This window comes from Phoenix dactylifera, chromosome 12 (genome assembly GCF_051530095.1).
Source record: "Phoenix dactylifera cultivar Ajwa chromosome 12, Ajwa_hap1_PhDact_Kaust_v1.1, whole genome shotgun sequence".
NCBI classification, from domain to species: domain Eukaryota; kingdom Viridiplantae; phylum Streptophyta; class Magnoliopsida; order Arecales; family Arecaceae; genus Phoenix; species Phoenix dactylifera.
In genome coordinates, this window is record NC_143201.1 from 4,555,104 (window position 1) to 4,627,192 (window position 72,089).

Here is a 72,089-nt window from a genome sequence, read left to right on the forward strand (position 1 = left end):
GGTACCTCGCCATGCGAACTCGGGTGGCCTCCCTTGTTTCCTCGATTAGGTCAAGGTTGCTTCTGAGCTGCGAGGAGTTGGTGCTGGCATCGTGATGCTCGACTCTTGGAGAAGGAAGCCCAATCTCCAGTGGGATGACAGCCTCCGTCCCATATGTCAGGTTGAAGGGAGTCTCGCCGGTGGGGACGCGGAACGTGGTCCGGTAAGCCCACAGGACATTGTATAGGTCTTCGACCCATCGTCCTTTGGATTTGTCGAGCCTGGCTTTGAGCCCCTGCAAAATAGTACGGTTTGTTACCTCGGTTTCTCCGTTCGTTTGAGGGTGCGCGACCGAGGTGAAGCGGTGGTCAATGCCAAACTCGGAGCAGAATTCTCTGAAGTGAATGTTGTCAAACTGGCGACCATTGTCGGAGATGAGGATGCGGGGAAGCCCGAATCTGCAGATTATGGACTTCCAGACAAAATCCCGCATCTTCTGCTCGGTGATCTGGGCAAGGGGCTCGGCTTCTACCCACTTTGTGAAATAGTCGACGGAAACGACCAGAAACTTCCTCTGTCCGGTGGCCAGTGGAAATGGCCCTAGGATGTCAATTCCCCACTGGGCAAAAGGCCAAGGGGAGCTGATTGAAGTTAAGGAAGTCGAGGGTCGACGTTGAACATTGGCGTTTCTCTGGCACCGGTCACATCTTCGGACGAAGTCCGCAGCATCCTTCTGGAGTGTCGGCCAATAGTATCCTTGGCGTAGAATTTTATGGGCCAATGCTCGTCCTCCCAGATGATTTCCACAAATTCCTTCATGGACTTCGCGCATGGCGTAATCAGCCTCCGTTGGGCGGAGACATCTGAGGAGGGGAGATGTGAAAGATCTCCGATAGAGCTTTCCCTCGTGCAGTATGTACCGGGTGGCGGAGCGCTTTATTCGGCGAGCCTCTTGTTCATTACTGGGGAGGACTTCATCTTGCAAGTAGCTGAAGAGTTCGTCCATCCAGCTTGGCTCGTATTCAATGCAAAGGGCCTGCTCGGGCTCGTTTGTACTGGGCTTTTGGAGATACTCCAGTGCTGCGGCCTTGGGAAGCTCGCTCATGCGGGAGGACGCCAGTTTTGACAGCTGGTCGGCCCTAAGATTCTCCGACCTGGCAACATGTTGAATGTGAAAAGAGTCCAAGATCGAGGTGAGATCCCGTACCTTCTGAAGATACTTCTGCATGGTCGGGTCTCTGGCTTCGAAGTCGCTCATGATTTGATTGACGACAAGCTGAGAATCACTGAAGGCCTTCAAGTCTTTCACCCCTAGCTCTCTGGCTAGCTTGAGTCCGGCGACAAGCGCTTCGTACTCCGCCATATTATTGGAAGCAGGAAACTCGAGGCGTAAGGCTTGCTCAGCGACCACCCCCTCCGGGCTGGTGAGGATGAGTCCCGCTCCGCTACCCCCCGAGTTTGAAGAGCCATCGACATGTAGAGTCCATGTCAAACTCGGGGTTTGTTCCGTTGGTGGCTCAGGCTCGGGGCCGACCTCATCCGGTATGGTGCACTCGACTATAAAGTCTGCGAGCGCTTGTGCTTTGATCGCCGGTCTGGGTCGATACTCGAGGTCAAATTCTCCGAGCTCGATGGCCCATTTAGTGATCCGACCTGCGCGGTCTGATCTCTGCAGGATCTGCTTGACTGGCTGGTCAGTCAGCACAACCATTATATGGGCTTGGAAGTAGGGCCGGAGCCTCCGAGCCGAGATGACCAGAGCGTAGACAGTCTTCTCAAGCTTGGAGTATCGGGTCTCGGCATCCCTCAAGACCCGGCTGGTGTAATATACTGGCTTTTGGAGTTTGCCCTCCTCTCGGACCAGGACCGAGCTTACTGCTACAGGGGAAACAGCTAGATACAAGTAAAGGAGTTCGCCCTGTTGAGGCTTTGTGAGCAGGGGAGGGGAGGCCAGGAGATGCTTGAGCTCTTCAAAAGATTGCTGGCACTTATCTGACCATAAAAAGTTTTTCGGCTTCTTGAGGGCTGCAAAGAATGGGAGGCAGCACTCGGCCGAGCGGGAGATGAACCTCCCGAGGGCTGTCACCCGGCCCGTGAGCCGTTGTACCTCCTTGGCCGTCCTAGGAGGTGTCATCTCTTGAAGGGCTCGGATCTTTTCAGGATTGGCCTCGATTCTCCGTTGTGTAATGATGAAGCCGAGAAATTTGCCAGAGGTGACTCCGAATGCATATTTGGCTGGGTTGAGCTTCATCTGGTACTTTCGGAGTGTGGAGAATGCTTCATCAAGGTCGGCCACATGGTCTTGTGCCACCTTGCTTTTTACCAGCATGTCATCTACATAGACCTCCATGTTTCGGCCTATTTGGTCTTTGAAGATCCGGCTGACCAGCCTTTGATAAGTTGCCCCGGCGTTTTTTAAGCCGAATGGCATCACTTTGTAGCAGTAAGTTCCCCCGTTGGTGATGAAGGCTGTTTTTTCCTCATCTTCTGGCGCCATGCGGATCTGGTTGTATCCGGAAAAGGCGTCCATGAATGCCAACAGCTCATGACCTGAGGTGGAGTCCACGAGCTGGTCGATGCTGGGGAGTGGAAAGCTGTCCTTTGGGCAGGCTTTATTCAGGTCGGTGTAGTCCACGCACATACGCCACTTCCCGCTGGCTTTCTTGACGAGGACCACATTGGCGAGCCACTCCGGGTAGGATATCTCCCGGATGAAGCCAGCTTCAAGGAGCTTGCTGACCTCCTCGGCTGCTGCTTGCTGTCGTTCAGGGGCGGTGCCTCGCTTTTTTTGTCGCACGGGCTTGCAAGTTGGCTTTACTTGGAGCCGGTGGACCATGATCTCCGGATCTATCCCCGGCATGTCCGCAGGCGACCATGCGAAGACGTCCATGTTGTCTCGTAGGAAGTTGACGAGGCGACCCCTTTCATGCTCATTGAGGCCAGAGCTGACCTGCACGATTAGCTCAGGAAAGTTCTCACGTAAAGGAACTTGGATTAATAACTCACCAGGCTCTACCCGCTTTTTCTGTGGGTTGACCCGCGCCTCCAGAGTCTTAGTCGAGGGCTGGTCGGTCGCTGGGGCAGGCACCTCGGCTGATCGTTTTGCCTCGTGGGTCGCCAGGTAGCATCGCCTTGCCACCATTTGGTCCCCTCGAACTTCGCTGACTCCCTGGCTGGTGGGGAATCGCATGAGCAGGTGGCGGGTCGAGACCACTGCTCGAAGGGCGTTGAGACCCGGCCTTCCGAGAATGGCATTGTAGACTGAGGGCAGGCGTATCACGAGGAAGCTCATCCCCACGGTACTTTTTCAGGGGGCGAGCCCGGCTGTGACCAGAAGGTCGATCTCGCCCTCTACTGGGACTGAATCCCCAGTAAATCCAACTAACGGAGCATTCACCCTCCGTAGCCGCTCTCCTGTCATCCCCATTTTGCAATAGGCACCAAAATACAAAACATTCGCCGAGCTTCCATTATCGATCAAGATGCATTTTACATCAAATTTATTTATGATCATGGAGATGACCACGGCATCATCATGGGGAGTTTCGACTCCCTCTAGATCATCATCTGAAAAGGAGATGGCTTCAGAGGCGCGCAGGCGCTTCGAGGAGGTTTCTTCCCCTGAAGCTTCTCCAGCCGAGGCCCTGCCTCGGATGGTGTTGATGATGCCGGCGATGGGCCTGTTGGCATTCGAACCTTCAGGCTGTGCGGCTCCTTCGGCTGGCTTCTTCTCTTCATGCCGGCCTTGCACGAACCGATCGAGCACCCCTCGGCGAATGAGTGCTTCGATCTCGTTTTGGAGCTGGTAGCAGTCCTCGGTATCATGACCGTGATCCCGATGATAACGGCAATACTTCCGGGGATCACGCCGAGTTCTGAAATCTTTTTTCGGAGGTGGGAGCCGGATGCAATCCCGACCCTCAATCTCCATAAGGATTTCGGCCCGAGGAGCATTGAGGGGAGTATAGTTTTCATACCTCCCTTCAGGTGCACGGGCCCGCAGTGGGAACCTCGGGCGGAGTGGTGACCTCTGCGGTGGCGGTCCCCTCAACCGGGGTGGACTCTTCGGACGGGGCGGGTTCTTAGCTCGTCGCGGAGACGGGCTTCTGGGCTGGCCGCGCTCCTCGCAGCATCTCTTCTTGGGGTTCTGCTCGGTCCCGCCCCGCCTAACTGCCACGGCTTCCTCAGCCTTGGCGTACTTCCGCGCTCGAGCGAACATTTCGGTGAGGTCCGCGGAAAAATTCTTCTCGATCGAGAAGAGGAACCTGTAAGACCGGGCTCCAGTCTTCAGCGCCGACATGGCGATTGACTGGTCAAGCTTCCGGACTTCCCATGTTGCGGCAGTAAACCGGTCCAAGTACTCCTTGAAGGATTCTCCCTCCTTTTGTTTGATATCAAGGAGGGAGTCGGATGTCCGTCGCTGGGGCTGGCTGGCGGCAAAGTTGCCGGCAAATTGTCTGCCGAGCTGCTCAAAAGAAGAGACAGTACTCGGCTTCAGCCCGGTAAACCAAAGCCGGACTGGTCCTCGGAGTGTCGCCGGAAAAGCCTTGCACATCATGGCCTCTGAGGCTCTTTGTAGGGCCATTAAGACCCGGTAACTTTTCAGGTGGTCAAGGGGATCAGCCTTGCCGTTGTAAGGCTCCACCTGGGGCATCTTGAACCGTAATGGAATCGGTTCATCTTCAATCTCCGGAGAGAAGGGCGACTTCGAAATGAATTCAAAGTCGCCATCGCGCCCCGATTTCCTTCCGTGGAGTGCCTGAATTTGGCGCTCTAGCTTCTCGACCTTCTTGTCGAGTTTATCATTCTGGAGGATCGCTGCAGCGGTTCGTTCGGGTGCAGGTTGCCCTGGAACCGACTCAGCTTCTGAAGGTTGTGGCCAGCCTCCATAGCCTCTGACTGGGTGCTCTCTCCAGAGGGAGGCCTGGACTTGAGAGTCCTGACCTCGAAGGGGAAGTCCGCTTGTAGGGGGCTCCGGTTGAACTGGAGCCGGGGGAAGCGGCGCCGTTGGGATGCCCCTGGGTTGCAGGCTTTGGACAGCGGTGGCCAAGGCTTGCACCTGTTGCACCAGGGCATCAAACTGCTCCGGCCGAACTTGAGGTGTTGACTCGGCCGGAGGCGGCGAATTTCGGACAGAATGTTCAGGACTAGGTGGAGGACGTCGAGAGGCATTGGAAGCCCCTTTACTTCTTAGTTTCATGGCAACGACTCGGGCCCTTCCTCTAGCGCCAACTGTTGCTGGAAATTGGACCCGGGGGCTGCCGCGAAACCAGGGGAGGAGGAGCTCCGCTGCCGGGACGGCGGACGGCGGTGCGCCGGCCGACTGCGTCCTCCGTGGGGATGAGAGAGCGGAGAAGAGTGTGTCCTGTCCTGCAAAAAAGTCGGTGGCCGGGCTCCCCGGCGCCGGCCCTCCGATGCTTAAGTCAGAGGGGGCAAATATGTGGAGAGAGTAAAGAAGAGATATGTGGAGAGAGTAAAGAAGAGAATGTTTTGTTCTTCTGTGTCTGTGCTGTTTACTTCTTTCTTTATCCTCCGGTCCCCTCCTCTTTCCCCCCGGGCTCCCTTTTATAGAAGGATATTATGTTACCTGGGAGGTGACAGGGGAATCTGTCCTCTTTTGTGATAATTGGGCACGATTTGGCCCATTAATGGCGTAGTGGTGAATAAGGCCGAATCGGGCCGGAGTCAAGGAGTTGTCACGGTTGATCAGACCCGTTGGAGTGGTTGAACCGTCGGCCGTAGTGGGCCTGGGGTTTGTAGATGGTAAGTGCATTTATTACCGAGTGAACCGGCGGTCAGGGAGAGCCATACGCTTTGATGGTTCAGTGATCCGGAGATCGTCTTGGGCCGTGTTCATTAAATGACTGAGTGCTCCAGAGACTTGAGGGGGTCTTATGCATTAATGATAGGTTGTGCCAAAATACCTGCGAAGATCTTGTGCCTTGACGACTCAAAGATAGTGGCAGGTGGCAGGTTGTAGTGGAGTTGTGTATGTAGCCGTCAGATCCTTTGAAAGGCGGAGATTGAGTATTTGGTTAAGGCATCGGCTCGGCAGGGGTGCCGAGCCGAGCTGGTCGCCCAACGGGGCGCCCTGTGGCGGGGTCGCTTCTAATCAGTACTTCTGGTCGGCGCCCTTTGGGCGAGCGCTTTCTAGCCGAGCGCCTCCGCTTGGCGGTCTCTCTGGTCGGCGCTCTCTAGTCGAGCGCTTTCTAGCCGAGCGTCCCTACTTGGTTGGACCTCTTCTGATCGGCGCTCTCTAGCCGAGCACCTTTCTGGTCGGCGCCCTTTGGTCGAGCGCCTCTATAGCGATATGACTTGGGTTTTTCCCCCAACACGATCCTTTTCTGCAATTGGATGTATGGAGGACAGATAACAAAATATTATAATAACTTTAAATATTATATTCTTTAAACACACTATGTCACTGTGTTCCTAAATTATAATTAAATATAGTGATATGGTTTTTTTTTCTTTCTTTCTTTCCCCTCTTCGTATAATGATATATATAGTTTTGATAACTTGAATGAGTAGGCAAAGATAGCAAGAAGGAAAACATAACAAATCAAATGGAGAACAGAGAACATCACGAGTTTCGAGTATACAACTGGCATAAAGCATCGTTCCGGAAAACTAGAGAAAATTTAGAAAGTAGCCGCGACAACCTAAAATTTCATCCAAAATAACTAGTTAGAAAATATTATATATGTTCTTTCCTTTTGTATAAATATTCAAGATTTAGTCTATGCATAGCCGATGTAGGACTAAACATATACTCGCACTTCTCCTCGCATACTTTTCTCATTTAAACCCCATCATAGGCCCGACGAGTTCAAATCTATGCAAATCCATTCATCAGTATCACAAATCCAGTCACAAACATTACAATCGGCTTATGATCAGCCTCAATGTGTTTGTGCCGCAGTATTTTCTAGTTCATATGAGTCATGGGTCGGATCTACGCTGATACCATTTGTAACAACCCAAGACCCTACTCAATAATACTAGCCGGAAGATATTGAGTTTCTTATCTCTATATAAGTATTCAAGATCTACCAAGTGCATAACTGATACGAGACTAAATACATACCTGTCTTCACAGTAGCAGCATAAAATTGTCAATCTGCTGCTGAATTTGCTTCCATGTACACATTCTTTGCAGAGAAATAATCTAGGGAAGAACATACAAATAATCCCCATTTAATGATATTGGCAATAGATATGTGCAATCCATGTTTAAGAAAAAAATAAATTAGTAAAAAAAGGGTTCAAGGGATTGGAAGAAAGAGAGGCGAAGCATATGGACTAGATAAAGTGTTTTGATGTTTTATATTTTTAAAAAAATTTAAACAGAGTCTAATAGGATGGGAACATGGATGAGAGGTGCGTAGAAAATTTATTTATTTATTATTTAAGTAGAGTCCAACTGATTTAGGATATTTAGGAAAAATCATGTAGATGAGAGATAGAAGCGTAGAATAAATAGTGATGCTCGCGCACTTCTAGATTATAAATGCGACTTTTTTCATAGATATTTTGTAAAGAGACAAACTAAGAACATATATTTCTTTTCAAAAATTAAAAAGACAATCTAATATGCCTCTATTATTTAATAATATAGTATTAATATAGGTTTGGCTCTATCCATGTTGACCTTCAGTTGTATATAATTTCATTTATATCCATCCGGTTCCTTTCCTGGGGTTCAGTTGTAGCTTTCTATGCCATTAATTCATAATGTTGGATTACTTGTTGGGTAAATATTCAAAAAGATGGATGATTAAGTTTTGAAAACTTAACCAATTATTGTTTAAATATGTTTAGAATTAAGAAAGAGAAAAATTGGACTAAGATGTAGATTGCAATCCCTATTTTAGATTTGACTTTCCTCCTTATCCATAAGCCATGCAACTATTCATAGTTCCAAGATACAATGAATCCTTCATAAATAATTGCACTCCTATGTGGATGTGCAAAGGAAGTGAAAACAAAGTGCCCAATCGATTTCGTGAAGAAAAAAGAAAAGTAAATTTTGAGAAAAAATAACTTTTTTTGTTAAAGAGAAGAATAGCTTTCAATCTAAACAAATAAGGAAGAATACAGAGCCTTTGTTTGATCATAAATTACTCACTGTAAGGGTTTTATTGGGGCTGGTACTTGAAAAGAAAAAGGGTAGATGCACTCTTGTGGGGTTTAACCCAACCCAAAAAAAAATGGGAGAAGGAACACTGATATATAAACACCATAGGACTACCTTCTTTTCAATATCAGAATAAAAAGGTGAAGCCATTATAAGATTAAATCAATGATACAATATAAATCTTAGAGCCTTAGATGAAAAAAATTTCAACAAATCATTAAAAAAATTAAAATGAATAGAAAATCTTTTACATTATAAAAATTACAATTCTTAAGATGGTGCAGACCAGTGACAATCATCACTTTCGAGAAATTTTGGAGGACAGGAATGTAGCAAACTAAAAGAGGTATGCTTGCAAGATTATTGCTTAAGGCATCTTTGGGAAGGAAGGATTATCATTTTATAAGGCATTAATAATATAAGACTTGCAGTTTCCTCTGCTACGAGAAAAATAATATCCCATTAGAGGAGAAACTTGCTTTGGATCCTTTTCTGCAATTGGATGTATAGAGGACAGATAACAAAATATTATAATAACTTTAAATATTATATTCTTTAAACACACTATGTCACTGTGTTCCTAAATTATAATTAAATATAGTGATATGGTTTTTTTTTTTCTTTCTTTCTTTCCCCTCTCCGTATAATGATATATATAGTTTTGATAACTTGAATGAGTAGGCAAAGATAGCAAGAAGGAAAACATAACGAATCAAATAGAGAACAGAGAACATCACGAGTTTCGAGTATACAACTGGCATAAAGCATCGTTCCGGAAAACTAGAGAAAATTTAGAAAGTAGCTGCAACAACCTAAAATTTCATCCAAAATAACTAGTTAGAAAATATTATTTATGTTCTTTCCTTTTGTATAAATATTTAAGATTTAGTCTATGCATAGCCGATGTAGGACTAAACATATACTCGCACTTCTCCTCGTATACTTTTCTCATTTAAACCCCATCATAGGCCCGACGAGTTCAAATCTATGCAAATCCATTCATCAGTATTACAAATCCAGTCACAAACATTACAATCGGCTTATGATCAGCCTCAATGTGTTCATGTCGCAATATTTTCTAGTTCATATGAGTCATGGGTTGGATCTACGCTGATACTATTTGTAACAAACCAAGACCCTACCCAATAATACTAGCCGGAAGATATTGAGTTTCTTATCTCTATATAAGTATTCAAGATCTACCAAGTGCATAACTAATGCGAGACTAAATACATACCTGTCTTCACAGTAGCAGCATAAAATTGTCAATCTGCTGCTGAATTTGCTTCCATATACACATTATTTGTAGAGAAATAATCTAGGGAAGAACATACAAATAATCCCCATTTAATGATATTGGCAATAGATATGTGCAATCCATGTTTAAGAAAAAAATAAATTAGTAAAAAAAGGGTTCAAGGGATTGGAAGAAAGAGAGGCGAAGCATATGGACTAGATAAAGTGTTTTGATGTTTTATCTTTTTAAAAAATTTTAAACAAAGTCTAATAGGATGGGAACATGGATGAGAGGCGCGTAGAAATTTTATTTATTTATTATTTAAATAGAGTCCAACTGATTTAGGATATTTAGAAAAAATCATGTAGATGAGAGATAGAAGCGTAGAGTAAGTAGTGATGCTCGCGCACTTCTAGATTATAAATGCGACTTTTTTCGTAGATATTTTGTAAAAAGAGAAACTAAGAACATATATTACTTTTCAAAAATTTAAAAGACAATCTAATATGCCTCTATTATTTAATAATATAGTATTAATATAGGTTTGGCTCTATCCATGTTGACCTTCAGTTGCATATAATTTCATTTATATCCATCCGGTTCCTTTCCTGGGGTTCAGTTGTAGCTTTCTATGCCATTAATTCATAATGTTGGATTACTTGTTGGGTAAATATTCAAAAAGATGGATGACTAAGTTTTGAAAACTTAACCAATTATTGTTTAAATATGTTTAGAATTAAGAAAGAGAAAAATTGGACTAAGATTTAGATTGCAATCCCTATTTTAGATTTGACTTTCCTCCTTATCCATAAGCCATGCAACTATTCATAGTTCCAAGATACAATGAATCCTTCATAAATAATTGCACTCCTATGTGGATGTGCAAAGGAAGTGAAAACAAAGTGCCCAATCGATTTCGTGAAGAAAAAAGAAAAGTAAATTTTGATAAAAAATAACTTTTTTTGTTAAAGAGAAGAATAGCTTTCAAACTAAACAAATAAGGAAGAATACAGAGCCTTTGTTTGATCATAAATTACTCACTGTAAGGGTTTTATTGGGGCTGGTACTTGAAAAGAAAGAGGGTAGATGCACTCTTGTGGGGTTTAACCCAACCCAAAAAAAATGGGAGAAGGAACACTGATATATAAACACCATAGGACTACCTTCTTTTCAATATCAGAATAAAAAGGTGAAGCCATTATAAGATTAAATCAATGATACAATATAAATCTTAGAGCCTTAGATGAAAAAAATTTCAACAAATCATTAAAAAAATTAAAATGAATAGAAAATCTTTTACATTATAAAAATTACAATTCTTAAGGTGGTGCAGACCAGTGACAATCATCACTTTTGAGGAATTTTGGAGGACAGAATTGTAGCAAACTAAAAGAGGTATGCTTGCAAGATTATTGCTTAAGGCATCTTTGGGAAGGAAGGATTATCATTTTATAAGGCATTAATAATATAAGATTTGCAGTTTCCTCTACTACGAGAAAAATTATATCCCATCAGCGGAGAAACTTGCTTTGGATCCTTTTCTGCAATTGGATGTATAGAGGACAGATAACAAAATATTATAATAACTTTAAATATTATATTCTTTAAACATACTATGTCATTGTGTTCCTAAATTATAATTAAAAAGTTAGCTCAATCATCAATACCGGTGGATTTATGTTAACCAAAAGCTGCTCATGGTACTTTAACAAGTATAACTATCATTTTGCTTGCTGTTACAGAAGCTAAGAGTTGTGAAACTTAGTAAAGAATGATTGTTAAGATCTCACCAATTGATCACCATTACATGTTAATTACTACGAATTAGTTGCTAGGTACTAGAAAAGTTATGTGCATCAATTTATATCAATGCTACACCCTCCACGATTACAATAGCGTTCCTACAGTATCTCTTCTTTGAAAAGATATGATGCTTATATTTCTTGTAGCACTGTCCCATATAAAGTTTGTTATCTCGGTAACGAACTTCTTATCGGTGTCACACTAGCACAATATCGGTATGGTACGGTATAGAATTTTTTTGCCATACTGAGTATCGATACACCATCCGTATCGGATACCAGTACTCGGTATGCTACTTGTACCGGATACCGGTACCAGATTGGTATAGTATAGTACATTCCATACCATCTGGTTTGGATCGGTATGCCACACTTTTCTCTCATGTATTATATTTTATTGCCATTTTTGCAAAGAGTTATGCCCATTATTAATCCTCATCCGGGTAATATGCATGAGAGCAAATCTTGAAGGCCATAAGGATTATTCCAAGTTCAAGCTTTGTATAGATTCATATATGTTTTAGATAATTTTAAATCTTTCAGGACAAAAGGGATAACAAATGTGATGCAATGAGTATTGCAATGTAAGAGCAGTCTGCAGTATCATGAACTCTGTAAACAAATACGAGCGATAAAGTTTTGCTTCTCACGGGTGATTGTTAGTTTGAAATTGTTCACATATAATGCTTAAAAAAAAAACACTGTTCATAAAATAAAATTTACATTAATAGAATGTTAGTCAAACTATTAACTTTTTATAAGATCAAGTACTACGTAAGAATTTTTTTTAAAATGACCAAAATAATCTTACAAAAACTCCTAAGGTTTACATTTATCATACTTACACTCAATATTTTGTAAAACCTACAATTCACCTAGTTAAATTGACAACTTTAGTGAAACTATTTATCCATTATAAAAAGTCAAAAGTATCATTATAAGAAATAAGGCTCCTTTTTCACTTTTTCGACTCCTTATTTTCTTCGAAGTCTTCCATCCTTATGGGTCTTCTTATCTTCGAGATTGAGTGGCTAGAATCTCTTTCTCGTTTTGCTCGCCACTATGAACGTCTCTTCCCAATGAGAGACAGTCGACAAGCTTCCTTTCCAACCAGTATCCAGTGACAAGCATCCTAATTTCTAACTAGTATTCGACCATAAGTGTTCTTTCTGATCAAGTTTTGGTCTTGCTTTCTCGCCTACCATGTCACAGAATTTGGGGATGTCGGTGTATCATTTGCTGATTTTGAGTTCTACTTGTCCAATACCAGAGACATGACTCCTTAATATTGTCGTTGTGAATGAAGATTTCTATGTATAGATATAGAATCATGATAGCTTTGACAGCCTATCATCAAAAGGATTCAAAGTAGTACGTGCATGAAAACTTTTCTTTGGAGTGCATGTCAGTTGCAGTTCCATGGCCTGCCTTAGACTATGAACATGCTAGCTCAAGCGATAAAACTCTGGATACTAATTTTCTGCAGCAGAAAATAGAGGCATCCACTTGCCTAAGAGATTTAGATTGCTTTTTTCTTAACATATAACTCTTTTCTTATAGTTCATCAAGATCAAGCTCCAAACCCATGGCACCTCATGACTCCTCTTTGGGTAGATGTTATATCACTTAAGGCTAGTTTGTTTATTTTTTAATTTTTTTTCTAATATGGCATTTAGGTCCTATTTAAATTAACGATTTGGCTAACATTTTATTAAGTTATGAGTTAACTTATTGAATAAAAATAAACTTCAGGAGGCCAGCTAGCATAAATTTTTCAAATTATTGGATATAAGTATAATTTATCTTTAATTTTAGAATTATTTTTATAATTTACTCATTATTTAGAAACAATTTTAATATTTTTATATGAGGTGAATGAATTTACTAATACTAAATGTAGGCATATGTTTTATAAATTATTAGACGTAAGTATAGTATATAAATTTTTTTAAAAAATATAATTTATTCTAAAATTTATATCTGCCTTCTATAGCCATATTATCTCAAAAGACCTAAGGACGACACGATATTCATGAGCAGACAGAAAACAACAAAACCATCCTGAAACCTGCCTGCCCTCCTCCTGTTCTCATTTTAATGCCCCAAATTCTCTGAAAAGACACCACCCACTTTCTTCCATCTTTTAAATGATTTGGCTGCTCTGGTTTCCTTGTTTATTTAGTTGGTTTTGCTTGTTCCTTTGAACTACTACTTTTTAGTTCATTTGACCTTCTCCTAACCAGGTGGAGATTCATCTCCTCCCTTTTCTCAAAAAAAAAAAAAAAAATCATGCTAATGGTGCTACCATGAAGACCATAATTGAAGAAGAAACCACTTACTAAAAAAAGGCTGGAGGCAACGTCCAAGTTCTCATGATCATCAATCTCTGTGCAAAAATAATGAGAGTTGAGCAGGGCGAGGTAAATGTTTCTTTTCAGAATGCCCAGCAAGACAAAATACATGCTGAGTTCACTGAAAGATTTTTCTTTTTTTTCTTTTCTTCCATTTTCTTTGAAAACTAAAACTTTCTTTCATTTAGTAAGGAGGCCATGGGATCAAATAGACTTGGTATCATGCAACAAGAAACTTGAAATTAGTGATATGGACTCTTTTTGGACTTCCAAGTTTTAAACCAGCTGTCACCTTAATTAATCAAATAAACAGGCACCTGGCAGACCTCACCAAGTAGTCGAAATAGCCAAAGCACAACTTGATCATGAGGAGTTATTCTCAAAGAAAAATTAATATTGATTTAAAGCAGGCTCAGCAGCAACGCCATATGAGGTACGGTGATAAAGAGGAACCTAGAAAAGTGATACAAGCTTCAAATTTTCTTTGCATATATCCATATCTTTCAATTTTTCTAAGTTGAGTAGGTCCACAGAAAAACAAAGCTTCAAGTACAGTCCAAGTTGACGCTATCCTTAGATTCATTGCATCCGTATCAAAGAACAAACCCTTCGAATAGATAAAGGCAAAATAGCACCAAAAGCAACCCATCACCAGCCAACGCCAGCCTTGACACTGGAGCACGTAGTCCCTACCTATGGCCAGTGGTTCGTTCCCCCACCCCTAAACTTTGAAAAAAGCCAAGTTGGCTGCTGAGGCACTGGCTTTTGATGTTGTCTTGGGTTCCATGAAAGACTTGCTAGGAGGTGAAAAGAATCTGGATGCAAATTTAAGATTCTTTCTTCCACACACTCAGGCTAGCTAAACCTACCAATGTCCGGAAGCAGATGACTCCCTAAGGGAAGATGAAGCTAGTATTAACTAGATGAAATCATGAAAAGGTGTGAACTTTTTCCCTCAGCAAGGGTCAAGCCGCATCCAGCTGTAACCTTGATCAATCTACATATATATATATATATATATTATTAGTAAAACTGGGTGCTTAAGCCCCCCTTCTAATAAAAAAGAAAAAAAAAGAAAAGTTGTCAACTTTTAAATTGCGTAAAGAGGGTGATCAAAAAGGAACATTAATTTCTTTTGGTTTATTTCATTCTATTTAAATTTGTCCATCATTTGTCTATTGCTATTCGTCCCGTGTTAGATGGGATAGGGTAAGAAGGATTCGCCTTCCTTCACGCAAATCCACTGTTGGATCACTCGATAGTTGCTTTGAAATCTGCATAAATAGATGGATAAAAAGAAGATCAATCAGTCTTTCGCATGAAAGACGTAACCCGAACCTGCGTTAGGTGGGTTTGTTTTTGGGTAGATATGTTGTTTATAATGAATATACCGGTACGGTCGTCGATCCTAATAGAAAATTTTAGGTGCATTGAATCTTTACAGTTTGATGAGCACACAGGCAAGTGTATCCTATTTATCATGTTAGATCAGACATAAACCTTGTCCCATTGGTTAACTTGCATAATTTTTGAATTTTCTCGGAAAGATGCTGCGAGGGACAAACAACTTGCACCTGAATTTATGTAGCTCAATTCCACTTGACATGTCGAGTGGCCTCTTCAACACACCCTCTTTAAGCGTTGAAATCGTCGGCCGCAGTGGAGAAAAAGGATATGAAACTGACTTTACTCATCACAGACATAAGAAGCCCATCGAACCACTCCAATGTTCAAGAAATATCAGACAAGGCCACCAATAAAAAGCATGGACCAACACTGGAACATGCCCTCAAAGTGGTCCTCAATTCACTTGCTTTATTTATTTTCCCCCCCTGGACCATGGGTTGGTCCTCAGTTACACAACCATGTTAACGAGTTGTTTCTAGGATAATCCTCATTTATACAACCATGTATTCAAGTGGCTCCTCCTCATGTTTGGTTTTATTTGTGGAATGGAAATCAAAGGGGGTACGAGGTCTGTAGTTTAGCAAAGACATTCAGGTATCCTAACCTTGGAAGTAGAACTACCTGTTCTATATTCAGTAAACAAACGGGTAAGCCAGACCTTTATATATATTTTCCAATCCATTGTATCTCTCCATGACTTCCATTTCCACTTGCTCTTTTCAGATCCAAGCTTGCACCCAATAACCTTCACTCTTTCCCGTTATGTTCTGGATTCTAGCGTGTGCGAAGTCACGTGACTGCTCGTCGGCGGCCCAATAAATACATGTAAAGAGTGCAAGAAGGTAAGGGAATATAACATATGGAGGAGTATGACTTCTGTTCGGGGATGAGGAAGAGACGATCCTGAGCTCCTTCACGAAGAAGGTCGAGATATAGCAGCAGCAGCAGCAGCAGGAGGAGGAGGAAGAGGAGGGTTGATGGCTCTCGGTGCGAAGGCGGTGCTTCTGCTGGTAGTGCTTGCAGTAGTTCTTCTGTTCCTGCCACTTGTGCTGCCTCCTTTGCCACCACCGCCACCTCTGCTCCTCTTGATCCCTGTTGCGATGTTGCTTCTCCTTGTCTTCCTTGCTCTCCTTCCATCCCACGATGTATCGGCATCTTCTAGCATCCCTCCTCATCAATGAATCAACCATCCATCCAAAAACTCCCACGCATAGTTTCGTTCGTACCCACAGGTTGTCAACTGTATTCCGGAGCATAGAAGAAAGAGAAGAAAGAAGTAGAGTAAATCCTTGATGGTGAGCTACCTCTCATACGTTTTACCTTCCGGAGGAGCATAGAAGAAAGAAGAAACAAGTAGGTTGTCGACTTTATTCCGGAGCATAGAAGAAAGAGAAGAAAAAAAGTAGAGAAGAAAGAAGTAGAGAAAATCCTTGATGGTAAGCTTCCATCATCTTGCCTTCTTTTCTCATATCATTGAATATGAATACAACAAAAAAGCAGCAGGCTGCTGGCTTCCAGAAATCTTCTGCTCTACCCGGTGCTAAATATAAAATTTGCCTTCCCAACATAGGAAGATGTGATGACCGGGGCAGGCTTTCGTTTAGTCCCTCATCGCACTAGGTAGATCTTGGATATTTATATAAGGCTAAAGAACCTAGATGACACTTTTCCGACTAGCATTTTTGGAAGAGGTTCCGATTGTAATACCTATATATCCTTGGGGCAGTGATGGTGGTTGCGTTTGAGTAGGACTTGAAGGTGGAGTCTAGGAGTCGGGGAGGAGGTCAGCCATTGGTACTGCCACCCTCGGCAAAGCCTGCAGGCAGCGATGAGGCTAGTCTGGTATATGGCAATGGCAGCATGAAGGCATAGATGGAGAGAGGGGAGCTGCACCAAATCATCATCTAATTTCAGTTACTGTAGTTTTCCAACTTACAATGTATTTAGTCCAAAGGCTATGGGGAAAGAAAAGAGAAATTACAAGTAGCAGTTTTGCTTTCGTCACTTGTATTTAGGTTGCTTACATTTTCGTTCAAGTACTTGTGCGTGTAACACCTAAAAAAAAAAGAGAATGATAGAGATTGCTTATGATTCAGGTTCATGTTCCTTTGGTGGATACGCTAAGAAAGAAAATAGTGGAAAGACTTAAAAAAGGCCTGGTTGAACTACTCCCTCAAGTCTCGAGGACAGTGGCCAGCACACAGGTTTTGAATACGATTAGCTGGCCAATTCAGAGTCCTGTTTCTTTGAAAGAAAAGAAAATAACCCAGAATATATATAATAGCCACTTTCTCGGCAGACCATCTCTTAGAAGACTAAACTGAAAAGCAGCCACCTTCGTGCTGGACTCGGACAGGAAAGCAGGTTAGGTGACAAACTACCCATCTTCCAAATTAACATTCCAGTGATACACTGGAGAAAAGAGCATATGGTTAGTATAAGAGAATATAGGGTAGAGATATCCAATCCATTTGTTGTTTACTTTTCCTTTGTTATACGACGGCAAATATGGTACCAAAATAATGGAAGGGCTCTCAGTTTAGCTCCTCCAGTGATACGAGCTTCAACATGTTGATTAAACAACTCACAAAACATTAATGACATGAACTTCCATTACCATGGTGGGAGATGTTAGACGTGGCAATTGTTGTGATGCTAGCGGTTGCTGCTAAGATCTGACGTGATCTAGGTGACGAGTTGGCCTGCCTGCTGTCTCGATCGAAGGAGTTGGTTTGAAGATCACTGCATATCTCCAAGGCGAAAGGGATGGAGAGAGCTGGCTCCGATGGTGGCTCCTATGCTGAATCCGATATGAAGTAACACAGGAAAAAAAATGTCACTTGTCGGAGAATGTTCGATAGAAGACCATCCGATGCCTAAGTCGGAATCAACTCTTAGGCTCCGTTTGAAAACTTGAAATTGAGGGGAAAGAAATGAAATGGAAGGGAAAGTTAAAAATTTTGATGTTTGGGAGTTTTTTAGTGAAGGAAAAGGAAAAGAAAAGGAGAAAATATGAGGAAAAATTTTGGTCTCCAATTCTCTCATTTCTTTCCTCCCATAAGTGGAAGGTTTTGGAGAGAAAGGAATTGAAACTTAATAAATTTTTTATAATACCTATTTTACCCTCTACTCATAAGCATGCCCCTTTTATAGTAAGGGCATTTTAGTAAAAATGTAAAAAAGTATGATTTCTTTTCTTTTCTCTCCAAACTCTCAAACAAGAGGAAGAAAAATACTTTCTCTTCCCTCCTAAAACTCCCAAACAAGAGGAGAGGAAAGTCTATTCTATTCCATTCTTTTCTTTTCCCTCCTTATTAAAGTTTTCTTTTCTCCCCAAAACTCCCAAACGGAGGCTTAGGGAACAGTAGATACGGAGTTTGTTAGCTCTCTTCATGCATTGATCAGCAAGGAGCCAGTTCGACAGATTGAGGGGCGGTGGATATGGAGGATGCGGGTTCATCCACGAGTGGCACTCTTTATCTGGAAGGTGGCATGGGGCTGCCTTCCGACTAGGAGTTTGTTAGCTCGGCGGGGTATGAGGATCTCTCAGTGTTATGAGGAGTGTGCAGATATCGAGGAGACTATGGAGCATGTTCTTTTGCAGTGCCCTAGGGCCCGAGAGATATGGAGGTCACCGATTCCGCTATCGGCCTCGGTGATTTCAACGCAGGATCTGATCCATCTGTTGAGAGATTCCATGCGGCGTCCCAGATCTGTGGAGGCAGGGATTTTTGTGGCGTACCTGTCCTACCATATATGGTTAGACAGGAATACCGGTATATTTGAGGGGAGGAGGTCGCCTTCGAGGATGGTGGTAGACCGGGCGATGCTGCTTGCGAGGGAGGTTATTGGGGCGGCTGCGGTAGTCACTTCTGAGCTGGTCAGGGACATCTGGGGTGCTCATCACGCTGTTTCAGCGCCACGGTTTGCCCTTGTTTCTTGGGCATCCCCACCCCTTGGCTATCTCAAAGTGAACTTTGACGGCAGCAGGTCGGTAGATGGTATGTGTGGAGGGGTCGGATTTGTGATCAGGGACCATCTCGGTAGGATGATAGCAGCAGGAGGGCGGCGCATGCCAGGATTTACAGTGGTTGGAGCAGAGTTGCAGGCAGCCTGGGAGGGTATATCCTATGCGAGGTAGATATTCGGGGCCGAGCGGGTGTACCTCGAGGGTGATTCATCGGTGGTGATTGATTGGATTTGGGGAGTGGATCAGTTTGGGGATGGCCACCCCCTCATCCGAGAGTCCTGCAGGATGGCTCAGATGATGGTTGACTTTCAGGCGGTGCATGTGTTTAGGAAGGCGAACCGGGCAGCAGACTGGGTCGCCTCCTTTGTCGCCCGGCACTCCGGTGATTTTCTATGGACGTCTGATGCAGACGTCCCTCCACAGTTGTACTTTTTACTTTCCTGTGATTTGGAGGGTTGTACTCACATTCGAGCTATATGAGATGAGTAGCCGTTTTACCAAAAAAAAAAAAAAACAGTAGATACGGAGGCTTAAGAGTCAACCCTAAGCTTGCAACGAGTCGACCTCGACATACTGCCGCTAACTGATATGCCTTTACGAGCCCACTCCAGCAAATAATGAGTCGACCGTAGACAAATGCAAGTCAACCCTAGGATGGCCATAGAGAAAAGGCAGAGAGCTGAAAAAATCATCGCATTGGTGAGTTAATCCATGAAATTTATGAGTAGACTACAGTCAAACTAGAGTCGACTCTAGAAATAGTCGAGTCGACCCCAAAACTGCCACAGTGGAAAGACATAAAGTAGTGAAACTTAGTCTGTTGAAGAGTCGATATCTGAAAACAATGAATCGACCCTTAAATTGAGAGAGCCAACTCCACAAGTACCACAGAAGAAAGATAGAGCACGATAAAAATAAAGTAAGCTCTGACTCATGAAGATCATGAGTCAACTTTTGAAAATCTTGATTCGACCCTAGAAAACGATGAGTTCCCTCTGCGTATGACAACAATAATGGCTAGTTTTCTTGTGAATAAGAATAAATGTTTTCATCTGATAATAGATCTGTTAATTGTCTAATGGCTAGAATAATCTTCCAACTATCTCCAAAGAGTATGAATGCATGGAAACACCAAAGAAAAAAGAGAGCTCAAGCATTACAAAGACAATTCCACTAGAGCTAGAAAAAGAAAGTAGAAAGAAAGAGCTTCAAAGATAATATCATTTAAGAGCTTTTATTGCAAGTTGAAAGATCACATCTTCTACATCAACGAGTTGGTGAAGCGCCTTCAAGAGCAATCATAGTCAACCAACATAGTCAAGTTTCATTTCTTGTTTTGTATTTATTGTCTTGGAGTTGTATTCATTGTGTTTAAATTCTTTTCATTTTTTACTGTAACAAGTTTTAGAGACTGAAACCTAGGAAAAAGGTCCATCTAAATCTGATATTAGATTGTGAAAGTTTTGGTTAATTGTTTAAAAAATCAACTGGATTGATTATGAACTCTAAAAGACAATCGGTTAAAGATTTTGGTTGATTTTTTGGAAAAATCAACTGGGTTGATTGTGAACCAATATAAAACCATTGGTGTTGGTTTTGGTTCATCGCTTAAAAAAATCAACTAAGTTTGGTTGTGAACTTGGAAAATAACTATGTTGTAATCTGGGTTATAGATTATAGTAAAATTTTCAAGAAAAAATTTTTGGGAAGTAGACGTGCGTGCAGTGTTGGTACCGAACCACTATAAATTTTATCAAGTATTATTCCACTACATTGTTAGTTATAAGTTTTTGAAAAACTCAATTCATCCCCTTCTTGGGTTGCATAGCTTGGCAATAGATAGTGACCCAGGTGATCGTCTGGGATCGAACGCCTAGATGACATGTGGTGGAGATCAAACCAAGCATATGAACTGCCGAATCAATCTAAGCCATTTAGGTTTCCATATAAGGCAAAAGATCCTCATATCTCCTTCATTTCAAACCTCCTGCAGTCTGATGTAGAAAGAGAGATTAAGAGCAAATGAGAGACTCATGGGGTCCTTCTCTTATCCCATTCTCACAAGAGTCATTCCACCTCACCGGTGCCTTTTCTCCTCTTAGGTGTCTAGTAGGTTCTCTGCCTTTCTTTTTGGTCTTTTTGGGTCATCCTTAAGTTTCCAGGATCTTCTTTTCCCTTGCTTCCATTTCCTTTGTTTCCTCTTTTTCTTTGTTTGATTGACTCGATCGGGAGAGAGTGATCATCAGACGATGACGCTATGGCTTAGCGCTCCCCGATCGGACCTTCGAGGTCTTGGGAGGACCCTCTCCGAGAGCTGAATTTGCTCCAGCTACTGAGAAAAGCATCTTGGGGGAGGCCAACCTGGAGAGGATCCACTCCAAGTTCCATATTCTTCGGAGCTTTTCTTTGGAGTTTTTTAGTCTTTTTGGTCGGGTGAACTCAAACAAGGTGGATCAGCTCGCCCTCTACAAGAAAGCTCTGTGGGCAGGGCTGAGACTTCCGATCCTAGACCTTTTTGCTTAGCTCTTTTGTGAGTACCAAATCTTGTCAACTTGGCACCTGGGCCAAGCTAGATCTGAGTGACAAATATAGCCATAAAAGGGCCTTCTCCAGATTGAAGAACAAGGTATATTGTTTGCTACCACTTAAGGAATAATATTTTCTTCATTTGAAGATGCTTGGATCCTGATAACTTAACTGCTGCAATAGGTTATATCATGAACTATCTTGACCATCTTTTCCAGTTTCGTTAAATGCCCTGACTGTAAACCTAGACCTAAAGTCTACAATTGATCTTTTATTTTAGTTTATGCCTATTTGGAATTTTGATAATAGTTGCCATCTTGGAGAAACAAACTATTGAAGATTGTTTAAATATATTCTGGGGTTTCTCCATAGGACTATTGCTTCATTGCTACACACCAGAATCTGGTCATCTTTGCAACAAAGATCAGGTTTGATTTGGCTTCTCTGAGCCGCTCTACATTTTGGACTGGACTCGTTCATGCTTATCATTGTGCAGGTCCAGTTCTTGTCTTGTTGGTTTACTATTCAACCTAGATTTAACCAGATTAAGATTGGCCAGATCGATTCCTTATATCCAGGTTTGATCATCATTGCAAGTTTGCAACTGCATTTAAGATTTTTCTACAAAGAAAAAGAGAGTTTGATCGAAACAGCATAAAACATAATAGATTGCAAGCTAAAATGGCCCTTGAGACGGCAAAAAACCACGTAATAGCTGTGGAACAGCAGACTTGGTGGTGGCTCAAACTATATTCATCAAACTAAACTATGGCTAGATTCTTTGAAAAGGAAAGAAGAATCTATTCCAAAATTGGAAAACTTGGCCAGCCAAATTGCCACTTGGCTGAGTCGAGTCAAAAACTAAGACTACTACGGACAGAGCCAAAAGTCAAAAGGATAAGTAGTATAAGAAGACGAGCGAGAGCCAGCCGAGTCTTGCTGAGTTTTTCTTGACTTGGTTGAATTGGCAAGTTAGCCATGACTTTAGTTCTTGGTTTATTTAACACCTTAACAGTTAGGCCGAGTCATGATTAAAGAGTTTGTGGGAGTTGAGGATCGAGAAAGTAATGTGGAAGCGGGATCCTATTCCTCCACCATTGACCAGAGATGGTCGTGATCTTTTTGTGTGTGTGTGTAAAAGACTAGTTAAGTACAAATAATAAGCAAGAAGATCATGCAAACTTTGGTATCACCGTTTCTCTTTTTATATTAATTTAGGCTACATTTGGTATCACTTTATTTTTTTTAAAAAAAATTAGAAACAAAAATGCCATTTTACTTTTAGATTTCTGAAAACAAAAACTATATTTTTGAATCACTATTTTTTTTAACTACCGGTTGCCGAGACAACCGGAGGCGGCAAAGCAGGAGGAGTGGTAGGAGAGGAGATAGGTCTGGCGAAGAATGCCGAGGAAGAAGGCCATGACGGTATCAGCGACCTTCTCGATGCGGTCGACATTGGCAGAGGAGCCGGAGGCCATGGTTGTTGGTAAGGCGGAGTCGATGGTCTGGTTGGTGGAGCGAAGGTAGAGGATGAGTGAGTTGCCAGGGATAGAGGTGGTGCCGGGTTGCATGAGAGAGGAAGGCGAGGGAGTGGATGAGGACGGCGGTGGCAGACTCGATCCGCTTGTCGGCAAGGCGGGAGAGGTCAATGTGCTCAACGACGACGAAGGTGGTGAGGCCTTCCTCTTTTAGGCCACCATGGGTGGTGGCAACCTCAGGCTGCTATAGGTGGCAATCATGGGGAGGTCAAGCGGAAGGATAAGAGAGGGGTGAAAACCTATTTTTGAAAAAAATAAGTAGAAGTAGTGAATTTTTCTACTTCCACTTCCTCCAAAAGAATGAAAGTTCTTAAGAAAACAGAAACAAGATAATCAAGCGTATTTTCTGCATCGAATGTGTATTTCTATTTTTTAAAAAAATAAAAAAATGTACCAAATAAGACCTTAGAATTTATCTTTTTTACACTAAAATACTTGAACATAATTGACTTTGGCAATTTTGAATCTTAAATAACCATTTTTGTAATGTTATTCTCCTATTTAATTTTGAATATAGTTGCCACTAGTGAGACATGACATCTATATATTTATTATTATTATTATTAGAAGATTCAAGCATATTATTGAATCCGAATTAATTGAAAATATTTAGAACAATCAAATATTTTACAGTGATTTATAGAAGCATGTATAAATGAAATTCATAACTCACTTGACTCACTGTGTTAATTCTTCCGAGGTTTGCCAAATTGTCTCAAATTTTCTGATTTGAAAAGTATTGGATTGAATTATTGCAGAATTTTGCGCTAAACGACTCGATTTTCCTCTCTCCTCTCTGGCCTCCTTTGACCACCCCTGATGCCTTAGCCCTAGACTTCCTCCGGCATTGCACTCGCTCGCATCCCCTATTAAGTAACCACCTACTTCCGCCTGCCCTCCTTGCCGGAGGTTAGCATTGGACATGGAGGTATCTACTAAGATCTTTGTAGGTGATTTCGCCTATAGAAGATGGAGGCAAATTATTGTCTCATTAGTTTCCACCTACTAATGATGCAAACAAAAGCATAAGATAGTTGATGGGCGAACTCATGAGTAGATAAGCACCACTAAAGTCCTCAACCTATCCAATGTGGGGCTATTCCTCGACACCGATCAATTGATTGCTCAACATTTCTCTACTTTGACTACAGATTTATTTTATTTTAATAGATTAAGTATAACACATGTACGAAATGCATGTAACTACTAATAAAGATTGTAGATATAAAATAAATTTTTAAAATGATTGGCATCAGTCATGTGCCAGTGTATTTTTCTGATAAAATTGCTTAAGAATTATTTGGTATTTCTATAACCTGAAAGAGAGTTTTTCCCTAAACTTCTTTTTGGATTTCAATAGTTTAGATCCCCAATTACAAAAATTTAGCTTGTTCTTGAAATATTGCTTGCACGGATGGTCAAACCTCTTTGTTTAGCAACCATAGGTTCTAGGTTCAAGTTTTGAATAGTACATCCCTAAATACTTAAATCTAGGTAACTATAGTACAGGTAGGTCTTTCTTCCTTTCTCATGAAAAAGAAGTTTAGCCTGGTTTTAACCATAAAGCTAGATCAACATTACAATGAAAATTGAAAAGTTCAGAAATATAAACATTTTTTTGCTAGTTTTTTAATTAGGATTAGGGGTGGGATATAAATTTAGGTTGGTTTGGTTTTTTGAATGGAAAGAGTTCTAAAGCACAATAATTGCATGAGAAGGGAGTGAATTTATTTAATAACAATGTTTAAAGTGAATGTATATACATATTTATCTACAAGCTGTACTCTTACCCTCTTGATGAGAAAAGCCCCAAGAAAACTGATGGTATAGGCAACTCCCATGCATGGGCTTTCAATTTTGATTTGTATGCAACATATTCATTACTTATACCTCCCACTCTATAATAAATGAATTTCAACAATTTTTTGTCACATTCATAGTATCAACTCCCATCCTTGCATAACAATTTTTTTTTGACTGTTTTATGGTTGTAATAACCATATAATCATAACATTCCTTCTCATAGGAATGGAATGACTCTGCGGTTGTAACTACGGAACAGAATGCTCCTACAATTGTAACTACATGATCTTGTAGCCTCTACATATACATGTTATTGGGAATAATAATGCAATATAGTCTAGCTAGCTGTTAATTCCATTATTCACAAGTTGAGCTTGTTTCAATTATCATATCCTTTTGCATAACAATCATAGGTTTTGGGTTCAAATCTTGCATGGTGCACCTCCAAATATAAGGCCTGTATAATTGTAATATGGTCAAGTCTCCCTTCCTTTCACTCCCAAGTCTTAGCTCATGAGGGAGTCGATATTAGTTTTAAATCCTCCCTTAGCCGAATCCTAACTTTTTAGACCTATACGATCTTGAGCTGAGACCATAACCTCAACCTAAATCCGAAATGGGGCCTCCCTGCCGGCCAATGATTGAGTGCATGAAAATTGATTCTAATCAAATTTCTCCCACAAGCTGCCCTTGATGCATTGCAGAAGCAATCCTGGCTTCCATCCATTGCTTAGAGCCAGCATGCCAAATGTGCTTCCCCATTCTTTATGGCTGCTATCTTTGCTTCCTCTGAGGGCAATGCCATGGCTATTGGTGCACCCAAAGAACATCTGGCTTCCTTTATAAAGGGACAATTCCTACAACCACATGAAAACAAATTGACAAAATGGGGCAGGTTATGAACAGGTTTAAAAGAGGTACGAAAACTCTTCCAAACTTCTTTGAGTTTCTTGTTTGTGTAATTTACGTTTGTAAGCATTCACCTAATTGAACACCTTGCATGTCAAAAAACATAAGCTAGTAATTAATGCATGCTTTAAGTTTTGGCAGCAGATCACCTTCAAATCAAAATGTGAGGGGTGAATGACAAGTTTTAGCTGGCTAACATGATCTAGAGTCAACACTAACTTAACATTTTGTCCCTCTCAAACAGACCTTCTTAGCTGAATTGGATGGATACGAGGAATTATGAACTAATAAGAACAATCCAATCCGGGCATCCAGGTTGGGGGAATTTTCCACAGCTTTTGCTGGAAAATGTTCAAATAAATCAATACGGAAGATTTCACAAACTGTAACATAATAACAGTATTCACCCTAAGCAATCGACAGAGACCATATGATAGATGCCAAGTGAAAATAATGTTGGGGTTTTCATGGCAATTGTAAGATTGAGAATTTTGAGCTCTGTAATTGAATGTGTTCCAATATTTTCCATATATCTTTTATTATAGTAATAAAATAATTCTATTACAATAATATTTTTTCATGGTAATAGAATAGATTTTTTTATTATTTTTTTCATGGTAAACAATTCTAAATTACTGACGCATGATAAAAAAACTTGAGCATTTGGCCAGCTACATATATTCAAGCATTGAATCATATATATCACAAGTACTATGATAGTGAAGAGATGCATATGCCGCAAAATAATTGGAGTCCCTTTTTGCAAGTTCATGGGTATAGATGAGCTTGATCTACATGGCATAAATCAACTTTTGTTTGGATTAAACTTTTTAGAGGGTGATATGATCCACAAGGATGTGAACACTAGGGTGAGAATTTGGTCAATGCTTGTGATACATTATTGCACGAGCAAATTTTAGTGTATAAATGTTATTTAAATGTGCTAGAGAGAGAGAAAGAGGGAGGGGAGGGGGGGGGCGGGGGGGGGGGGGGGGGGGGGGGGGGGGGGGGGGGGGGGGGCAATTTGGTAGATCATTTATGTCAAAAATATGATGGTGACTTGTCTAATTGAGTCTATTCATGCATTAGAATTTGTGGCTCGCATTACACGCAAAATGCCAGTAATATTGAAATCAGGAAGTCCAATAAGTTCATTAATCAAGTATTCCTACTTCATCAAAATTTGCAACACTTGTATATACTTGTTTCACACCAGGTATACTAACACCATACCAACATGGTACCTTCACAGGATTCAGTACTGATATTATAATTTTTGTACTTAATGTTAGTTAAAAGAGAGAATTTCATATAAAAGGAGTCAAATAAAGTTCACTCCATGCATGGCATGCATATTAAACTTACTGATTAAATTAGCATGCCTATTCTTTTCCATTGCATTGAGTTTTTTTGTTTTTGTGTTTCAAATAATAACTTTATTGATCGGCCAAGCATAGGAGGAGAAGATGCTGACAAGAAGCAAATCCCCAAAGGCCTTGCTGATTTTTTAGAGAAAGAAGATTTTAAAAAATTCGAGGATGGACAGGAAATAAAGGCTTTTGAAGATTTCTACCATCAGTTGTATATGGTTATTGAGTAAGTTCTCCCTAGCTTGAATTTCAACAATAACTATATATACTCACTCTAGGTTTCCTTCTGCTAATAAGTAACATGAATATGTTAATTTTTCATAGATATCAAGTAAACAAATATAGAATCTTGCTTTTAAAGAGATATCTGTTTTGACATCTTAAACTTTGGATGCATTGCCATGTTATGCATGAAATGTCATGAATGAATTAAATTCTATGAACTATATATTAGTGAAGCTACTAAATAGTTAATGCCAAAATTTACGTTGTCTCCCAAGTTTTCTTTACTTGAAGATTAAATGGAAGTGATAGAAGCCCCACCTATTTAATTTGATGAGGTGGAAATCAGACCTAGGTCTCCTATATCAACAAAAGACTTCACCAACTCCACTAGTTGGCGCCCTTGGTCATAGAGGAACAAATTGCTCAAAAGGCTTCTTCTTTATTTCCATAATATTGATGTGAGGGGAGGTTTAGAACAAATTAGGAACTTGAAAGGTTCAAAAACACTGCAAAACACTCTACTTAACCTCCTAACAGTTCCTTCACTTCCAGCAACATATCATGACCTGTTAGGCTTTTTAACCTTTCAACAAAAAAACTTTCATATAGTCCCATAAGAACATCTAAGTACTTGAAAATTCAGTTATTCTCTTTCTTGAGAAATAAAGTTGATTATTAATTGCAAAAAAGGTCTATCCTTTATTCTTACATAAGCCAGTAATATGAAGGATTTCAGTAGCCAGTCCAAATTTAATTTAGCATGCTGGTTTTACATTTCAGTAGTCATCAGGTTTTCTCCTATTTTTAACAAGCTCCTTTCAAGCGTTTGATTCCTATATCAATTTGTCAAGGTAACCTTCTTTTGTAGTGGTGATTTAAGATAAAATTTCAGGTCCGTTACAGTATTTGTGGTTGACTGGTACTTTAACGAGAAGCTTAAGGCCATGGCATTCTCTCCAAGGGGCTAACATAATCAGACAAAGCCCATTGCTAAGATGTCTCTTCTACCAAAGTAAAAATAAAATAAAAGGTCTTATCTTTCTACTTCCAATCAGATTGGATCAAATTATCAAAAAATATATATCTCACTAACTGAAGGTTGGATTTCAAGTTTCAGATTCTAATTTTTAGTTCTGTGCTTATTGCATTGAAATTATATTTGTTATAGTTCTAATTCATTCAATTTCTTTTCCATTTGGTTCACATTAGATTTATTTTTTATGTGTTTGATTATGTCACAATTACAAACAGGTCTGGTTTTTAGTATTAATTAGTTATATTTTTTTTTTAATATATGGGTTGCAATTTTTTATTTTCTTTTTCTTTTTGGTTCTAGACAAGTTCATAGCACATGGGTTATACAACCGCGGACAGACCAAGGCAAACACCCCATTCTTCTCTTAGGCACTATTGACTGCATTATGGAAATAACCCCCATTATTATATGATATGATACTACAAAACATGAAAAAAAAAATATGCTAGCCAAACCATGATTGTAACCATTGATCCTTGCATCAATTATTTAGGGTCGGCTACCAAAATATGCAAGCAAAGAAATATAGGAACAACATAACATGCAAACAGTTACCAATATATATATATATATATATATATATATATATATATATATATATATATATATATATATATATATATATATATATATATATATATATATATATATATATATATATATACACGTGGGTGTATATATACACGTGTGTATATATATACGTATATATATACGTGTGTATATATATATATATACACACACACACACATACACACACACACACACACACACACACATATATATATATACATATATATATATATACATACACATACACATATACATATACATATACATATACATATACACATATACATATACATATACATATACACATACACATACACATACACACACACACACACATACACGTATACACACACACACACACACACACACATATATATATATATATATATATATATGTATGTATGTATAGAAGCATTCGGAACGGGCGACGCCTTCATTATTGGCAGAAGGAGAAACGATCCAATCCATTCGGGGCTTCGGGGAACCAAAAAACGAACAATTTTTATGAAATTCATAGAAAAAAAAGAGATATAGAAGAAATAACAAGAAAATTGTATATAGATAGAGGGAAAAATAACAATGTGAAAAATAAAACAGGGATTTTATACAATGACACTGCACAAGAACTTTAAAAAGGAATGTAGCGCAGCTTGGTAGAGTGTTTGTTTTGGGTACAAAATGTCACGAGTTCAAATCCTGCTAAGTTCGAGCTACCCCGTGTACATCATAGACACATCCTACACTTTTTTATGCATTTCTCACACCTAACCCTATCTCATATAAGCTTACAGTGTAAGAATCCAACGGTCCCTTGCTCTCCAGCTTCACCACCACCCTTCATCACAAGAATCCACCGGTTTATATAATAAATTTTTTTATCATGCATGTTTCTTCACTCTACTTTTTCCATGGTGCATGTTTCCTCCCCTACCCTCTTCTCCCCTTTTGATCATAAAGTTAAAAGTTTGATCCTGCTTCTAGTCTTTATTATGTGCATCGCAATATTCTAGTACAGTAGAATAGAAACAAGTTCTCTTACACCAAAGTATTGAGAATATAGCTTAATAGAAGTGAGATATATAACAACAGATTACTCAAAGCGTCTAGCCACTGAAATTGCATTCCAAGTATTGTTGTTGTTGACAACCAATATTTACATTTCACAGAGCTAATAGTGCCATTATGAGTTAAAAAATAGAGTTAACATCATTGAAGGTATCCAATAGGGTATAGAGATACCAAATCTTGGCCATAAGGCCTCAGAAGATGGAGGACTCGCATCTAAAAAGGTAAATAGAGGTTGCATGGGTGCCCTTGTGGACTAGGACAAGTTATGTGAGCACAGAAAACCCATAATCTGGAGATGCTAATTAAGAAAGTGCATGCAATGTATGAATATATGTTTTCATGTAGCAATTTATGTACTATGCATATTGGATGTACTCAAGTTAGAGCTATATGAAATACCGTTTTTACCAAAAAAAAAAGGACAGAAAAATTTATTTTTTTTAAAAAAAGATAAATTGAGTTTTGCAATTAATGGCCAAACAACAGGTTAATTTGGCTACCTGCATACAAGAAGATACTACTGCATAAAAGAATAAGCACTAAAAACATGCGTAATATATATTCATGCTCTTAGAAGATACATAAGACTACTAAAATTAAAAATATGAATTGAGCATTGATACATTTTGGAATGGTTTCAGATTGAAATTATGATTTATTTTTTTATGAATTTAGAAGCACTAACTCTTGGCTCCATTGGCAGAAAACTGAATGAGAAAGGTGGAGCGATGCAATTCAAGTTACCTGAAAAAACAGAACTCGAAAAGAAGTTCCAGGTTAGAAGTTTAAGAATCTTTACTTTTTTTCCTTTTTGGGGATAATCTTCACATTTTTTCCCCTTATATATACCAACTGCATGCGTATGCTGATATTATAATTTTGTTAGCATGCAAAATTGTGACTATATGTTGCCAATTGGGTTTGGTTCTTTTGGCTGGCAATTCCCACCATATTTCTCGAATGCAGCAAAAAAACCGAAGAAAAAGAAAAGCCTAAGCTGGGCAAGGTATACATAGAATTTTGAATAGATTTGGCGCGATGACTTTACCTAAAATAATAAAAAAATTGACCTTCAGATCAGTTCATTGACACTCTATATACATACGGATTATTCATTTATGCTGCCCAAATATATCGGCAAGTAGACTCATATGTAAACCTAGAGGTATTATGCCTGACTCAAATAAAGGCCATAACAAGAATGTCTAGTAATGCACTGCAAGTCTAATAGTGCAAACTAACAAAATATGCAACTATTTCTTAAAAACTAGCTAACAGCATACATTTAAGAATGACTTGAGAATTGAAACCAGAATTTTTTGTTCTTTTAAGTGAGGCAGATAATTCATACAATCCAAGTGTAGGCACAACGTAAAGGTGATAAAATCCCAAATAAAACTGCCCAAGTAGATTGGCAACATGGAAAGCCACCTAGTTAGCTGCATTGTTGTCTTTCCCTATATATAATATGTGCGGCTTTGAAGGAAGTCAGAGCAAAGGAGAAGATAAACCCCAACAGGATGAATGTCTTTTCAGAGACATCAGATAAAATTGGAACAATATTACAGAGGAGATTAGCATGAGCCATGCACAAAAATGACATGCAGAGACCGGCGTTTGCTTTATGCCATTGCCTGTAATAATGCAAACTAAAAACATCGTGACAGCATAATGTTCAATTTCAGGTAACTTAGAGATGACCAACGCATACAAAATCTGGAGAGATCGCACCCTTTTTTTTTTCTTCCCGTTTCTTTGGACAAGAAGAAATTGCATGATGTTATTTGCTTCTTTTGAAGCTTATGCTGCAATTCGCTGTTCACTTCTTGCATGCAGAGTCATTGGAAAACAGGGACACTAGGCAAGGAAGAGTTCAAGAAAATTATGGAAGAACTGATCCAACTTGAGAGCTTCACCATTGGGTCGGGAGCACGCGAAGGAATCGCGTTCCTGTTTGGGATTCCCATCGTCGCCCTCTTTGCTAGGCGACTAGTCCCCGGCTTCCAATCTATCTCGGAAGATGTCGTAATTCCTGTCGCCACTGCCGGCACCGCCGTCATTCTTACCAAGATTGGTAGGCTGTAGGTGCCAATGATTGGACCAGTTACTCTTTAAATAATCACAGCACTGCTTGTTCTACGATGTGTTCGAATTCCTGGAAAGCAAATAAGAGCAGTGTATAGTTGGCCATCATTTTCATCACCATTCCAGCTTTGTAATGCTACACTATGCAAGCTCAAGATATTCTATCCAACGACTCCAAACACATCTCCCCTCTATCTATGTATGGTGCAATTTATGAGCTTCATGCATTCATACTGAAGCATCAATCTGAACATGATATTTAATCATTTCACTACCATGCACCATTACTGATGGAAAACACATTGCCAGTGCCTCCTATTTATAATTATGATGCTTCTGAAAAATTTCATGTAACTAGCCAGATGTAACTAGGGTGATCCGAGAGCTGCATTTCACTGAGTTTGTAGTGTTGTTTGATCATCTATGCCTGGTCCTGCTGCTGGGTTTGATTTTGAGAGCCATGGATCCGGATAGAACATGTTCTCGCGGTTGCAAATCTCAATCATAAACCCATCAGGATCGTTGAAGAAGATCTGGTCGATAGGCAACCCTTCTTCCTCCTCCTCCTCCTCGCCACCAACAGTCCTCTTCAGATCCTTCATCTTCATCTCTCTCAACCTCTTCTCCATCGCCGCCATGCATGTCCTCGCACTGTCAAATCCCTTGTCAAAACCACTTGCTATAAATTGATTCAAATGATGTGGATGACCATCCAACCTAAGAGCAGATGTGGTTGTCCGAGGGGTCGAGCATTCGAGCTTGTTAGGGGAGCATCGGGAGGACTGCCACCATCCTTCTTCTGGATTAAGTGGATTCCAACGTCGTAGTTGAACAGCTTGCATCTCAGAGGGAAGAGAAAGGTCTGCAGTTGAAGCGAGGAATGGAAAGGAGATCTGGAGCCGGACCATGGCAGCCCGCTATGGGCAGTTGGGCCCTGAGGCGCTGGCATGAGGGTGGAGAGTTTTTTTTGAGAGATTTCGAGGTACCTGCCTACTGTTTTGGTGCACACTAGATAGCTAATAGGCGATGAGCGAAGTATTGATGTGGCTAGGGACTCGTGGGTAGATGCCCTCCCCTTGTAGCATTGGCCGACTATGGTTAGTTTTGAGGCTGCGGAGGGTCTACGAGTCTGGGACCTCCTTGTCCCTGGAGGGGCTGCATGGGACGAGACTAGGTTGGTTCAGCTTTTCGGAGGGCATCTGGCGGAGAGGGTCCGATCTCTCCCATTACTTGGGTGTGCAGATTTGACGTGCGGGTTTGGAGCACCTCTACCGGGACCAGCATCAGGGTGGACGACCTCTCCCGCATTCTCCAACGGCAGTATGAGCCTGGGCCTAACTGCACCTAGATCTGACGCTTGGGACTCCACTTGAGGGCAGCCTTATTTTTCTGGAAGATGGTCTACGACTGTCTTCTGACGAGAGCAGTTCCTAGCGGACGAGGACTGATGATTCCTCCGGTATATGGAGATTGCGGTGTGGACGAGACGGTGGACCATGCCTTGTTTTAGTGCACATGGGCTAGGGTGATTTGGCGACTAGCAGGGATCCCACGGGAGGTCCGGGGCTGGAGGGACCAGTTTTTATAGGTAATGCGCCGATGCCCAGAGTCCCCACTACTTAGCCAGGAGGCGGCCCGAGCAATTTGCACGTCCTACCAGATTTGGCTGGCTAGAAACGCTCGTACCTTTGGCGAACATAGTATGTCGCCGAGACTTGCGGTGGAGAGTACCCGTGTGCAGGCGGTGGAGCTCAGTCACATCTTACCCGTTGAAGGGATCTTAACAGCTCGGAACATTTGGGGTTCCCATTTTGCTTCGGCAGCATCCCGTACGGTATTTTTCACCTGGGAGCTCCCACCCCTGACTTTTTTCAAGGTCAACTTTGATGGGTCCGTCTTGGACGGAGGTATGCGAGGCAGTGCGGGTTTTGTTATTCGGGACCCGTCTGCCAGGGTCGTGGCTATAGGGGCAGTCAACTCTTCGACATTTCGGTTCTGGGTGCGGAGGTGAGGGCCGCTTGGGCGGGCCTTCGTCACGCCCGGTGTGTTTTACGTGCCAGTTCTATTGTCCTGGAGGGGGACTCGGCCATGGTCATTAGTTGGATCCAGGGGGCTCGAGGGGTAATGGTTGTGTCCACCCTTTGCTCCAAGATATGTGGGCAATGGTGAGGGACGGAGGGGCCTTCCAGGCCAAGCATGTTTTCCGTAGAGCTAATGGGGCTGCGGACTGGGTGGCTAGTTATGTAGTTAGTTACTCTGGTAGTATCCTGTAGGCTGAAGATGGGAAGTTATATACTAGCAAAAAAAAAAAACCTTGTCCCTGGCATTCCGAGGTATTTTGTTTTTTGATTTTATTGGATATATCCGTACTCGTCAGGTATGATCTATCCGCCTTAGCCAAAAAAAAAAACCTTGCCATAAGTATCTGCTCATTTTAAGAAAATATGAAAATCAATTAAATATTTTTCTTTTGCAAGAACCATGAAGGCATGTGTTTTGCCCCATACAAGTTATATACTAGAAAAATTTTAAATAGTTATATAGAATCAAGTAATCCAAATAACACATTTTATCTAATTTGCTTGGTTGAAATCCTAAATCACTACATGTGGTATTTGAATGGACTCATCTTAAATGCAGACTAGGGATATTGTAGTAGAGGCATGCAGACTAGGGATACTGTAGTAGAGGTCCTTTTGGATTGATCAGGAGCTGATCAGATTGTGTTTAAGAACAAATGAAGCACGTAAGAACCCATGCAGGTGTGTGCGCTTTAGCAATACATAGTCAAGGAATCCAAAAATGACTTCTAGCTAGTTTTTTAGGTGAGGTATTAGTTGTTATTGAATCTTCTAGCAGGATGAAAACTTCAACTTTTTGGAGGTCAGCCACATAAAGTTGGTCTAGGGCATCCAAACATAAATCCATAAAAGTTTCGATATCTGCACTTCATCCAATTAAGATCAAGCTGGACTTGATCATATGATATGTCAGGATATGGGCTTAAATTTTATTAATCCAAATTCACTAAGAGCTAACCCCAATTTAGATCCAATTATTTTAGCTAATATATATGGTTTTACCCTTATGTCCCTCACATTTCTTATGAAGCTTATCAATTATACTTGAATCTGAGTTACTAGTAGATAGTTTCGAGCATAGAGGATATTAAGCTTTGCAAATAAGAGTAGCCGCTTGAGACCTATACCTGGTCTTGCACATATTAGATCAAATCCAAATTGTAATCCACCTGACTCAAACCTCAATACTACCCATACATAACCCAAATAAAATCCTACCCAAAGCAGGCCCCAACCAAATGTTGGAAGGATAAGGTTTACATTAATCTTGATACTTTTTTCGCCTCGAAATCTAAACGAGTAGAATTGAAAACTTCGACCTGCTTCAGGTGATGATGGTGACGATGTCTGGATCGAAACAACTAAAATTTGTTTGGATCAGTATCTTGAACAAGAATTTTAAATGATTATCTTTCTAAATACTAATCATTTAAATCACTTTATACGAGGATCCGTGCGGGCGTGTATTTAGTCCTACATCGGTTATTTGCTGGGTAGATCTTGGATACTTATACAGGATCAAGGAACCCAAATAGTAACTTCCGACTAGCCATTTTGGATAAGGTCCTGAGTTGTTACAAATAATATCAGAGCGGACCCGACCCATAACTTATGTGGACTAGAGAACTCTGCAGCACGGATCCATTGAGGTTGACCACGAACCGATCGTGATGTTTGTGATTAGATTTGAATGGATTTGAACCCTTAGCCTGACGAGAACGTCAGGGCTTGAACAAGGGAAGTATGTGAGAATCCGTGCGGGCATGTGCTTAGTCCCACATCGGTTATTCGCTGGGCAGATCTTGGGTACTTATACAGGATCAAGGAACCCAAACAATACATTCCAGCTAGCCATTTTGGATGAGGTTCTGAGTTGTTACACTTTAAAAAAGTAATATCAATTAAAAGAATTGGATTTAACACGTTAAATATTTTGGGGTTGAGCCATGCAGCACATTATGCTACAGCTGAATGGGTGACCGAACCCACGGGTCTGTAAGGGTCTAGAGGTCTTGTATGCTGTCCCTGACCTGACTTTACCATTAATATTAATTAACATATTTTTATAATTATCTAACTGTGAATATAAAAGGTGCATTTGGGCAAAGATTGGGCATTTAGAATAGAATAAGCCCATAGCACAAGAGGTTGACCTGAATCTTTTTTCTTGCTCCAAGCGAAAAACGACTCAATACCCACATAACCATCCTTCCCTATCTTTTATCTCCAGAATAGCAATAAAACTGGAAACAACTGAACATCATAAACTTCAATAAAAACGGTAATTTTGCAGAATAAGTCCACCGAGGTACACCGCCACCATAGATTTGATTATACACTAATAGAACAAGTTTAAATGACCCTGCAGAATTATCTATCCAAATATACAGATAACTTGGGGGAGAAGATAGCCGAGGTCCTCGTAATTACTTTTGCCTTTGTAATCTAAAATAAGAACAGCTAAAGTGTCTGAGACTTGGGAGATCACAAAGCAAAACCAAAGTTAGAAATAAAATGAACAAACTATCATCTTACAACAAAAATTGTAAACAGTCAGCAACCCAGGAGCCTGATTCACTCAAAATAGCTAGTTTTTTTATGGCAAGAGACCTCCAATGCTCTCATTAAGGAGCATAGTGGAGGATAGGTTATTAAAGATCTATAAATGAAGCCAACACTGAAAAAATTATGATTAAAAAACTAAAAAAAAAAAGAAGCATGCAATGTGTACATGGACTAGCTCTGGCCAAAGAATGCTCTGCAAGGTATACGTTACAGTCTCATGCTCTGCCTTGTCTTTATCATTCGCTTAAGTGCTGCAAGCCAGAAGTTGCATTCATCCCAGTCACTCGTTGTTAGGAGAACCTGTCACGTTCAATATTAGTTGATTGAAGCACCCAGGAAAGATAATGAACTGCAAGGACTAGCAAATCTAACAGTATAAACAGGAATAACAGGTTATCAGAAGACAATCTAGTTTCAAAACACAGTAAATTTTAGAATTAAAATTTCTAAAGCAGATCTAAAAATTAAACATGTGACAGAAGATCTACTAGACCAAACTGCCAGATAAAAGAAAGAAAAAAAAAAAAAAAAAGATGCCCGAATACATGAGGCTCCCACCATTATAGGGTCAAAGGAGGATCAGACGTACGCAGCCTTACTCCCACATATCGAGAGATTGCTTTCATATTTTGAACCCATGATACCCAGGTTAGAAAAGAACAACCCTACCATTGCAACAAAACTCAGCCCTCTGAACTTCCAGACACAAAACGGAAAAAGAAAAAAGTTTCAGTAGCCCATCTTGTTATGAGAAAAGAATCATAAATACTTGATCAGAGAAGCCAGATATGCAGTCCACAAAGTAGTTCTGAAAAGTCATAAAGATTACAATGCCAGTTGCTTATGACCTCAAACAAAATTGGATCTGTTTGAAGTAATGAAACTTCACTATTGTTTTTTAGTATAAGCCTTCATATACAATCATGTCAGGAGGCGGCACAGTGACGAAAAGCTCTCATAGCCGCAGAATAGTGCAAGCAGCCTACGTGAAATAATGACAGAAAAAGCTGTATAACTCTAAGTACCAAATCATCCACTTAAGATTTCTCTTTTGCAATTTTATGTTCTAAAAATAATCTGGTTCTTTGTAATTAGTGTCACAGTGATAATTCCTGCAACTAATCAGGGTACCTGGATGTGCAGTGCGCTAGCATAGTCCCCAGCATCTAAAGCTTGGCAGAGTTGACCAAGCTTAGATGCAGCATTTGGAGATATATCCCCACTATTAAGCTTCGCAAACAAGGATCCAATTTTCCTTGAGTTATCCTCAATTTCTCGTTTTTTAGATGGATTTGCACGAGATCCTCCAAGAGCTTCTGATGTCTCATGGTAGAGTCTGGTCAATGTTGTGATAACAGGCCTCAGCTCAGCTGCAAGTCCAAGCAAATGCACGTTAGCACTGCATATACAAGTCTATACATACTGAAGATGCATCATAGAGTTAGAACCAGCGGCCCACATCTATGGACAGATACTGACACAAATCTCCACAATTACCTTGCCCTGGAGATAAAAGAAATGCCCACAAGCATTGATACAACAAGAGCAAGAACGAAGACAATAAAAAAGAGGACCAATATTATCATATGCAAACAATTTGATACTGGTCACAATAAATTTTCATTAGTTTCTATCGGAATTATTACTCACTCCTATGCTGCTCAATGATGATAGGTTCTGGATGTGAACAATAGAATAATCAATTACTAAAGAATTCAAAAAAAAGTTTGTAATGCTTGTTCCTTCTTACTTGCATTAAAATTTGAAGCATACAAAGGCTGGAGCTACATCACAAGGAAAACCATAATAGTCAGCAGAATCTAAAAATTGTCCATACATACCTACAGAAATTATAATATTCAAATGTAATTAAAAAAATGAATGTTCCTCAATCATGAAAATATGGACAAGCACTACTTCTCTTGGTTTATGCGATAATTTGAATCATACAAAAAAATCATTTCTCATAATACATATATATGCATATGCATGTACAAAAACATACATGTATACATATATTTTTGGGCATATTGCACCTGTGAATTATTAGTTCTTTGAATTTGATCTATTATAAGCAAACTAGAGACAGTTTCTTTATCCTTGAATGATTCATAAATTTCAATGTTTAAATATATTGAGATAAATTCATTTTTGATTTCAAGTAATCAATGATCATTATGTATACATAGCTAATAAAAAAATGTTTCAAACTAGTGCCTGAAATGATCAGATCATGGAAACAGGAGCGGACCATCTCAGGGTGGTTCGGGCACCTGGGGCAAAAAAAAGTAACATATTTCTCAAGACGGTGCCATTTCATCCAAATGTCACTGTTTTGAGCAAAACAGCCTACATGCTTTATTCTTCAACATTTTCAGCCAAAGTGCACCGACTTGCAATTGGCCGAAATATAGATTCAAATGAACTTTAAACTTGGATTCGAATATTTGGCGCACAATGGTGATATATGTTTTCTCACACTTTTTCTTTGATATGCATGCTAAGGTCCATCACTGATCAGGATATTTAGACATTCCAGAATTATGTGCATGGTTGAGATTTAGGCAGGACATGGACAGGAAGTAGAAGCATTGGTCCGACATGCTCCTGGGTCCCTACAACATAGATTGATGAGTAAATATGGCTGCGAGGGTAACTTCACTGATAAACAAAATGATATTAACATCATTTTCTAAGCCTGGTTTTGGCAGGCCTGGCTACATATGTACAGCAGAGCAAAGTTAGCTGAGCCAGATACAGGTGAATATGAGATTTCTAAAAATAGATATGCGGTCTTCAGGCCATTATATGTATGAAGCTGAGGGTGTAAGAGATGCTCCAAAGATAACATTTTCAGATAATTAGTAGTGCCATTGATTTTGAGTAATATGAATTGAAATTACCAGGAACATTTGAAGTATCCACTGTTTGCACCGTAGGAGGAGGAGCTGGAGGAGCAGCAACTGGTTGCACATGTGATAAGTGAGTTGGAGTAGATGGTTGTGCAGGACTGACACTAGAACTCTGGACAAAACTTGGATTGGTAACTGGCATAAAACCTCTAGGTGCAGGGGTAGGTGCCACAGCTGGTGGAAACTTGTGACCAGTAACATATCCAGGTTGAGAAGCACTAAAACCATGGGAAGTGGGTAAAGCTTGTCCAGATTGATATGTAGGATTAGCTACTCCCTGTCACAAACATGAAGAGAAAAAGTTAGTTAATTAGAAAATAGTAAATATCTTCTCGTGGTAAAGTTCCAAGAATTTATAGTGTACAGACTGGGTACAGCTGAGAAGCCAAGCTGGGCTGCTGATATTGTTCCACATTTCTAAGGGTAGGTGGGGTTGCAGGAACAAAGGGCCTCACTGCAGGCTGTGATGCAGCAGGAGGTGGAGCAAAATTTGGCTGTTACAGACAAAATTGTTAAAGGCAGATAAACTGGTATAACTGATAGTTATAACTATAATAGCAGAGTATTTAAACAAGTAATCGTGAACAAAACTTTTAAATAGTACAAGTAATCAACTTAGAAGTAAACCATACTATGGGAAAGAAAGGGAAAAAAGATTTGAATCTGTAGAGCTTGCTTAACATTGAGTAACCATCCACATGGACAGGATTTATGGTTCAAAATATACTGAAAGAGATTTGGAAGTCAGTTTAAGCTAACAATCATCAAATCTTTGAAAGGAAAGGACATTCAGAGATCATCAAAATGCCCTCTTTCTCATGCTCCAAAGATTCTAGCACGAAAAAGTCATGCCCTCTGGCCCAACCATACAAAACCTACTCTAAGAAGACTCGAAGAGCAAGGTCAAATTAAGTGTGGTTCTAGATGTCAGATCATGAGCCAGGTTTACTGCTGGTTCATATTGAATACAACAGCATGGGCTCTGCAAGACATTTACTATCAATCAATCAAATCCAGTGGCATAAAGCTGCTTTAATGCAACTTCGGAATAAAAGAAAGAAAATTGTACTGAATAGTATGGAAAAAGCAAATTTAAACCAAAAGGACAAACTCAGAAAGTAGCAACAAGGATACTTATATTAGTGACAGGAATGGAGAAAACAATTTTAGTTTTACTTTTAATTATATTTTGGCATTTACTTTCAAGTGAAATTTGGATGGCTGAACAAATCCTAGGATTGTTTCTTTCTAGTTAAGCTTAGGATTCAAATATTTATGTAAGAAAATAATAAATATTTTTTCTTGTAATAGGATATTAGGTTGGTTAAATGTTCTTTTTTAAGTCAAACTATGCTTATTGAAGTCTTATGATATTATAATAGGTACGTTTGAAGTCCTTAAAGTCGCTACGACATACTGCTTTCCACTTGTTTGGGTCCTCATTAAATAGGATTTGCATAGATCAATGAATTTCAGTATTCTGAGTAATCAATGACCCAAATCCAATGGGTCAAGGCTGTCTTAATTTTTGTGGACAGGATGCGCCGCTGTTTCAACCCATGCCACCACTTGGGACAAGGGATGTCCTGGGACATGCTGAATGGGATGTTGCAATGACGGTAGGACAGTGCCCCATCCCGATGTCCCACGTGACGTCCCATCAGAACTTGAATCCTAGTAAGCAATTTCTGAGACAAAAATCAAGTGGAATGTGATGTCTTTTATTCATTCTTATTTCTCCTCCTTCCTATTACATTACTCTCATCAGTTGTTTTCCTCTTTTATTATTCGCCTATTACACTGTAAATCAGATCTGAGCCAAACCTGATCTGATTTCAACATGTAGCCCACATTATCTCTCTAATAATTTACTATGATGCCTATAAACCCAGCTTAATTCTAAAATCAACTGATCTTTTAAAGCCTTCTTTTAATTCTAAAATTACTTAGCAAGCATTTAGTTTCCGTATTGCTCCTTAACTCAAAATGCAACTCTCATTAACAAACCATTGAACTTTTCTATAATCTCTTCTTTTTGATGGAACTTGAATTCTATCCTTTGAATTCTAAACAGCACGCAAAGCAATTTCGCATTGTGTTTTCCTACATTCTTTGCCAAATATCACGGATATGAACCCTTGTCCCACCGGATCCTGTCTCAGTTACTTAATGTGCATAGTAAACTAATTATAAAAGCAACAAAGGAGAATTCTGGTACAATTCATCCTGGAAAAGAAAAAAAAATAAAATAACAAAAAACTACCTGTGGAACTTGGGGTGTCTGTGATGGAACAAACATCTGGGATGGCTGTGCTTGCTGAAATGGCACAGGATTGCTGTACTCTTGGAACTGTGTTTTCTGTTGCACAGGTTGATATCCTCCATAAGAAGAGCCAAATGATGGCTGATAGCCTTCAACATATGAACTGGCAGGAATGCTCTGAGGTGGTAGGGAATGTGCTTTATCCTAATTTAGAACACAAGAAAGACACAACATAAAAGATGAAATTGGACCTTATCTGAATTACGATGTAATTAAAAATAATAAAAAAAATCTATAAAGAAAAACCTGATAATATTGTTGAGAATGGTCAACAACATTAAAGCCAGACCGATCTGCACCATATACAGACCCAGCATGTGGTACACTGGTTTCGTAAGGTGAACTTTCGGGTGCTTCTCTCCCTGCAAAAAAAAAAAGAGGCATCAAAATTAAAATACTTCACCATGTGTTTATTGTAACTCAGGAAAAAAAGTGCAATCTTTTTTGGAACTTATCATACTTCAGCATGTTTTAGTACATGGGAAAATTAAAATGTGTATATTGCATAGAAAATCAGCAACTTTGCAATTTTCATTTGAAGATGATCCATCATAATACACAGACAGCATGTATCTAAAGCAAATAAGTGGTAGAACCAAAGGGAAGATAAAAGTGTTCGAAGAATTCATACTGGATAAGTGGTGAAGGTTCTCAAAAGCACAGACATAATCTACTATCAGAATAATTGGAACAAAATAGAGACATATATTATTTTTGAAATCATGAAAACAGAATGAATTGATAACAAGAAAAGAAATTGATCGCACTTACATAATATAAAAAAAAGAAACAACATCTTGATTAGAGAACAAACCAACATCACAGTAACCATGATAAATCCTTGGCGTATCTATTGCCACAAACTTTGGGTATCTATTGCCCCATCAGAACAGTAAAATGATACCACAGACAACATATTCTATTATCAACAAATACTGCAACTATAGTTATTCATAAATTTTCATCACTTGTGAAAAGTTTGTTCAATACAAAAAAACTCTAGTAAACCAAACCTATAAAATAAACACCCAAAATCATACAGTAGAAAAAAGTACCTAATTTATGTTTTACTACCTTCAGCTGAGAGAGCAATTCGGTCCCGTAAGATAGCAAGTTCATGGGAAGGTTCCTCTGATCCCAATAGTTTTAGATACTCCATTGCAGTTGTAAGAAGCCCTTGGCTGGCTAGTAGTTCAGCATAGTTCTCCACGAGCTTAGACAAAGATGCACTAAACTGCTTACGCCCAGTTGCAAGGGCAAGGACTATAGTCTTTTCCATGAGATCCTATATTGAAGCAAAAGAATTATTATTCTGCTGCTTATTTCATGATCATACATGACAGGTTATGATGATAGAAGATCACCTGAAGAAGGTCGACGGAAGCCCTCCCTTCATATCCGGACTTCAAGCTGCATGACCAAATTTCCACAGTTTTGTCAATATTTCCAGCACAAATGTAGCATAAAGTTGCAGCGAGTGTGTTGCCAATAGTCATAAGTCTTGAAGCCAAAGTGTCACACAGGACAGTCCATTCCTCCTTCTGTGCAAACTGTTGCACAACCAACACATACAACAGCTCGTGATCAGGGGAAGTAAATGAATCACACACACACACACACACACACATATATATGATTCAGATTTAATGAGTAACAAGACTAAAATTAGATAAGGCATCCAGCCTTGGCTGGAGTAAACTTCGCTACAATTACAAGTGTAACCCAATAAGGTAATTTTATGGAAACATGATCTGTCATTCAGTTTGTCAGCGTGTATGAAGTCGTTATAGGTCAATGGACAATCCTCTAGCACACCATCCAGGAAGATAAAACAAAAACCTTCCTATGAATGAACCCATAGCCTAATGGTCATATAGGTTCCTGGCCACTTAAACACTACCTTGGGCATAGGTAGCAGCCAGCCACCAACCCATAGATAAAAATAGTCAATAACAAGGATTTACATATTGGGGGACACAACAGTCCTGATTTTTCCACGGATTGGGACACCCTGCATCTCAACTCTTGGCACAACAAATGTCCCATCTTGTCCCTGCCCATTTCCCAACTCATCCTATCCTGACACTCTAGATGGTGCCCCATCCTGACACTCAGGATGATGGGAAGCCCCATCATCCCACCATGACACCTTGGTCAATAATAGGTTATACTTCTGTAATAATTCTAAATAAATAGTCATGTATAACTTAAAGATAAGCCTGAGTGAAATTCTTATAGTAAACAATCTATGGTATTTTCATGAGAAGAATTTAATATTTCAGTTAATTTATATAGTTTGCAGAATTTCACCTTGTATTTTTCATATTCTCATATGTCAACAAATTAGAAATTTTTAACAAACAGTAGGTAGAAAGGAAGCCACCTAATACCGGCAGCTACAGTCACAAAAACAAGGTAAGTAGTTTCATTCTCATTTCTGAGTTTTCCTCTTCATCTGCTAACGCTTCATCTTTTTTATTCTAATTCATTTGACTCTGTTAATCTTTTTGTTAGTTGTTTCATATTCAGGCCACAAAGACTACAGTGTTTCCTTTTCCCTCTTTCCTCTCTCTTTTCATCTTTCATGCAGAGCCCCTCCTCCCTCTACCCTCTTCTTCTTTTTCTATGCTTGATTACTCATTTTCTTTATTTATCTTAAAAGCATTCACACTGCAGTCCCAAACATTTTCCTTTGTTTTTCTTATATCGTCTTCCTCTACTTCCAGTACCTAACTGGATGCTTCTACCCTTATCTGCCAAAATTTTCATGGTTCAATTCTTTTTCTTCCTAGATTTCACATTCTTTGACTGCTCCAATTAGCAGAAGTGAATAAAAAATACAATCTGACCTGAAGTGTTATTTATATATTCTAGTCAGTCCAATGACCATCTGGTAGACAGAGTGGCATCATATTCTACATGTCTAAATAAGCGAACCAAAATATAAGTGCTTTGGATACACTTCCCAACCATGGATCAAAACAGAGTACAAATCTTGTGAGAACTATATACAATCTCAGCAACGCTAGATCCTTTTTATTGATTTAGGAATGTCAAATTATACGGATACCAAAAAACCGGTGAAGTGTACACACGTGCATGTAAGAGTGAAATTGCAAAGGTACTATGGGGGGAATTCAGACATAGCACCAAAGAAACTAAAAGACTTTCTCGTCTTTCCTAAGACTAAGAGAAATTAACTAGGGCTACAAACAAGCCGATCCAAGCCAATCTTTTGGGCAGCTCCGGTTTTGCTTTTTATATGAAAGCAGGAATTAACCTTGATAGGAGCTCAGACAAAGTTTCTACAAATATTTAAGCTTGGTTCAACTCTTAATAGAATAATCTTGCATGAACCTAATATTAAGCCAAGCTCCCGCTTCTATGTATTTTTATGGGCCCAGAGTATTTAGGGTTGGCTAGTTATGAGTTGAGCTTTAAATGAAGCTCGAGCTTGGGTTGTTTCTTACTCGAATGAGCTCAGGCAAGGTCATTATCAAGCCAGGCGTGTACTATTCATGAACAGTTTAGTTCATTTGCACCCTAAAGCAATCAATGACTAGCTGGACTTAGCCTTGAGCAATAAAGACTAAAGAGATTGATAAAAGGGGATGCCATATAGGAAAGGAAAAGTAAATGGTCTCCAAAAGACAGGCCTTTGGAACTATGAAATTAGATGCTAGAATGTGCCAGCTTATGCTGGAAAAGGGCATGCATATGTGCGGCATGACCCTATGTATCCCGACCTATGCCTGCTCCGTATGGTCAATAAAACTCAGAACAAAAACCTACATATTGCGATCTGTGCCCAATTGGTATGGGTCAATACAGCTGGGCACCAAGCCAAGAAGTCATCTCCTGTTTCTCCTCACTTGCTGGCCATGGGTCAGCGAGCCTTGTGCAGCAGCACTTAAATCATTGGCATTATCGTGCTTTGTGCTTGGCACTGAGCCAATTTTATGGAATCCATCAGAGAACAAGTTATGAAGCTGCAATTTGATGGATCATACTTGCCTAGACTTTAATGCGGGTATTTACTAAAATATCCCAAATAAGCACCAATGAAGTATTGTTTGCATTTTCAGAAGCCAAACAAGCGAAGGATCAACAGAGGGTAGAAGCTCAGGCACACTTCAAAAATTTGGCCGTTGGCAAGATAAAAATCATCATGCTCAGCAGTGCAGATTGATTTTCTAATTTAGCCAAGAGCAGAGGCCAAGCTAAAAAAACCAAGCCAGGGAAGTCTAGCAACATTAATAAGAATATCAGGTAAATGATGATAGGTGTTTAGAGTACCTGATTAAAAAATATTACTAGTGCCAACAAAACCTTTTCACTGGTTAGAACTTAGTTTCGAGAACTGGGTGCAGGTTGAGGAGCAGGTACAAGTGCAGGTGTGAGAAGTGGATATTTCAGAAATACTTTTAGTAAGGAAGCACTTAGAAAGTGGGCATAGATTCGATATTCCAGGAAGATTCTTAAGTGGGTGCCTTACCTTAGAAGATTCCAGCTACAAAGGATCAGAAAATAGAGGCAGAACAACTAAATATTACTTTGTGTAGATGGATCTGTGTCTACAGGCAGCTCAATCTTCCATTTTCTGAATGACATGAGTCATTCTATACAAAATTCTATATTTCTGTTCACAACAAAAGGTACAACCAACAATTCCAGAAAATTAAGGTAGTTTATTTCATACATTAAATGAAAATCAGAAAACTTACTGTGCAAAGAAGAGCAAGTGTTTCCTTCCATGAATTCAGTGGTCTGATATTAATGAGGCCCATAAGATCATTAGTCACCATTGCCGAGACAACCTGAGTGGTCAACAAAATCAACATCAGGATGTAAACTTTATTCACAAAATGCTACTAACATCTTTTCCAGACAAAGTAGATCTTCGGAATTTAGCCCATAAGGATTCCATTTTAATGCCACATAGAAACATGAACTGGATTAAAGACAACATTAGAAATATAAGTAAATAGAACATAATCAGGCAAACCTTTAAATAAGGTGAGAGGCTGTTCTTAAGATACTGATCACGGGTGCTTTCCCACAATGAAGGACCACTAACATGTGCAATAACCAGTGCATCAGCCATCCTATTTGCTGCAACGCATTGTAAAACTGCCCCCTTATAGTCTCCAACAACCAAAGCATGTTGAATATTATCATCAATTGATGGATCAGTAGTCTCCACATGTTCTTCAGGTTCTTTCTGTATTTGCTTTCCATTAGACACGTTGTGGTCATCAGAGATCAAGTTATCATTGGAAAGTTGAAGATTGTTAAAGAACTCTTCTCCATTGTCAATAGGGAATGCGCTGCCTTCTCCACTTTCAGCCAATGCGTTATTATCAAAACTAAGTGCACTTGTTAATCTTTTTCCAAGATCATCAGGTGCATTTTCACTTCTGTCATCTGGTACATTGAAACCAAGATGAGCAAGTAACTTTGTCCTAGCTGTTCCCTCTTCCTCAAACATAACTTTCAAAAAGCCCCAAGTTTCTTTCTCATATTCAGATCTGTTGAAAAATTAAAAATCAATTGATGAATGAAAGTCTAATATGTCTCCAGAAGTGTATTACTTTACAGATATCACGTACACAGAATCCTGTGATTTCTTATCACATAAAGTTCGTAATGAAGTTTTTTCCCCATTTTGAATTGCAGCTTCAAATTCAGTTGAGCGGCTCACCAAACTAGGTTCAGTAACCAAACTATGCACATGCACCTGAACCAAATGGTAGATTATAATATAGAAGATAGAAGACAGAAAAAAGAAGTGGCAGAAGTGTTACTTTACCTCAGAACCACTAGATGGAGTTCCTGCTGCCGGTGGGCTTGCTTGAAATGAAACAAGCTTGCCTCCAAAACCAAAAGATACACCAGTTGGACGTTTCAACCACTTTGGAGCTCTCAAGCATACTGAAAAAACAAGAGTTGTGAAACCCAGAAGAAGAATCATTCAGTAAATTAGCAAAATCTTTAGCCATATAAAAGAGAAGATACTGAAACAGCTGAACAAGCAACATGAGCATGCACCCATGTTGCTAATTTGCATGTTGTCATGGAAATGGAAAAAGAATATGATTTCATTGGTTAAAAAGATGACAGTGTGATAATTATTTTGAGATTATCACAAATATAAAGAAGAAGAAGAAGAAGAAGAAGAAGCCACAGTGCAACTGCAGGAAGAGAGCCAATGAGTTAAGCTTTTTTTTTAATTTTCAGTTAATAAGTTCTTTTATTGTGTCCTAACTGTTTTCCATTTAAATATCCTGGGAATAGGTTGTGTATTTTATATTCTCAAATTTTCATACTAACTTCCAGCAGGCAAATAGTGGGTTTTGAGTCCTATTATGCACAAAATTATCATCTAAAAGCTTTACTGAAGATTTGGATTGGTTTAGGAAAGGCTTAATACGGAGTCCCATTTATTTAGGAGTTTAGGACTTGAATATTATCAGTCCTGAGTTCATGTTCTCTATGAATAATAATAATGCTTGCTATGCGACTCTGCCACCAAGTGTGTGGCACCACCATTATATATTCCCAGACTACCCTCAAGAATAACTTTGCATTTCTCGTCAGTTCTACCTGAGTGAAACTCAAACTACACAGGCACCAGCACCAGACATGCCAAACTCTAGTTACAGGCACGTTGGGAATCTCTTTTTGGATCAATATATATATATATATATATATATATATATATATATATATATATATATAGATATATATATAGATATATATATAGATATATATATATTGGAGTCAAGTGTCTAAAGATAGGTGCAGCGTCCAAGAGGACTGATGAATTATGCACAATTTATGAGCTATTTTAAATGAATTGGCTGACCTTCTGACCTTCTCTTTAACATCTCCAACTGCCTCTTTTTTGTCACTGTTTGCTGATTATAAAAATAATTTAAGAATAATAGAGGTGTGAAAATCTTTTCAATATGCCTTCCTTTTATCCAGGCCCGAGCAGTATGTCAAAAAATCAGAAGAGGATTCAGTAAAGTTGATCAGTTACTGTGGAGGGGATGCCAGAGATGAAAGGAAAATCACTGGATTAGGCCAGACAACTGCTGACCTGCTGTAGACCCAAATAATACGAGAAAAATATAAAGTCAATTTTATAAAAATAACGCAATCCAGACCACACGCAATATTTAAAATATGTGACTTCATACCCAGGCCTAACAGCAGTGCTGCTTAATCAAGTCAAGCCAAGCTTGTCCATGTTAGAACTGGGTCAGGTCACTAATTAATCTAGAGCAAGACAAAAAATGGACAAGTGCATTTATCAAAGTACATCCAAAAGGATACTATGTGAAAGAAAAGGCAAACATTTTGAACCCTCAAGCCTCACAAGTGCACGGTGAGCATAATATTGTTGTCAAAATCTTAGGATTATGATCCAGATCAACAGACTACATGGATCTCATACTTGGATCAAGATCAATTAGGATTATAGGATCTAGAATCTATAAAATGGATTAAATAGCACCTTTGATTATAAGATGCAACTAATTAAATCAGGCTATTTACTTGTTAAATCATGTGTAAATCCATCTCTATAATATATTTAACAATATGGATTTAAATTGGTAAACTACTGAAAATAGTGAGACTATTATTGGAGTTCATGGAGTTAAGTAAGAGGATTTATATAACCATACTCTGAAGTCTTAGCCTTGCCTTTTTAAAAGCATCCTAGCTAAGAGGATAATATAATTGATATGTAGTATTAAATGTCTTCAATACCCAACTACAATGTTTACTAGAGATGCTGAATATAGGCTTATGTTGGTGGAAACTAGAATTCCTATACATAGGCCTTTAATTATTTATTCATCTACTTTACAATTGACTCATATTTCAATTTTCACATTTCTCTTATATTTGGAAAGGTTTTGGAAGAAACCAGAAAAAGATTACAATATACAACCCAAGCCATGATCTAGTCTGATCTAACCCCCCTTTACGATTTATCGCTCATTCCCAATCTCAAAACATTATAGCTCAACATGTTTGTGTGTAAAACAACCACCATGAAGGATTTGTTAGTTTCAAATTTCAATATCATTTAGAATTAATCGAGTCACATTGATGTCAACAAGATAGAAGAATTTAGGAATAAATATTCTAAGAAATGAATTTTATCAAAATTGAAAGCTTCGTGACAAGCTATTACTATGATCCAATCAGTTTTGGGCCCTGCCTGACAAAGTGATGGACTTGGCTTCTACCAGGGGTGCACCAATCGCATGCACAATGATGAAGCAGTGTGAGGATTTCCCAGAGGCAAGCAAACAAAGAATACCAAGAAGACTAGAAGAGAAAATGGCAAGGCAAAGACTTCACGTGATTTCCTGAAGAATAGAAGGTTACAGAATTCCTGAGACTTTGTCCAATGGCAGAATTCTGTGGCCCTCATCAACATGTTGCAAATATAAATATTGCACCAATATAGTGCAAAATAAAGTTTTGCAGATAGAAGGAGGTAAGTAGAAGGCAAGTAAAGGGAAGAAGTCCTCATTTGTCATTTCAAAGCATCTAAATCCAAAGAAGCACAATGAACCTGGAACCTTTATATTTTGAGAAAAAGGAATTTGCTCTAGACTTAAGTGAAAGGGAAACATCCACCAGTACATGAGTGAGCTAATATCTGTGTAGCACAGGTATCAACATAGACAAATAACTAAACCAGTGACATATGGCTGCCATTTACAAACAAGGGTGTTACCAGAGCTTCAACATATAGCAACATACAAAGTCCGAAATAAAGCATCTACCTTGATTGGATCTGTTTAGATTTGCAATATAGAGGTTACATATCAACTAAAGAAACAGAAAGCAAAGTTTAGAAAGCCTACCAAAACTACTGAAATCAGTGTTGTAAAATTCTCTGACTGTGAGAACTAGGTCAAATATAATCGTTAGAAAATATTAAAAAACAGGTGACTTTCATTAAAATAATAAACCAGGAAACTGCTAAGAAATAGAGAGAACAGCTGACAAGCTAATATATAATGGTATCCCACTAATTTCACCCATTTAAGCATGAGTTTCCCTTCTGACATGTACACAGTGCCCATTCATTTTTCTGTTTCAGGTAACCAAATCAAGTCTGTTTCCAGATAGCATTTCCTAGGAAACTCTACACTGTGAGGGGGCACATATTCCAGTTAACTATGGGTAAGATGCACTCACTAAAGCAATCATCTGAAATATATTATCTATAGAGAGCTGTCCAGGTGTCGGAATATGCATTCAAAATGAACTACAATACAAATGGGCAAAATTATCTACCTGGAGCACCAAATTCACCCTCACCAGCACCATACCTACTGCAAGCCTGCGTCAGAACAAACATTTAGCATTCTTATATAATAACCTAAATTGAAAGAGAACCAAAAATCTTGATACCATACACATTGGTATCTCCTAGTAATCAGACACATGACATCTCATTTCTGTTTGTATATATGAAATTTGACTCTGCATGACAAATAAACCTAAGCTCTGAAGTGAAATCCGAATGCACTGCTTCACCAAGCAGCTCTTTGGAAAGCAAGGAATCAGTGTCAGTCCATTCTCATATGAAGACAACTTAAAAGCATAATGGGTTACATAAAGAGCGAACTTAAGATGATATCTGGGCTAACCAAAGGTCACTATAAATTCTGAAGAGGCTGAGCCAAAAGAATAACTGAATGTGATAACTTTAGTTAAGCATCCAAGAAACCCAACTAGCACACTTACTGAAAACATGACGCATTACTATCTCCAATTTTAATTTACAGTTATTCAGTTACTTGTTAGAAGCTTGGACTGGTAACATAATGAGCATCTCGGGCATTCCACCAAAAAAAGAAGTATATCTTGCATTACTTAGATTATATCTTTCTAGGAAGCAGAATAATCTCTTTCACAATCCTGATAAATTGTCCAGAAAACAAATTTATAAGAAACAGCATCAGCTATAATACTAGCAACAACAACATCTACATGTGGGACTCCCAATTCGTTGGTCATATCTCACTCTACCATTCATGTAATTTTCTACTCTTGCACATAAGGCTATCCACAACAATGACAGCACCAGATGCTAGAAAAATAAAATGATCCTAGAATAGGAGTGCAATCAGGACTCCAAGTGCTTGAGCATTGTAACTTTGAGCAGATTATGAATTATTATGAGGTGTGACATGGTTTTACCTCAATATTGTATATTCCAATTTTTACATCAAATGAAGATGCCGATATGACCCCTGGCATTTTAGGGTACCAGTGAATATCAAAATTCCAATTCATGCTAGCTGGTAATTCACACACTATCTGCATAACATAACAAATGGTAAGCAAAAGGTGACCTCAAACAGTCACTTCAGTGTTCACAACAGTGTCTATTTAGAGAAGCACTTGATGCATCAAATTGCTTGCATACCTCTCCAGTAACTGTATCCCAGCAAATAGTTCTATTATCTTTGGCACAAGTAAGCAAAAATGAGCTGTCATAAGGGCACCATGACATGGCAATCACACCTGGTTCACACAGGAAAGTCAAAATGAAAAAAGGAAACAAGTTTGATTTCCTTCTACAGATGTCTGGTTTCATGCACGTTTTAGGTCAGATTAAAAGAAAAAACAAAATGAAACACACCAAGATAATTGCCAGGAAACATCTAAAAAATAAAGGAAAAGCAAATAAAGCCAACAAGTAACAACACAAGTGGCACTAACAGTATAAAGTCAAACACCGTTCAACCTTGCTGATAACTTATATGCATTGCACATATCATGAACATTTTAAGATACTAACAGGCACCACAATGCTTGCATAATATGGCTAGTAAGTTTAATTCAACTATAGCTAATGCACTTTGGTACACCTCCTTTGTTCCCAGGCCTGAGTAAAAAAGGTGGAGGGTTCACATTAGGTTGATAGCCTGTTGTAAAAAGCATGTCAAAATATGAAATGGATATGAATTCTATATTCATAAATATTGGGGTGTCCCCCTCAGCAAAGGAGGATCCATAAAGACAAACATAAATAGCAGGGACAGCGCTTGATGATTAAACAGGTATTATTTACTTCCTTGATAAATTGGCATTTTTTCGTTATCAGGACTTACTAAACAAGCTATCTAACCAAACTTACAGAATTTCTCCTAAGATTTTCTAAATGTCAAGATAAATTTATCTTGCTCAAAGCCGTTAAGATTTAGCATCCTTTTGATGATCTCTTGATATTAGTTTCCATGGCAAATTCCAAATGTGACCCTTCTATACAAGTTAATTTGATCAAGTCCCTATTCAATAGTTTCATGAGTTAACATTCTCATCTTTCAACAACCTTCCATCAATCACCAAAATCATATTACCCAGACTTCATTATGCAACATTTGATCTATATATCTAATTTGGAACTACACTGCGTAATGCAAATACTAAGTTCGCATACCAATTTTGATACTTGTATCAGTAACATGTTGGTACAGTATAGAGATGGATCAGTTTAGCATACCGACAATGAAATACCCGAGTGGTGGTTCGGCACCGATCCAGTACGATGGGTACTAGATGGTACACGTCAGCATGAAAAACCTTCTGCATAGATATTTTATCACCTACTTTTAAATCCTAACCATTTTATTCATCGCTCTATGGTTCCAAGTAGCTAAAGGAATTGTAGGGCCAAATTTTCACTAGTTGTTGCTTCATTTAGTGTAGGTGCCCTTCTTTTCATTGCTACAATTGGGTGATAATGCAACATCTTGCTTGAGAAACTCATATCCTAACACATTTCTCAGCACACAGGCTAAATTATAGCACACATCACTGATATGGGACACCTAACTTTGCACATTCTCGCCAAAACAAAATTGATTTTTGGTGTATGGACACTTCAAAAATCTAAAAATAAGTTAATTAAATAAATTGAAACAATTTTCTATTTTAGTTCAAAAGTCACCGAGAAATTGTTAGTCATACTCCGCCTCCAAAGTTCAAAAATCTGTAAAATATTAATTGTTTTTCTAAGAGTGAAGTATTCGTAAAGTACTTAAAAAAGGCAATAGATAGTACACTTGAATTTCAAGACTAAAGATGTTGCATAAAATGCAAGATTCAAATATAATGTGAAAATGTGCAAGCAATAATGCAAGAAAACATCAAACTTATATGCATACTAAATTGACAAAAACAAAAAATACAAAAGACAAGCAAAATGTCACAAGTTATAAAGATTAGCAACTGAACCTTTTGTATGGCCTACAAACTCTCTTAATGGAGATATTGTTTTCCTCACATCCCAAACCTGTGAAAAAAATAAAAATGAAAAAGCAAATTAAATGCATGTAGAATTGGTTGAAATGTTCAGAATCTAGGATGTCTACTGAAAAGTAAAGGATAAAAGAACAGGTTTGATTCTGTCTCAAACTTGTTTCAGCCATTTCTCTATAAAAAGCAACAGTTGTCCAAAGCCAGAAGTGAATTTGAAAAATTGTAAGATAAAACAGTAATAGACACCTACCAAACCAGCTGATTTCAGAGATTTAGGCTAAAACATTTCAACACTGATGCCATGAACCAAAATTTCAAGCTTTAACTCATTAAAATATTGAAACGATTGCAGTGACCACCAATGAAAAAAATTACTCTAAGAGAAGGTGAACTGTCATCATCTGATGCGATAATTAGCTGGGTAGAAATATCAGGATTCCATTGCAAAACAGAACACCTCCTTCTATTCGAATCTGAAAAGCTGTTAAAAGCATAAAAACAGCAGTTAGTTAATAGTGGCATGGAGCACTAGGACTCTTCGAAAATATTGAAGATGACCAGAATATATCTAACTTATGCACAAAGAACCTGCCTTGTCACTGGTTTCTGCTGTCTTAAATCCCAAACAACTGAAAATATGTGTAAATGAAAAAAAAGGAAACCTTATGAGTTGCTTGTGTACCCAAAAGGATAAAAACAATGACAAAAACAAAGAAAATAGATACTTCCCATACCCGTCATCCCATTATATGAAGAGGATGCCAATATATGTTGAAATTTGGGATTCCACGACACAAAAGAAACTTCAGTTTGAGAAGCAGAACCAACACTCTGCAAACAAAACATGACAGACTAAGTCTAATGTTTTCACAGAACATGCCGAGCTACAGTTGCTCAGCCAAATATGAGCTTGAGTTTTAACTATTAAAAAGAGTTTATAAATCGACATCACATTAATACAGTGCCACCTTAAGAAAAGAGTAATGAATAACTACCACATTTTGTGAAGACATATGGTGAGGTCAGAAGGATGTGCCTTTAATGCATTGTAAATGCGTGGTGAGGCTCCTAGTTGCATGCTTGGAATTGAGATTACATTTCAGGCCAAACATTTAAATGAACTTTTATTTTTTCTGCATAAAGGCAATCTTCAAGAAATGTCAACATTTAATACCGATGGATGACACATTCCTGTAATTCATTTTACTTAGATGCACCTTTTTTTTGTTGGTATTGATGTGTCATAGCTTCCCAGTGGCATCTATGTCTCTGGAGAAAGCCCCTGGGTTCAGGATTCCCTTAATTTGTTCAATTTTATGAACTTGGCACTGACCTGCATCTCACATTTCCCAGTATATTGCTGAGGTTTCAAACTTGAACCCCCCAACAGAGATAGTGTTGACCAAATTAAGCATGTTGCATGTGTCCAAATGCTACTCTCAAATTAGAAATGCATATAAAAAGAATGCACATGCAGAGACACAAGACAACGGTGTTATCCTGCTGCCATCAATCTATACAAAAGTTTAACCAAGTTTTTAAACAATCTACATGAGTCCAAGAGCTAGAAAAAAAGCATGTATACGTACATCACATTCACAAGCATGTGCCCATATACTTGACTGGCAATAAGGATGTTTCTAGTGATTCGCAAACAATTGAAGGTACCATTCAGAGCAGGAAAAATCCATTTACCTCGACGAGGGCATGATAGGTCATTTATCAGAGACACCCTAAAATAGTTATGCATATTTCCTAGGGCCACCCATCCTCTAAATCAAAATTAATAATATCCAAACAACACCATAGAATATAGCTTCAACACATCAATCTGATGCAGATATTATACAGCAGAATTGTGCTAAGAGTGGCAGCATGGCAAAGAGTAGGATGCTGATGCCTAGTGCAGCCTGCATTCAAATATCAACAACTAGAAGATTGGCCCACAAAGAAAATCATATTTTTGAAAAGAGGATTAGACCATTTAATGGATTATCTGATATGCACCCTGTCACATCCAAACTTGATCAAGTCTGGTGCATTTCCAGATATGATAAATTTCAAGCTGAAATTTGGTAACTTTGTCCCATCCATCTCCTAAAGTTCTGGGATTACCATTTTAAAGGATCGCATGGATGGTGGGTTGTTGTCTGAAGTTGTCAATTTTTTTTATTTTACACATTTTTTTTGGCTGGATGGCTAAGATTATAAGAGACACTTTAAGACTTTCCCCCTACAATTATGCACAATGAAGATTTGAATGAATTCATCTCAAACCTAAAACCCTTTCTTTTAACAAAGCCAAAGAAGAAGAGGAACACCAATTGGATTGCAAGGTTATTATATTCTAACTCATAGAAAAATAAGAAAGAGGAGGAAGCTTTCTCAAAGCCCACAGAAGTCCACATCACCCGGCATGTACATTTACCCAAAATTCTCTGCTTTTATTTTTCCTGGTTTTCTTTCTGTACTAATCCTTTATTTGTGTTCTAAAGCAGTCCTATGAAGGAGAAAAGGAAAAAAAGTAGACTCAGAGCATAACAAGAGGCATCTCAATTGCTCGACTAACCCATCTTCCTTTTTCTCTGTCTTATCACTGTCCTATTGCAATAGGAGGAGGATAAGAATGGTAGGACATCCCTTAAAAAGTCTTGCTTTTCAGATATGCAAATATTTTTTATTAGTTTTCTTTTATTTTTTCTTTTTAAGATCTGTGTAGTTCATATCTTAATATTCAATCTTATAATATTAAATTATAGGAAAAAGAGGAGGAAAAGAAGAAGTAACAATAACTAGTAGTTGGTTTTCCTGCCTGCCTAGGTATTTTTTTAATTCCTTATTTCAGAAGATGAAAACTTGTCATGAGGAGTAACACCAGTTCATTTTTTACATGTATGTCAAACAAAAAATTGCAAGGAACATTTCTCTCTGATTTAACACATTTCTTACTTAACACCAATCCCAAGTCCCCACATGTTGGACAACAACATTAATTGTCCTCTTTTGGAAATCTTAAAACTCCAAATTGTATAAGTAGTTTGTTTGAATTGTTTCCCATACAGTTATAAGTGTTTACCTGTATAAACTGCTTTCTCAATGGCACTGTACTAGATTACATAAACTACTCTCTGACATACCTTGAGAGGTGGGAAGAGATTAGGCTCTGGTGGGTTTGCCAGATCCCAGATGCAGAGCTCCCCTTCATCAGCCCCAGAAGCAAGCAGGTTTGGTGAATGTGTATTGAACTCCAAACCGCGAACCTGCAGTCAAAAAGACCCGCAAACAATACGAATATAATCCGAAAAAACTTACAATTACGCATCTGCAGGGATAAAAATATGATTTTACCGGCCCTGTGTGCTTCTCAAGCCGTGCAACAAAAGCACCATCTGGATTCTCCGAGCTGCAATTCAATTGTTATCTTTCTCGTAAGAATTGACAGTGGTGATAATTAACCCTAGTGCTAGGAACACTCCAGGCCAGTAAGATCGAGACATGTGAAAGAAAATCATGTCATGAGAGTAGTTTACATTGAGATAACAAATCAAAAGGCACTGCCAAAATTGACAAACATCAAAAAATTTTCAAAAAGATTCAAAATTGATTAGAAGTGAGATCTTTAGTATCGTCATGTTGTAGAGTTGTAAAATCAAATCCATTCTCGATTAAATCTAAAGAGCAGCGAATTGAACTAGAGAATTCTCATCAGAAATACCACATCAGCTTCAGGGGATTCCAGACGTTGATGCTGCCATCACCGAGGCCACCGGCGACGAGGCCCAGGGAGTAATCCTCGGAGGCGGATCCCGGCCGCCCCCAGGATAGGCGGTTGAAGCGCTCGGCGCTGGGGCAGGCGCCGACGACAGGGAGCTCGTGAGCGTCGGATTGGAAATCCAGCTTGAAGATCTCAAGATTGGCGGCGGAGCTGAAGGACAGATCGACCGCGCCGGCCATGGTTCCCGCCGCCAGGTACGGCGCGTCGGGGGCGAATGCGGCGAGGGCCGATCGCGGCGCGCTCTTGATGCAGGCCATGGGAGGGCCGGAGAAACCCTACCTCGCCTCAGATCTAGGGTTAGAGAAAGAGAGAGAGGAAATGGCGATGGCGATGGCGATGGCGATGGCGAGGAGGGGGTCTCTTTATTGCTTCTCCGCTACTAAAGCTTTCTGCGTTTTGCTGGGAAGCTGTTCTGGACTGGGGGATTTTGCAGGAAATCGTGAAGGAAATTTGTCACTCTAACTTCGGTTATATCACAAAATTTGCGCACATTTCACACCTGCAGGGAATGGGCTCCAATTTCACGCTTATTTTTTGATGGACGGCTGTGATACTATTAAATGATCTCAGCGCCCAAAGACTAGTATACGTCATCATATGGCTAATAATCTATATATATACAAGATATAAGAGAAAAATGTGATCTAATCAAATATGGTGCATGAGATTCATTGAAGAAAAAAATAGCATACCACCGAGGTGGTAACATGGTGGGAACGGAGCTTTGATTCTACCGGAGTGGTACAGGTTCGAAACGCACGGATGTTGATTAAATATGGAAACCGGATGCCCTCCGCCTGATTTATCTGATGGAATCGCTATCTGATCTGCCGGTATTAAGATGGTGCTGGGGTGACGTATTCACACTCGGGTTCGTCTGGGCTGGTGGGGAGGATATTAAGCTTTTCTATCTGTTGCTGGAAATTGGACCCGGGGGCCGTCGTGAAGCCGGGGAAGGAGGAGCTCCGCTGCTGCAGGAGGCGGACGGCGGTGCGCCGGCTTGCTGCGTCCTCCGCCGCGGGGGGTGTGCGAGTCCTGCAAGGAAAACCGGTGGCCGGGCTCCCCGGCGCCGGCCCTCCGATGCCTAAGTCAGAGGGGGCAAATATGTGGAGAGAGCGGGGGGGGGGGGAGAAAGTGTATGGAGAAGACACAGTATTTTATCAGATCAAGAAGACAAAGAAAATGATGTCATCTATTGTGTCTGTGCTTCCCGGAGAGTCCAGTCTCAGGGATCTGTTTCCGTTTTTGTTGTCGTCCCTCTCCCTTGGTTCTCCCAGGTTCCCTTTTATAGGAGGGGATTACGTTACCTGGGAGGTAACCGGGGGATTTGTCCCTGTCTGTAATAATTGGGCACGATTTGGCCCATTTATGGCGTAGTGGAGAACGGGGCCGAATCAGACCGGAACCAGGGAGTTGTCACGGTCGATCGGTCCTGTTGGAGTGGTTGAACCGCCGGCCGTAGCGGGCCTGGGGTCTGTGGATGGTGAGTGCATTTATTACCGAATGAACCGGCGGTCAGGTAGAGCCATGCGCTCTGATGGTTCAGCGATCCGGAGATCGTCTTGGGCCGTGTTCATTAAATGCCTGAGTGCACCGGAGACTTGAGGGAGTCTCATACATTAATGGCAGGTCGTGCCGAACGCCTGCGGAGATCTTATGCCTTAATGGCTTGGAGATAGTGGCAGGTCGCAAGCTGTAGGAATTGTCAAGTCCCTTGGACTTTAGGCGGAGGTTGAACATTTGGTTAAGGCATCGGCTCGGCAAGGGTGCCGAGCCGAGCTGGTCGCCCAATGGGGCGCCCTGTGGCGGGGCTGTTTTGAGTACTCCTGGTCGGCGCCCTTTAGGCGAGCACCTTCTAGCAGAGCGCCTCGGCGCTGTCTTTGGTCGGCACTGACTGAGCAGCTTATTTTGGTTGGGCACCTCTTGGCGCGCTCTGGTCGGCGCCCTCTAGTTGAGCGCCTTCCTGGTCGGCATCCTTTGGCCGAGCAGCTCTCTGGTCGGCGCTCTTCGGCCGAGCAGCTCTCTGGTCAGCACTCCTTGGCCGAGCAGCTTTCCGGTCGGCGCTCTTCGGCCGAGCGCCTCCGCGGATGTATGACTTGGGGTTTTTCCCCCAACACTACCCCCCGACTTCCGAGTTCCAGTTGGCTACCAGCTGGGGCGCGGGAAGTAGCTTTAATTGGGTCATTACGAATTCCGAAAATTTCGATTTGCTGCGCGTTTTGAGTTATCGAACGCTTCGAGGTGCCTTTAATAGGCGGCGTCTCTTCTTTCCCGAAAAAGCCTCATTATTGGGACACCTTTTGCGAAGCGTCCTCGCGTCGTGGGCTCATGATGGGGCCGCACGATCTTCGATTGCGGACGCCTTTCCGCACGATCCGATGGGGCGTTTCGACGTTCGAAGCGCTAGCCCTAATTAAATGCGTCGTTCTGTCTTTTAGACCGACACGTGTTATCATCTAACCAGGATGCAGCGCCTTCTTCGCTGATCCGGGCCGTTGGGGAGGTCTATATAAACTCTCCCCCGGCCCCCTGTTCTCTTTCTATTGCTTTCTGCTTCCAGCTTCCTATTCTCCCAGTCTTCCTCAGACCGAAGTCCCTTCTCTCCGGCATCTTTCCCAGGTCCCCCTTCTTTTTGATTTCCCTCTCTTGCAATGGGTTCTTTGCCTAGTGAAGTAGTGTCCACCATGAGTGTCCTGGAGGTCGAGATGGCCGAAGAGTGGTTTTTCCCTCTTCGCGGGTTCCGTTTGGAACCCGCCAGGCGAAGGGATCGGGTAACCGATCCTCCGGTAGGCCGGATCGGAGTGCACTCGGAGTCACTCTGGGCCGGCCTCCGATTTCCTCTCCACAGCTTTGTGAATGAGTTGCTGGCGGTGTGCCAGTTGGTTCCGGCGCAACTCACTCCAAACGCTTGGAGGACAGTGATGGGTTTCCTGTCACTATGTTTACTGCAGGGGATTCCTACCTCTGTCAACGTCTTCCGGCGACTTTTTATTTTTAAGTCGAACCCGGGAGACAGGGAGTGGCTCTACATCGCCCTCCGGGCGGGTCGGCCACTTTTTCATGGTGCCCCCTCATCCATTCATGGTTGGAAGGAGAAATTCTTCTTCCTGGGCTCTGAACGGTCCTGGGGGTTTGACCCCAGGTGGAGGCCGGCCCAGCTTAAATCCATCAATAGGCTCCCCCAGCTTTCTCCGCGTGAGCAGGAGATCTTCGATACCATCCGCAGCCTTGGGGACAGGATTTTGCTGAACGGCCTCACCAGCGAGGACGCCCTGGTGAACGTGGGCCTGAGCTCGGCACGTCCTCAGGGTAAGGATAGTTACAGCAATTTTTATTTCCTTATTGTTCTAATGTTCTAATTTTGTTTATCTTTGCAGACATCGCAAAAATGGTGACCAAGAGCGAAGTCCTTTACGCCCGCTTCCAGAAGAGGGCAGCCGAGCTCTCGGGGGAGCCTGCGGAGCCGAGAAAGAAGCAGAAGGTCTCGGCAACCTCGACTCCCTCGGCGGCAGTGGTGACCAAGGCGGGTCCTTCCCGCCCTGCGCATCCCGAGGCGGGGCCTTCTCGCCCCGCCAACTTCGAGGCGGGGCCTTCTCAGCCCGCGCGCCCTGAGGCTGATCGGAGAGAGGGCGTGGGCTCCGGGGGCTCGGGCTCCAGAGCCCCGATGGCGCCCCCGTGCCCGGCGCCCTTGACGCAGGTCCCTGGTCGGCAGGACGCTCCAGTTGCCGACCAGGGGAGAAGTTCAGCGGGTTCCGTGCTTGCACGCCCCGCTATAGTTGTGCGGCGGTTAGATCGGCCGCTCGCCCGACCCCAGCCCCTTAGCTCCCAGCCGGGGAGCAGTCAAGGAGCCTCGGGGTCGGCTCCACCTAGGCCAGATGGCGCTGGCCTCCCGGGCCCTTTGAGCTCGGAAGAACGGGTGCCCTTCGCACCCACCTGGTCGGTGTTCGAGGGCGATTCGGCCCTTGAAAACCCGCAAGTGGCGCGCGAGGTTTTTCGGCTCGCGCTGCTCCCGGCCGACCGGGCCATGATGCAGTCCATGAGCTACAACGCTTTCATGGACGCTACACGCTGCAACTCCGTCCGGGTAAGTAAAATTTTTCGCCTATGTAATCTGTATAGTTTTTCTACTAGCGGCGCCTTATATTCTCCTTTTCGTCTCTTTTACAGTATTTGCATGAGACGGAGATGCTGATGCACCTGGTTCAAGAATACCGGGAGAAAGCCCGGAGGTGCCAGCGCAGCTATGAGGAGGCCCAGAAAAGGTACATGGCCGCCGAGGCGAAGTACCAAGCCTCCGAGGAGAAGTACCAGGCCTCTGAGGCCGAACATCGGGTGCTCCAAGAGAAGGTCGGAGCATCCGATGGAAGGATTCGAGCTCTAGCCGCCGAGCTCGATGAAGAGAAGGCGCGCACGCATTGGCGAGGTCCGAGCTGCGCGCCGCGGAGGCTCGATTGGCCAAGGCCGAGCAGGCGTTGGCCTCCCGCGAGCAGGAGGTGGGGAATGCCCGCCTCCGACACTCGGAGCTCGAGCAGGAGCTAAGGGGCCTCGAGCGGAGAGCCGCTTACCACGAGGCCCGGGAGATAGAGGCCCGGGAGAACGCCCAAAACGCAGTGAAGCTCTTCCGCGAGTCGGAGGAGTTTCACGAACTCATGGCTGAGGAGGGCGTGAACGGGCTGATCCAAGGCTTCCGGGATTTCCGCAACCAGTTGCGGCGGCTTCTCCCGGATTTTGACGTTAACCTGCTCCAGCCGGGAGCAGGGAGGGCGGAGGCAGAGGCAGAAACTCCGGAGGCGGAGGCAGAAACTCCGGGAGCCGAGGCGGCCGTAGCTGTCCCCGAAGTGACCGAGGTCGCCCCCGAGGTCGTCCCCGAGGCTACTCCTATTGCTGCCGAGGCTATCGAAGAGGTCCCGGCAGCCGAGCTAACCACTCCTGGTACTGCCGAGGCCGAGGTGGTCGAGCTCGAGCCTTTAATGTAATTTTTGTTATTTCTTGTAAAGTCGGGATGGCCTCCCATACTTGTAAGGGCCAAACCCGGATTTTGTACTTAGCCTACGGGCCCTTTTGAAATGAATATACATTTCTTTTTTGGAAACTCGTCTGTCGTAGCCTAAGTTTTTCTGCTCGGATCCGTTTTAGGTTCCGAGGATATGGGCTCTAGGGCCTCAGTTTTTCCCGCCACAGGGTTTGAGTTTAAGTTTGCCTTGCCGAGCTCCATTGCTCGGTTCTTCGACTAGTGGTATAGCAACGCTTGTGCTTATACCAAGGGTTTGGGCTCGGAAAGTTTTTCCGAGCCTAGTCCAGAATTCGTCCAAGCCCTAGGGCGGTCGCTAGAACTTAATTCTTAATGCGGCGAATTTCGAATCCGAGCCTCGGGTTGCCGGAGCGAACCGGATTCTTCTCTTACAGATGGATTGCATACTCGTCAGCTCGTGACGGGGATTCACCGGATTTAGTACAATGTGTCGGTGTCCTGAGCACTTCTTCGCCGAGGCGATCGAAGACGCTCCTCTGTTCGGTGTCCGTTCTTTGAGGACATCGGCAGAGAAATAGATAAAATGATGTAGAAACATTAAATACATGGGTACCTTGTACCGTGTGCGTCTTGGCGCCGAGGCGACTGAAGACGCTTCTCTGCTCGGACTCCGTTCTTGGAGGGCATCGGCAGAGAAATAGATAAAATGATGTAGGAACATTAAATACATGGGTACTGTGTACCGTGTGCGTCCTGGCGCCGAGGCGACTGAAGACGCTTCTCTGCTCGAACTCCGTTCTTGGAGGGCGTCGACAGAGAAATCCAATAATAGGTAATATAAAGACATTAAATAGATAGGTACCTTGTACCGTGTGCGTCCTGGCGCCGAGGCGACTGAAGACGCTTCTCTGCTCGGACTCCGTTCTTGGAGGGCGTCGACAGAGAAATCCAATAATAGGTAATGTAAAGACATTAAATAGATAGGTACCTTGTACCGTGTGCGTCCTGGCGCCGAGGCGACTGAAGACGCTTCTCTGCTCGGACTCCGTTCTTGGAGGGCGTCGACAGAGAAATCCAATAATAGGTAATGTAAAGACATTAAATAGATAGGTACCTTGTACCGTGTGCGTCCTGGCGCCGAGGCGACTGAAGACGCTTCTCTGCTCGGACTCCGTTCTTGGAGGGCGTCGACAGAGAAATCCAATAATAGGTAATGTCGGACTCGTTGGCTGAAGCCGATGGAGCACGAGCCGAGCTCGTCCGGTCAGAGAGGACCGCTAACTCATCTCGATGTCTCGAGCATCCCTATAGTTGGGGCATCCCGACGTCTCGGGGCATCCTGACCGTGGTCAGGGTAGGAGCACGAGCCGAGCTCGTCCGGTCAGAGAGGACCGCTAACTCATAGCCGATGGAGCACGAGCCGAGCTCGTCCGGTCAGAGAGGACCGCTAACTCATAGCCGATGGAGCACGAGCCGAGCTCGTCCGGTCAGAGAGGACCGCTAACTCATATCCCGACGTCTCGGGCGTCCCTATAGCCGGGGCATCCCGACGTCTCGGGGCATCCCGACGGATCGAGGCATCCCGACGTCTCGGGGCATCCTGACCGTGGTCAGGGTAGGAGCACGAGCCGAGCTCGTCCGGTCAGAGAGGACCGCTAACTCATAGCCGATGGAGCACGAGCCGAGCTCGTCCGGTCAGAGAGGACCGCTAACTCATTACCGATGGAGCACGAGCCGAGCTCGTCCGGTCAGAGAGGACCGCTAACTCATTGCCCGACGTCTCGGGCCATCCCGACAAATCGGGGCATCCCGTTGCGGCAGGGCATCCTGACGTCTCAGGGTAGGAGCACGAGCCGAGCTCGTCCGGTCAGAGAGGACCGCTAACTCATAGCCGATGGAGCACGAGCCGAGCTCGTCCGGTCAGAGAGGACCGCTAACTCATAGTCGGGGAGCACGAGCCGAGCTCGACGGTGGAAGCCGATGGAGCACGAGCCGAGCTCGTCCGGTCAGAGAGGACCGCTAACTCATAGTCGGGGAGCACGAGCCGAGCTCGACGGTGGAAGCCGATGGAGAACGAGCCGAGCTCGTCTGGTCACTTAAGACCGCACCCCGACGTCTCGGGCCATCCCGACGAATCGGGGCATCCCGTTGTGGCAGGGCATCCCAATGTATTGGGGCATCCTGACGTCTCAGGGCATCCTGACCGTGGTCAGGGTAGGAGAACGAGCCGAGCTCGTTGGCTAACCTGAAAATAGATAAAATATTGAATTTATTTGAAGCCAAAGTGGCGTCCTGTACCTTTTGGAGATATTTTGATAGCTCTCGAGCTTCGAAGTCCCTCAGGACTTGGTTCGGCACCGGCCTTCTTTGGCTTGATTTTTTAGGTGTTTTGCGCTCGGGTTTCTGAGCTCGGTCTGCATGAGCTCGACGGGGGCTTCAGTGATGGCGACGCTCTGAAAGGGGAGCAATGTCGCGGGCGCCGTCCCAAGGACTTACGCCCGTAAGGAGGGAGTACATGCTGGTTTCTTACTTGCTGCCGGAAGACAAAAGACTTGGAAGGATAATGGGATTTAATGGGGCTGTACCCTTTGTCACAGAGGCTTACAATCCCATTTTAAAGCTCCATAACTTTCCTTCTCCAGACCTCAGCTTTTATTTCTCTTTCCCCCCAACTCGTTGACGTGAGACTTGGACTGCTACTTCTCACTGGTTGCCCCCACATACGTCGTTGCAACGGGAGCCATGCCTGATTCGAGATGGCTCGAGAGTCAGGAGAAAGTTTCTTCCTCTGCTTAACATGATTCCGTGGAGGCGGCACAGGAGGGGCCTCCACTTGTTGCAGGCTTTGGGCTGCAAATAGCTAGCGCTTGGACTTGCTGCACAAGCGCATCGAAGTGCTCGAGTTGGACTTGTGGAACTTGATCTACCGGAGATCTTGATGGTGAATTTTGGACTGAGCGTTTGGGACTTGGAGCATGATACTCGAAGGGGAAACCCGCTTGTAGGGGGCTCCGGTTGAACTGGAGCCGGAGGAGGCGGTGCCGTTGGGATGCCCCTGGGTTGCAAGCTTTGGACAGCGGTAGCCAAGGCTTGCACTTGTTGCACCAGGGCATCAAACTGCTCCGGCCGAACTTGATGAACTGACTCAGCCGGAGGTGGTGAGTTCCGGACGGAATGCTCAGGACTGGGTGGAGGACGTCGAGAGGCATTGGAAGCCCCTTTGCTTCTTAGCTTCATGGCAGCGAACTCGGGCCCTTCCTCTAGCGCCAACTGTTGCTGGAAATTGGACCCGGGGGCCGTCGTGAAGCCGGGGAAGGAGGAGCTCCGCTGCTGCAGGAGGCGGACGGCGGTGCGCCGGCTTGCTGCGTCCTCCGCCGCGGGAGGTGTGCGAGTCCTGCAAGGAAAACCGGTGGCCGGGCTCCCCGGCGCCGGCCCTCCGATGCCTAAGTCAGAGGGGGCAAATATGTGGAGAGAGCGGGGGGGGGGGGGGAGAAAGTGTATGGAGAAGACACAGTATTTTATCAGATCAAGAAGACAAAGAAAATGATGTCATCTATTGTGTCTGTGCTTCCCGGAGGGTCCAGTCTCAGGGATCTGTTTTCGTTTTTGTTGTCGTCCCTCTCCCTTGGTTCTCCCAGGTTTCCTTTTATAGGAGGGGATTACGTTACCTGGGAGGTAACCGGGGGATTTGTCCCTGTCTGTAATAATTGGGCACGATTTGGCCCATTTATGGCGTAGTGGAGAACGGGGCCAAATCAGACCGGAACCAGGGAGTTGTCACGGTCGATCGGTCCTGTTGGAGTGGTTGAACCGCCGGCCATAGCGGGCCTGGGGTCTGTGGATGGTGAGTGCATTTATTACCGAATGAACCGGCGGTCAGGTAGAGCCATGCGCTCTGATGGTTCAGCGATCCGGAGATCGTCTTGGGCCGTGTTCATTAAATGCCTGAGTGCACCGGAGACTTGAGGGAGTCTCATACATTAATGGCAGGTCGTGCCGAACGCCTGCGGAGATCTTATGCCTTAATGGCTTGGAGATAGTGGCAGGTCGCAAGCTGTAGGAATTGTCAAATCCCTTGGACTTTAGGCGGAGGTTGAACATTTGGTTAAGGCATCGGCTCGGCAAGGGTGCCGAGCCGAGCTGGTCGCCCAATGGGGCGCCCTATGGCGGGGCTGTTTTGAGTACTCCTGGTCGGCGCCCTTTAGGCGAGCACCTTCTAGCAGAGCGCCTCGGCGCTGTCTTTGGTCGGCACTGACTGAGCAGCTTATTTTGGTTGGGCACCTCTTGGCGCGCTCTGGTCGGCGCCCTCTAGTCGAGCGCCTTCCTGGTCGGCATCCTTTGGCCGAGCAGCTCTCTGGTCGGCGCTCTTCGGCCGAGCAGCTCTCTGGTCGGCGCTCCTTGGCCGAGCAGCTTTCCGGTCAGCGCTCTTCGGCCGAGCACCTCCGCGGATGTATGACTTGGGGTTTTTCCACCAACACTATCCATATCGAACATTTTCTGATGGAAAGGGAGCCCAGTAAAAACTACCGCACAGGTGAAGTTAGTTCCTCCTGCCCTTGTCTTTTTTTACTTTCTCCCTACTACAACAATGGTTCTGTTACTATTTTCTTTTTGATGCCTTGACTCAACAATCATCTCCTTGTCCACCATGATTCTTCACGTGATGTTGTCAATTCAGAGATCCAAACACCAATTAGGGATCTCTTATTTTGGATATTCTCATTTTTCTCTACGACCTTTTTGTTGTTATATGCCGTATGTTTTATCCTTTATCTTTTTTTTTTCAGTTAACATGTTCTCCTTTTTTTTGTTTACACTTTTTGGTATTTAAATATGGTATACTATTATACTTGTATTTTCTATTATATTTTTATTTGTTATACTTTTCAATATTCATTTATATTATTATATTTATTTCTATTTTATATTTAACATAATTTAATAAATTATTTTCTACTCTTAGATTTGAATATGAACAAAGTTAATTATTTTATCTAGGCCTTCCTTGAATATTTACCCATCTATTATGTATTTCATAATATGTTTTGATGGGAGGCAAAATGGATCGTCCTATTCCAGCGTGGAGCCACCCAATTTTGGCCGAACAGACGACAGAGCCGAGCAGGCTAAACCTCAATCCCGCTAAGAGCCAGGTCGGCCTCGGACCCTACTGAAGGCCGAGCCGACCCCGGCTAGAGGCCAGGCCAACCTCGGCCTTGTTAATCTTGATCTCCGTGATTTGCGCCGCCTCCAGCTAATGGCCAGCTGATCACAGCTCGGCCCGAGATTTTAAGTAACGGCTAATGGTCAGCTGATCACAGCTCGGTCTGAAATTTCATGTAATGGTCAAGACCCTCATCCTATAAAAAAGAGGCACGGAAAGACTCTCGATAAGCCATAAGAAGTCATAAGAAGCCATAAGAAGCGATAAGAGACCATTGGAAGGCACTCAAAAACTTTTCCTAAACTCTGGATCAACTATAACTTAGCCATCGGAGGACCTTCGCCGGAATCCCCAGCCAAAGCTTCGTGCAGATACACTAGTGCACAGGAGGTCGGCTCCCTTTCTCTGTCCCGACCGGTGGCTTCTTAGATTCCTCCGGCGTGGTCACCCTCAGACCAAATTTCAACTCAACATGTCTATATATATATATATATATATATATATATATATATATATATATATATATATATATATATATTATAGTTGTTTAAATTTTGAAAGAAATAAGAAAGAAGGGAGGAGAGAGATGTGGAAGAAGTAAAGGAGAAATTTGAGGAATCAATTTTCTTAAAAAAAAACATCACCTTTAGTTATTTTATTAGATTTTTCATTTTGATGAACCTCGTTTTGAGGAATTCGTGGAATAATGAATTAAGGAAGAAAAAATATGACTATACCGGCTACAAGAAAAGATCTCATGATAGTAAATATGGGTCCTCACCACCCATCAATGCATGGTGTTCTTCGACTGATCGTTACTCTCGATGGTGAAGATGTTATTGATTGTGAACCCATATTGGGATATTTACACAGGGATGGAAAAAATAGCAGAAAACCGAACAATTATACAATATCTTCCTTATGTAACACGTTGGGATTATTTAGCTACTATGTTCACAGAGGCAATAACAGTAAATGCACCAGAACAATTGGAAAATGTTCAAGTACCTCAGAGAGCCAGTTATATCAGAGTAATTATGCTGGAGCTGAGCCGTATAGCTTCTCATTTGTTATGGCTTGGCCCTTTTATGGCGGATATCGGTGCACAGACTCCTTTTTTCTATATTTTCAGAGAGAGAGAATTGTTATATGATTTATTCGAAGCCGCCACAGGTATGCGAATGATGCATAATTATTTCCGCATCGGAGGAGTAGCTGCTGATCTACGTCATGGCTGGATAGATAAATGTTTGGATTTCTGCGATTATTCTTTAACTGGAGTTGTTGAATATCAAAAACTTATTACACGGAATCCCATTTTTTTGGAACGAGTTGAAAGAGTGGGCATTATTGGTGGAGAGGAAAATTTATCTCATTGAGGGAAAATTTGAAACTTTACCTAACTGTTAGGGAGAGCGGGTTGGGGGTTATGGGACTAGGCATTTCTTTCCTTAACAAATTTTTAGGGGGCGATGATGTAGATATATAAAGGGCTTTCAAAAATTTTGTGGCCCGCTTGCTGTGATCAATGGGTTGATTTTGCCGGCTCATATCCAAACTAGATTAGGCCAAGTAAATAGATTTCAATCAAAATTACCACCCTAATTATTTGGTTTGCGTTAGGGTTGGAAATTATCAAATGAATTCAAAATTTGGTTGGGTCTTAAGTTGGAAACATGGCTGAACTTACAAATGCAATCCAACTTTGTGCAATATGACCCTTGACCTACACCATTCACAAGCATCTTGTGGGAGCCCATGTTAGTATGTGTTTAATCACATATCATTTGTGAGCTAGAGAAATCTTGGCACTTATATAGAGCCAAAGAGGTCAAATACTACATTCTAACTGGTCTTTTTGGATAGGCCGTTAGAAATGGTATTCGAGCGAAATAGGCCTATGACCCATTGGATTAGGTAACCCTACAACACCAGCTCTTTTGGGGTTGACTATTGGATGATCCGGCCCATTGTTCATATAGACTAGGAAATACTGCAGTATGAGCCTTTGTAAGGTTGACCAAGGCTTGATCATGGTATTTGTGATTAGCTTTAACTAGATTTGAATTCTTAGCCCGGTAACAGATAGTATGTAAGAGCTCATGTTGGCGTGTATTTAGTTCCATAGTAACCGTGCATTGGACATTCTGGATAATTATATAGCGCCGAGAAATTCAAATAATACATTCTAGCTAGCTTTTTTAAATAAGATTCTAGATCATTACCTATCTTATATTCAGCAAGTCCAAGTCCCAACCTCATATATTCAAAACTCATCATCAACTTTGTGAAAGAGCAATCCAAACTTGCATTAAGAGCTTTTAAGCTAGCCTGACATTAACCTTGCCTAAACCAGTCCAACTTGGGCAGATCTAACCAGATGCATCCGAAGTTGAAAATTTTGGAATTGGATTGGATATTGGCAGTCGAGCTTCTTCTTGGGTTAAGTTCAATATTTTATTTGTGAACTTGGCCCTTAATGCCTACCAAACCTGGCTAAAGTGCCCAGAATGTACTGAAAAGGGCTAGAATTGAGCTTTGAGTTTACACTTCAGATATCTTTGATGGAGCAATAAATGATCCACATCTTCAGAGATCCTTGGCTTCCCTCCTCCACCACGCCAATGAAAACTCTGAATAAAGTGATGTCCACCACCCAAGCACATCCCAAATATGTGTCATTCCTTCACTTCTCTGTCATGGCTTTTCTATTGGGATTCTTCCTACTTGTTGCCATGTCATTTCTCATAATATATTGCTTGATAAATGTTTTTCTAGTTGCAACTTGCTATCATCTTTTCCAAATCCATCAAGGTTACAATGGGTTTCCAAAGAGGCTGCTACCACAGTATAAAACAATGGACCAAAAAGAAACCATAAGGTACCATTCTTTACACTCCTTCAAGCCCACGAAGCAATTAAGCCATTTGATCTTCTCCGTCGCACCCCGGTGATCGGCAAACATGTTTTGACCCATGCCCCAAAGGCTCAGACATTTGGACAGGGGTTGTATCTTTCGCACAAAAGAAGGATTCACTTTCCTTCACACAAATCCTCTGTTATATTGTGCAACAGTCACTTCGAGATCTATGCAGATAAATGAATGAAAAAGTTCAGAATACATTGAGATCTGTGTAGGATACAATCTATCGGTCGATGTTGTGAAAGAAGATGAATCATTCTTTCGTGCGAAAGATACAACCCGAACCTCGAATATTTCACATGCTCTGCTCATTATCCCCAAGAAGTTATCCACATACTCCATGCTCCCATGCATGTGATCTGCTCAGATGTACTTCAAGGCCATATTGAAACTTTGGAAAAGAATGTCCACAGATACAAAAATCACTTCTAAAACCCATAAAGAACTCCTTCCACATGATACATTCTCCTGCCATAGGTTTTCTACTTGCATTGCATTGGCAGTCTGAAAGTGAAAGCTCATTGGTAGTTGAATCCGTTTCCCCATCATTCTCAAAGACTCCATGGGTTCAATCAGACAACAATAATGAAAAATCTTCTCAAACTATTACTCCTGTGAACTCAAGTCTTCCCTTCCCTCATGTCCCCACCAAACCTACTCCATGGGACCACACAAATGACCAATTCTTTCTTGCATCATCAAGCATTATTTTATCCAAATAACACACCATCGAACATTAATTAATTCCCTCTCAAAAGAAAAAATCGAATCCAATCATCGATTAAAAAAGAGTCAATCATAACCCAAATGATGGAACAAGTTATCGAACAAAACATATATAAAGATCCAGGAAGTAACAGGAGAGAAGATTCGATGATAACCAAAATTTTAGAAGAAATAATTGAATGAAGCAAATACAAAGATTCAGGAAGTCACCACAGAGAAGGTTGCGTGAAGTACTATACCCACTCTCCAACCCTTAGCCCCACTTTGTGTTTGATATGTGCACAAGAAACTAGACCCCCAATGAGGGAACATTCTTCTACATCCATATTTAG

The 72,089-nt window shown here is 41.4% G+C and overlaps 2 protein-coding genes, 1 long non-coding RNA gene and 1 other non-coding gene across 4 annotated transcripts; 3 read left to right on the top strand and 1 right to left on the bottom strand.

Annotated features, from left to right (window-relative positions):
- Positions 1-15,265: 15,265 nt before the first annotated feature.
- LOC148700356 (uncharacterized) lies at positions 15,266-17,008 on the top strand. Its single transcript, XR_015971956.2, has 2 exons — positions 15,266-15,560; positions 15,637-17,008. It is a non-coding gene; the product is annotated as an uncharacterized LOC148700356 (long non-coding RNA).
- Positions 17,009-25,563: 8,555 nt separating this feature from the next.
- On the top strand, positions 25,564-32,199 carry LOC103716929 (uncharacterized). Its single transcript, XM_008805133.5, has 4 exons — positions 25,564-25,670; positions 27,120-27,258; positions 30,635-30,707; positions 31,768-32,199. The coding sequence occupies exons 1-4, from the start codon at positions 25,640-25,642 to the stop codon at positions 32,014-32,016; spliced, it is 492 nt and encodes a 163-aa protein (XP_008803355.4). The 5' UTR covers positions 25,564-25,639; the 3' UTR covers positions 32,017-32,199.
- Positions 31,458-31,557, top strand: LOC113463376 (U6 spliceosomal RNA). The gene has a single exon (XR_003387511.2). It is a non-coding gene; the product is annotated as a U6 spliceosomal RNA (small nuclear RNA).
- Positions 32,200-36,579: 4,380 nt separating the features above from the next.
- On the bottom strand, positions 36,580-58,463 carry LOC103716930 (protein transport protein SEC31 homolog B-like). The gene is made up of 22 exons (XM_008805134.6): positions 57,913-58,463; positions 57,546-57,600; positions 57,335-57,457; positions 54,932-55,028; positions 54,790-54,826; positions 54,573-54,678; positions 54,174-54,231; positions 52,360-52,457; positions 52,131-52,250; positions 51,222-51,267; positions 47,707-47,828; positions 47,507-47,634; positions 46,903-47,425; positions 46,622-46,714; positions 43,262-43,447; positions 42,972-43,182; positions 42,144-42,259; positions 41,838-42,041; positions 39,943-40,068; positions 39,566-39,851; positions 37,794-38,032; positions 36,580-36,962 (listed from the first exon to the last, which is right to left on the bottom strand). The coding sequence occupies exons 1-22, from the start codon at positions 58,227-58,229 to the stop codon at positions 36,870-36,872; spliced, it is 3,384 nt and encodes a 1,127-aa protein (XP_008803356.3). The 5' UTR covers positions 58,230-58,463; the 3' UTR covers positions 36,580-36,869.
- Positions 58,464-72,089: the final 13,626 nt, after the last annotated feature.

Excerpts from the sequence above, each read along its gene's own strand:
- LOC103716929 (XM_008805133.5), top strand. The coding sequence starts at position 25,640 with ATGGGGCAGGTTATGAACAGGTTTAAAAGAG. Across the intron at positions 25,671-27,119 it reads TATGAACAGGTTTAAAAGAG|GAGGAGAAGATGCTGACAAG; the intron begins GTACGAAAACTC and ends GGCCAAGCATAG. Across the intron at positions 27,259-30,634 it reads CAGTTGTATATGGTTATTGA|AAAACTGAATGAGAAAGGTG; the intron begins GTAAGTTCTCCC and ends CTCCATTGGCAG.
- LOC103716930 (XM_008805134.6), bottom strand. The coding sequence starts at position 58,229 with ATGGCCTGCATCAAGAGCGCGCCGCGATCGGCCCTCGCCGCATTCGCC. Across the intron at positions 51,268-52,130 it reads TTGGAATATACAATATTGAG|GCTTGCAGTAGGTATGGTGC; the intron begins GTAAAACCATGT and ends GTTCTGACGCAG. Across the intron at positions 42,260-42,971 it reads AATTGCTCTCTCAGCTGAAG|GGAGAGAAGCACCCGAAAGT; the intron begins GTAGTAAAACAT and ends TTTTTTTTGCAG.